This window comes from Falco biarmicus, chromosome 2 (genome assembly GCF_023638135.1).
Source record: "Falco biarmicus isolate bFalBia1 chromosome 2, bFalBia1.pri, whole genome shotgun sequence".
NCBI lineage: Eukaryota > Metazoa > Chordata > Aves > Falconiformes > Falconidae > Falco > Falco biarmicus.
The window spans coordinates 45,257,278-45,329,366 of NC_079289.1; the positions used below are offsets into that span (position 1 = coordinate 45,257,278).

Here is a 72,089-nt window from a genome sequence, read left to right on the forward strand (position 1 = left end):
TTAAGCAAAGCAGTATGATGTTGAAGAGGGCATCATCAAACCACTTAAGTTTAGCTAGATTTGTGATTTCCAGTTAGGTCTTCAACTGGAACACGCCATTTATCAGAAGACTATTTTTTTTTCTGTAAAAATCTGAGGCTTTTTTAGAGAAAAGTGAACAAAATTAAACTTAAAGGCACCTTAAATAAACATTCCTCTTTCAAGGAGAGAAATACTCTCCTTTTTAGGAGAAGGAAAAACAAAACTAAAACCAGAAACACACTCCAAAAAAAAACCCCCGAAAGAAAACCAGAAAACCAACTGACCAAAACCCTACAACTTTCTTGGCCAAGTTTCCCACCCATAAATGATGTGAATACCAGAGTGTTGCTTATATTAGCCCTTCTTCTTACCAGACTGACCTATTTCAACTGTATTCCTGGCAAGCGGTACTCTTCATTTACAGGCTAGTTTGCTACCTAAAAGGATGGATGTCTTCCCAGACTTTTAAAAAAACCCTCTGCCAGCAGAAACCAGTCTAAGTTAGCTGTTCCTGAAAACAGCAAATACTTTTTCCTCCTGAGTTAGTTCTCTGCAAGTTGACTGCAAAAATGGAGAGTGCTGTTCCGCTTAGCTCAAGCAGAACAATAGCTTTATTCTGAAAACTTTTTTTTTTTTTTTCAAAGAGAAAAACAAGATTAAAAGAACAATTTGTCCAAACCCAGGAACCATCCTTTCTCCCAAGCAAATATCCTTGCAGCTCTGTCTGGCTCACTGCACCTTACAATTCACAGTCGCACAACTGCAACCAGAACAGAACAGCTGTAAAGCTACCTAAATGATAGAGAGGGAGAGACAAACAGATGGACGCAAACACACATGCTGTTCAATCTTCCAGATAATCTTGCTGGCTATTCATCTGAAGATGGTCTGGAGGATATCTGCTGGAGTGCAGACTTCAAGCTAAACACTCTAGAGATACTCAGTTAGCAAGGCACACTTGTGTTCAGAATACAAATGCTATCACATATGCCCTAATGTTATGAGGCACTTACCTAATTGGGGGTTTACTTCTGTAGTTTATTCCTACTTGTTGATACAGTGTCCTCCTCCTCCTCCCAAGCTAGATGTGCAGCGCAGAGTTCATCAAATTACTATTCCCAACATGCATACGTACCAAATGAACTGCTACAGAAGAAAAATACCTTTTAATCATTTAATCTTCAGTTAAGAACAATGTAAGACTATTTTCCCTAATTGGAATTCCGACCCTTCCCATGTCCTTCTACAATTCCTGTAGTTCTTTTCTCCACAACTAGAAACTAAAAACAGATGCTTTTTGTCTTTCATGTAAACAGCACTATTGAGAATGAGATTGGTACTTGAGGTGCAAAAAAATAAAACTAGCCAGAGGTCATGAGAAATGCAGCAATGACATTTATTGGAATTACTCCAGGCATTACATGAAAAATTTTATAAGTGAAACAGAGGATAAAGCACGTTCAGTGCATCTTATTACAAAAAAAAAAAAAAAAGAAAAAAAGAAAAAAAAAAGAGATGTATCTGAATAACCTTGATTCTTTGTAATAAATGCTACTGCAGTTCCTGGGATTGGTTTTGTATGTACACGCCAGCTAAAACTTACTCTGAACAACACTGCAAAGAACTGTCTTTTCACTTGGCATTTTTCCACCTAGGACAATATAACGTTCTTGAAATATCTAGACAGATTCCACAATTTTACACACAATGTTAAGACCTTTCACCCTAACTGTAAAAAGAAGGATTGTTAAGTAAATCAGTATATTTAATCAAGTAAAACATCACAGAAGTAAAAAACAACAAAAACCAAACCTAGGAGACCCCAAGCCCCTAAGTTCCACAGCAGCGTGCAGCAAATCAGCATTGTTGCTCCTCACTTTCATGTTAACATAAAGCATAATATTTAGAAAGCAGTGATATTCAGTCCTTGCTTTCTAAATTGGACAAACTTATGCATAAAGACACTGCTGGATTTGGCACTTTGCTTAATTGTTTTTCTTACTAAAAAGAGTATGTCTTTCCTGAAATACAGTATAAATGGTAAGAGATAACATGAGCCACTGTAACACTCAATTAACGGTTCAGACATGCACTCCAAAGTACATGTCTATTACACATTTGTCTAAACCTTCTCATAAATTCCACTCAAAAACATTTTCAAATCTATGTGCATCTTTTTATACCTTTATAAACATATTTTCTCCCTTGAAATGATCAGAGCTTACCCACCTTCTGCCCAGAACACAAGAATTCATGACTTTTGTTTTAAAAAGAAAACCACAAACTAGTATTAAAACAGGAATAACCTGGAAAGCATTATTAAAACGACACCTGTACTTCAGAATCCCTTTTGAAATGTATACCCACTGTGTAAGCGAAAACTGAAAGGTATATAACATTTGAAACTTGCTTGGTCCTCTTGCGTGCACTTATGCTCAACTTCCTGCAATCTGCCTCAATTTTCTCTTCAAATAAAATTTAAGAATAGCTTTCTGGCTCCCACTATGATAAGACAAGGCTCCTTGCAGTATTTCTTTGGTTAAATGAGAACTTCTTGCATGCCTGACTCTTACGACAGCAAGTCTCTTGCAGAAAATTAACATCAGGATCGCTCACTTCCTCCCGTCATCGTGACCAACCCCGAGACAGGCAGAAGCAAACCGGCCAGGAAGGAAGTAGCAGTCACTGTTAGCTCTTGCCTTTACAAGTTCTGCGAGCGTGTATAGATACCTATTTCTTAGCTCTGAGTTACAGAGGCGGAGCTATGACATTATGCTTTTGGTTTCCAGTTCCAACATGCGTGTGTAATTACGTCGCTGACGGCGACAGCCCAGGCAGCAGATGGCACAAGAGCTCTTTCCGCACGAACCAAGCCATGATACTTGTTCTGCTTATTGGTCTGCGCGCACAATGTCAGTAGAATTAAAAGAGAGGCACACATGAGTTCACACAGATTTTCCACAGAAGATGTGAAACATGCTGCTCTTTGGAGGGAAAATTACATTCTTTTTTGTTTTTTTTCTTCAAGTATTATTCAACATACATATATATAAAGACACACTATCCTCATTTTGCTACAAGACAAGCACATCCAGAGTGAATTTGCAGATCGCCATTATCTTGGCTTTGACTACTGAAATTTCTCTTTTCCTTTAGATCAACTCTAAATATACATCTACTCATCATAATTACATATAAGAATCCTTTATTTCCCCCTTGCGATTTATTTACAGAATCATAAAAAAATTAATAGCCTGAATTTGCATACTGACATTTGAAGGCCCATCTGTAGCTATGAGTGTCCCAGCACTAGTTTTGGGTAATACTGTTGCCTATTGCTAAGTCCTCTGAAAGCAGCATACTCATCTTTTCTTTCCCTTTTTTTGAAAAAATGCTGCCTAGAAAACCTTGGTTTATGGCTTACTCCTTATTTTATTTTATTATTTGGGTTGTAGTTTACTTCCTTCAGGAGCAGTTCACAGTCAGACAAAACTTCCGCTGGCAAATACTTCATTATCTGCTCAAGAGTCTTTTGATATGTTATCTTCTCCTGTTCCAGGGACTGAATTACAGTCTTCATTTTGTTCTCTCGAGTCAAAATAGTCTCCAGGTTGGACTCCAGACTCTGAATTTTAGCATGAGCAACCTGTAAACAACAGCATTATCTTTATAATAAATTGAGACGTTCTGAACAACCTTTTTTTATATTACGACATGCTATATAATATGGAAAGAACTTTAATTACATAGATGTTTCTAAAAGACATCTGTGTAGGCAGATGATACAAGGAATGCCTGCTGTGTATCATACACAGAATCTCCTTATAGTAACCAGACCAGATCAATCTGAAGGATTCCCAAAAGCTTTACAGAGGGAAGGAGACATGCAAGTTGCAGCAAACAACGGACAGTTGAGAGTAACAAGGAACTGGAGCTGCAAGGAGAAAAAGGAAATCAGCAGCTATAGTAGAACTGGAAGAGACAACTTGTCTGACAGTGACGGAGCAATGGGAACCCTATGTAATAAAGTAAATTAGGATGGAGATTAGAGGGAAACAGAACGTCAGTGTTAAGTCTAGAGGCAGACAGTGTTCACTATTTCCCAACAAAAGACTTATAGCTGCTTCTGGGAAACAAAAAACAATGACTAGTAATCAGAAACCCTGGACCTCAGCAGTAGCAAATGTCTCTCTGTGAGAGGTGGGGGAATTCCAAACATTCCCAGGAAAAGGCCCAAGCAGAGGAATGAAGAAGGTATACAAACAAAAAGATGAAGAGGTTAAGGAATTGAGGAAGATGCGTTATAGCATAGCACTCTGGAAGAACAGAAGAGCATTGATAGAGCCTTTCAAATCAGTCACTCATATTTATTCTATGTCCTTGGTGCATTTTCAGAACAGACATAAAAGCCCAGGTAGCCACAAATAAAATAAATAAATAATAATAATACTAGTAAAAAACCCAAATGATCCCTGTTTTCAATACCAAAAGAAAATAGCACAACACCCTGAGGCCATAAACACAAAAACTGGCTATTGGCTGAATCACAGAAATGATCTCTCCATGCGTTTGTAGTCTTAAATCATTTACCTGCAGCTTCTCCAACAAATCCATGTTTTGTCTCTTCAGATGACTGTTTGCCCTCTCCAGCTTCTCCAGGGGTTCACCTTCATCACAGGGATTCACATTTTCCTGCAGTTCATCCTGAAGAACGTGGTACTCTACTTCGTAGGCGTGGAGCTGTTTTGAAATATCCATCTCGAACACCTGCCACGAGAGAAAAAAAATATTTTTTAAACTACAATAGAGAGCACATATTCCACGTGAATGTTCAGCTAAGAGGCAACTCTGCTCAATTAACTTAATGTTTTTTCCTGTTCCTCTCAAAAAGTATTTTAAGGGAGAATCTCCAGTTAGAGCATTTTAGCATCTAAAGTTCTTATTGGAGCCATAATAAATCAGACTTTAGAAAAATCGGATCATCGTTTTTACCATTACCAAATACCATCTCTTACTATGAGATATATCAGCAGAAAAGTCTTATGTAATCCAAGAATTTTATAATATGATCAAGTCTTATCATCTCTTACTCAGGAATATTAAGAAGTTCAAGAGGAAATTTTGAAATTCAAGTCTCACCAGCTTGTGATAGGAGCAGGATCACACTATGAGGAATAATAATCTAGGAATATCCGATCTCCACCCTCAAAACTGGATCTCTTGACTCCAAGTGCCCATTTACAGACTTTTACAAGAATACTCTTCATGGTTACAGTTTCCCTGTGCTCTGTCTCTCTGTGAAGATACACTATTTTCTTGTTGGGATGCTTTGGTAACAAAGTGAAGACTATGGAATTGAGCATCTAACAGTGATGAGACCACATGACCCTTACCTGTTTATACATCTAATCACAGCCTCTCAGCTTCTGAAAGTTACCAAATAGTTTAGGCTAGGAAAGGAAGGATGTCTACAGTGACATTAATTTTGTTCCTTGTTCTAGAGATTACAAACATTACAGCAACAGAGCACACACACACACACACACACACACACAGATCCCCCAAACAAAACAGATTCTGCATTACCTTCACTGTTCTTTAGGTAATTCAAATGAGGTAAACTTTAAGTTACATACAGTGTTCAAACTGGGCAAGTGCCATTTTCCTCTATGAGGCTACCTGGTCAATTCTTTGTGTACTGTAGTCCTGCATGATGTCTACATATTTCTTTTATTATCCACTATAAAAGGATGGTCTTGGGAATTACAGCTCTGAGACAGCCAAATGACCCCGTTCAGCCAGCCTAGGTGTAGGAGCAATACGATATAGGCAGTCTACATGTGCATGCAGATCCAGAAGGCTATTCAGCATGAGACCACACCACAGGCAAGCAGGCAGCCTTCATCTCAGAGCTGAACTGACCCTGCATATAACCACAACCACCTCTGCTCAGGTAAGATCACCCATCCTTTACTCAATCAGTCTTGTCTTTGCACAAAGCCACTTCTACCATGCTCACCACAGCACAATTGCTCTGCAACCCACGCAGACCACAGACAGAGATTTAATTTCTAATAACATCAAAAATATTGAACTACCATCTCTATCATCGCCAGAATCAGTGAGTTGTGAAGATAGACGTTGAAGTGCCTGATGCTGGTTTAGCACAGCAATCACAATCACTGCAATAAGGGAATGAAGATTTACATGTCATCTAAAAATGAATTCTTAACCGACAGCACCTGAAATACACAAGCATAAACCAAACCACAGGAATGCAACAGTGTTAACTGCACTCCTGCACGTGGATGTGGTTTTCTAGAACTCTTCTATTACCTCCAAACTGTCACCTGAACAGGAAAACTGCTCAAAAAGCCCCTTCACAGTTAAGGTACTGTACTGAGGCTTACTTTCAATTTGCAGCTTCAGTGCAGAGGAAGATGATGTAGAGACATGAAGATCCCAGCCACTGACAGTATTTCACAAGAAGCTTTTCCTATACCAGCATCAGTAGTTCTTTGTTTCTCTTCTATTCTCACCCTAAAAGTGATCCCAAAGAGGATGGAAGCTGCCCCCACAACAGAACAGCAAAAGTTTGCCTGACCTTGATTTTATTAAGTATCATGAAAACAGGGCCTCACCAACCTCCTAACTTGTAGAATTTTAAGTTGGAAGTATCAGCAAAGTTCCCATGGGGGTACCTGGCCCCGTGCAACCAGAAGTCAGAAGGATCAGGAGGAGAAGTTGCTGTGATGCTGCCTCTTCCAACATGGCAAGTTGCGGTTCCTGTCACAAACTGCTGGACTGCCCACCCGCTAGCAGGGAGCAATAGCTGGCTTTAAGTTTGGAAAATAGGCTACTTTTACCCTTCTGATGGTGATGTGAAATTTATAAGCAAAGTCATGTTTTCCCAATATCTGAGGCACGAAATAACCTTTGTACTAAACCTTGAGGTAGCAACTAAAGTCTTGCTAGAATTGCAGTTCAAAACCCATTGAAATTAGCTCATATCCTATTTCTATACAAGTTACTGGGAAAATTACTCATTTGCATTTAAAACCAAAAGGAACACACTGAGAAGACTTTTACCTATGCCTTGGGCATGATTCATTTAAAGTACACTAAAGGGGGGGGGGGGGGGGGGGAAGTAAAGAGCAGTGAAAAACAACTTACCTGAGTAATAATTTTTTCCATTTGAGGGTGAGTCATATCTGGAATAGTGGTTTTAAGAAAATCAACAGTGTTCTCAAAACTCTCACATCCCATTATAGATGTTTCTTGACTGCTAAGCAGGCTCAGTGCTACTTTAAATATGACTTCTGTTCCTTGAAGAAAAATAATGTCTAAAAAAGAAAGTAATTGAAATATCTTGAAAACGTGAGCTAAAGTAATTGGGTAAATACATGTATTTGCTGGGATGTTCTTTGTAATCAATCATAACACATATTTATTCAGTTCAGAAGTGCAATCTGTCTTATTTCAACATGAGGTTAAAGCATATAAAAGCATTTTCTGTCACCTTACAGACATGAGAGAGCATTAAAGAAAATACAACATGCCTGTTACGTCTGTAACTGTTACCTGCAATAAGCATTTCATTATTGTCTACTATAGACTATTATAGCAAACTATAGACTGTTAGCTAACTGCTAACTGGTTTTAAGTGTATTTATGATTGAAAAGCAATTGGGAAGTGGATCACAACACAACATACTGAAGTTTTACTGTTTTCTACAGGCAAAAGCTAGTCCTTAAAAAATGATCATGTAGATTTCATAACCAAACACATTATTCTCAAAATCCACAGTAGTGATCACATTGGCTGTAATTTAAGCCCAAACCCCTTACTTTGAGGTATAACTACGTGAATGTGAGGGTGAAGTCCAGGCTCTGCAGAAGTCAGTAGATACAGACTGTACAGAAACTGGAAACTTGTTCAGAGTAACTAGAAACTGTCTCAGTGGCAGTGGTGGAGTTGCAGTTACCGAGGTGAACGCAGCACATGAGCAGTTCAAATAAGCCTCCTGTACTGTTGGCTCTGTCACACCACCAAGAGCAGGGCTCCATGACTGAATAAACTCAACTTCTGATCCTGACGCGGAGACGTTATCACTGGCGCTAATCCAGTATCAGAGGGGAGCACCAGGACACTCGTGAGGCAGCCATCTCACTCATACACAGTTCCTAAAGGTCTCCCTTCTCAAGTCTATGATGCACATTCAAGCAGCATAATTTGTGATGGGTGGACACTAACCATCTGTTAGTGGTATCTGACAATGGCCCATAAGACACCAAAGATGCAAGAATCCAAAGCATTAGGAAGTAAAACAACTCAGTGATTTTGATTTTTAAAATGGGAACATGCCTTGCTCAGCTTATTTACAAAGAAAAGAATGCTGACGCTCCCCACCCTTAAAAAATTTGTTTTCCAAATTCAAAGCCTACTGAAAACAAAAAAAAAAAAGAAAAGAACAGTTCAGCCTTGAAAAACAAATCAAAAAAATCCAAAACACTTGAGTGTCCCAGTATTCAATAATCTCACTGGGAAAGAGAGGCACCGATCGTGCATACCACTGAAAAACAGATACACCAGTCTTTGGTTCACCTAAAGAGCAGTTAGAAAAAGTTTACTGTAAAAGGAAAAAAACCTCTGTAATGGAGAAATCACTGGGTCAAAAAAAAATGAAAACCAAACAAGCCTCTCTTCCCCCCCCAACCCCCCCCACCAAACAAATTAAAAACCTAACTCACTCCATTAATAAAACATGAGACAGAAGTCAAGTTGAATTTCATCAGAAAAGACAAAAGGTGTTGTATGAAAACAGAAAAATCAAATGGGAAAAAAGTCTGATTCAAGAGGAAGTACACAGCATATGCTCCCAGTTTTTTGGTGCATATCTAAGCACATTGAGTTTCATATTAACATGTAATTTTTTTTACATGTATCTGCACTACTAGAGATTTGATTAAGCTGGCAGCTCTTACTGACAATAAAAGAACACAAACCCAGGTACCTGACATGCTGATAATGTAAACACTACAAGGCACAATCAATATTTAAGCTTCTGCACTAGACATTATCTGAAGAGGAGTCATGAAAAAACCCTCTAAATGGAATAAGAGGCATTCTAAGACTAGGGAACTATTCAATACATACATGAATACCTGAACCAGCCTTTAAGTTCAAGTTTATTTGAATTTTTATTAGAAACCACTTTAGAATCAATTATTCAGAAACATGTTCTTGAAAACCAATGCATTCTCTTTTTTCAGTTTGCAAGATGAACTTTTCTATAGATATAAATGGAATACTTGGTGCATAAAGTACATTTGCAACAATAAATGTCCTGCTGTTTACCCATCAGAAGTCCCTTGGCTAGTAACAGTAGACATACTTAATTGCTCAAGTCCAATGTTTCAAAGAATACATTTCAGTTTTCCTTTTTGAAAAGGAGCTGACATCCCACCATGAAGAGCACTGCTACTTGCCACGCAAAACAGTCACCCCAAATGTCCCAAGTATGTAGAAAACTAATCCCTGAGAGTTTCAAAACACAATGGACAACATTGTTCTTTTTATTATTGCAACAGAATAAACTTTCTTACCAAATACTCTGGCTACAAATCCTAATGGGAATTGAGATGCGAACAATGTAAGAAACCACGGTGCAGCATAAAGACTGGGACTGATCTCATTTTCTTCAAGATGATTATACAGGTCTCTGTGATAATCATGAAGGAGCCTTGAGAGCTGATACATCTGAATCTACAGTGCATGAGGGGGTTGCAGGGGGGAAAAGAAGTAGAGAAAGAAAAGTTCAGCTTTATTTAGTTTTCCACACCATTCACATTCCACTTGAGGGAAAGAAACTCTAGTACAGACGCCACTGTAAAATGAAGCTTAATTGTTGCCTAGGGCCTCAAGTGATTTCTACTCACACATAAACAACCCACCCCTAATGAATTAAAACCAACACAGCAGTCAATAATAAATAAGAGTTTGAACCTGATTATTAATGAAATATCATTTCAGATTCACAGGCTTAAAGTAAGAAGAGAATATATTGATCTAACTTTATCAACAAACCAGAGCATTCAGTCTTGCAGCAATGAAAGTAGAAGTACCTCTTTTAAGATGCCAAAACTCCCCATTATAGAGTTGAACTATTTCTGGCTAAATTTACACATTTCAGCTTTCATCCTTTGAATCTTGGCAATAATTTTGCTGCATTTAAAACTCCTCTGCTACAATCATCACTTTAGACTGCTTCTGTCCCCACAAAGTACATTAGATACAGTGGTCATTAGAGGTGTACCACATACATACTTCCCAACAAACCTCCAACATGCCAGCGGTCCAGAAAAATTTAAGATACTGATACATAAAGTGCTGTTATACAACCTGTAAAAGGTTGCAAAGCAAAATGGTTAGAAGTTGCTACTCATTGCCAGAAATATCACTTTCTGCCAAATTATTTCCTTGCCATTTTGATAGTTTATATTCCCTAGTAAGTCACTCACAGCACAGGCCAATGCTTCCATCATAAAGCAGAAGATGGATGAGAAGCAGACATATATTGATTAGTTGTCAGGTCCAGCTTTGCTGTCAACAGTGCCTCATGCTTCAGGTGAATCCATTCCTCAATAAGAAAATTATTTCTTGGATCCATCTACTTTCCTGCTTTTAGTGGTTATGATTCTTCCCCACCAAAATCTGACTGCACTTGATACTATTATCAGTCAGCAGTTTCCGCAAGCAGACAGATCACTTCTCATTAAGACAAATTAGCTAAATTTGTGCATGCGTTTTGAGTTCTTACATTAATTGCCAAAGTTAATAATTAAGCACTGTTTGGACAGCATTGATACAAAATACATTTACATGTGAAATTAGAAGAGTATTGCAGAGGCCATACACCAATTGGATGAGTTAATTATGAACTAAGGATCTAGATTACTACTTTTTCCAGATAACAATTAAAAATGTAAGTCAAATAAGTTTTCATTATCCTAAAGAAACATACAATGCTTGTCTGCTCAGGACAGAAGCTAACTCTGCATATAAGCTTACTTGTGTTTCAGTATTGTAAATGCGAAAGAATTTGCAAGTACTCTACTCCTGTTAAAAAGCAAAACAAAGGGTTAGGCTTTAGTGAGATCCTTTAAGTCATCCTCAATAGTCTAGTTTGTCTTGAGCAGACAAAACTTGTACTTTTGTCTAGAACAGAATAACTGCCTAGGAGCAAACTGTGGGGTAAAGAGAGGTCATTTCATTTAAAGGGCAAACAGTACTATACAACCAGTGACCTTTCTCGAACGTAAAAAGTGTTCTTCCTAAGAGCTTCTGACAATGAAATTTTCAGACTCATTTAAATCAAAAGGTAAAATCCTGGATCTCTGAATGTTCCCAAATCATCAGAAGTCCTTGACAGTCTACAGCTGCAGTATAACATACAAACACTAAGACAGCATCTTCTAGGCGAAAAAAATCCCACAACCATGCATTTATCACACTTAGACCCCACTGGTTCAAAACTTATTGGGGGGTTGGGGGGGAACAGGGAAGAGGCAGAATGATGCTCTTTATGACTCTGTGGCTTTTCACCCTTAATTGATCACAACAAACGTCTTATAGTATACTTACAGTCACAGTAAAACACTCCTCTCTACCATTTTTTTGAATAAGCATATACAATTTCTTTAACTACAATCTATTCTATTTTTCTGGACATTTGCCAAATAAGCACCTAAAGTGACTGGTCATGAAAATTGGACTGAAACTCCTACTTCAGTTTTTATGTAATTATAAGTGTTTGCTATGCAGGGAGCATGGGGAAAAAAAAAAAAAAAAGACTTTTGTATCTGCCTCTTAGTTTTCTCTTTCTCAAATGTGGATTACAAGATTTAGCTCAGCAGTGGCGTATCCCTTTAAATAACTATATGCTCTAAGCCCCAATTATTATAAGTTAGTGGACAGTTGCATCCCAAGGTGGAAGTTTTCTCAGACTTTAAACTGTGAAGTTTATACAGATCTGATTTTCTGTCTCCTTCCAAAACAGCCTTGAGTATCTATAGCTAGCTGTTGAAAGACTAATATTGCAGAACATGCATCGTTTCTCATCCAAAATAAAAAGATTAAAAACTGGTCTGTTGTCTTGCTGTGTTGAGGGTGGTGAGGCAAAGGACGATGAGAGAGGTGCAAATGACAAGGCAAGACAGAGCAGCCCCAAGTACAAATGCCTGCGGAGTACCCTGACCGGCCACTGGGTGTCACTATTGATTTGCCTTGGAGTTACAAGAGAAAAATCTACATCTCGGTGCTCATGGACTGAAGAAAAATAAAATCAAATTTATTTTTAATCTCCATCTATACAGACGCAGACTTTCCAAACAGTAAATGGTGGGGATGTGTGACAGGAAAATTCTGCAAGTTCTGAACTTCTCTGCTTGCAAACTGAGAGGCAGAGAGGGGCTCAACAACAACTGCATGCACCTCATAACTTCCAAAACCGCGTAAGAAGCTTCATAAGGCCCTGAAGAACGAGCAATCTCTAAGAGCTCAAAACTCATTTAAAACTCTGGTTTGCTTTAGTAGGAACAACTGACTTACCTGTAGTGACATCATGTCTGGCCTGTACTGTTTACGGAAGCCAAGGTCATACATGAGGAATTTCAGCATTTCAAAGGCCTGTTCTTCACTCATATGTAGAAGCAGCACTCCAGCTACAAAGCTGATACCTTGACAATAACCCACTTCTTTGTCCAGCAAAGAGTACGCTTTCAGGAGATTAAAGAGTGATAGCTGTCCTGCTCCGAGGTGGGCAGAAAAGTAAGGATGCGTAGGGAATGTCCGTCCTGACATAAAGAGAAAAGAGTAATCACTACCCAGTTCTCCTCAAAAAATCCTAGATCCGTCTGCCAGCACTTCTTTCTTTGCTTTCATATGCAGGTTGACTTTAGTCAGATCAATCTGTACTTTACCACCAATTTTAGACAGTATCCATTGAGCTAATATAATATTCTCATCTGCATTGAACCAGCAGAAGCAACTGCTTGATATCTCTTTTCAGACAGATGTATAAGAGCATAAATACAAACAGCATAACCTCAGAAAACATCTGCTTAGAGGACATTCAGTGGCAAGCACAGAATGCATCCTGACATAGGAAGTGGTGCTGATACCTCCCTCCAACAACAGCTTCCATTAACTTTGCTGTGTTTTTACTCAAAGACCCACGAAACAAGTCAGAAAAACCTCCCAGCTACAAACAGACGTACCTAGATCTACAAGGATGGCATGCTGTTGTGCAGTCAGTTGTTTCAGAAGTTCTTTGTAAGAGACATCGGGAGGCTGCTGCTTGTTTGGCAGTCTGTGTCTGACTCGATGTTGCACAGCCAAAAACTGCCAAATTTCTCCCCGACGACTTTTTGGTACACCTGCAGGTCAGTCAGGAAAAGAAGAGGCCTAAGCAGGGCCATGTTTTTATAGTGCTATAACACAAGAATTTGCTTTGTCATAACCTTGGTCTATTATAACCTTGGCCAAACCACTCTGGAAGATCCCTTACAGTCAGCTTGAGAAATTGTCTGCTCTGCAGTGTATTCACTCACCAGCCACAGTTCAGTCCCACTAACTAAACATTAACTACAAACTAACAGTACCTACACTGGGCAACTACGGTACCAACATCACTTGTTCTGCCACTTCTGAGCTGTTATAGCCTCCAGCAGGAGAAGATGCACAATCACACACAGAATGCAGTCCGGCCTGTTTAGAAAGGCTGAACTAAATTCACAGGTATAAAACACAGCGAAGTCCACCTCCTCTTCCCCTTTCCAAAGGGCTGCTCATATCAGTCCATAGGCTTGGAGAAAGATGTACAGACTATAAAATGCTCAGTTCAAAACTAAAAGCATTAACGCTGCACACCAAAAGGAAGGACACAGAACCACTCATACTGAAAGGCATCATTTCTCTCAAGTCAGCCAGGCATCTGTGAAAGCATAAACTAAATTAAAATACTACTTTTGGACTTTCACACACATCCCCCTTCGAAATCTGACTCTGTAAACTGACCTTTGAAAGTCAAAATGAATTGACAACTCTTCTAATACTTTCCAGGCAAATAATTATTTAACAGAATATAAGTTAGAAAAGGCATATCCTTGTTCCCAACTCTGAACTGCAGCCCAGCAGCAGAAGATAGGGCAGCAAGGTAAAGTAATTTGCTTGCAGTCTTCTGCATGTCCCTAACCGGAACCACCTTATTTCTACCACACTTTCCTTCAGAAGCAATTTAAACTTCCCTTCTGTACCACAGCCAGATTACACTGAAATATTATTTTTCAGCATCTGTAACACTGACGTGAGCTTCTATGGAGGAGAGCACAGTGGTGCAGACTCCATATCTGCATTACACTAACAAGGCCCTATGGCTCCCCTTCTAGGCCACAAAAAGATCTTCAAACCAAAATCCTCAGCCTTTCACTTAAGGAAATAAAATACTAGAAGACCATATTCTGACTCCCCAAAGCTTGGCTGCGATTACCCTAGGGTTTGGGCACAGTCCACATTAGAGATTCTGGTCCTGCCTTCTTAGTAAGTAAGTAAAATTAGAGCATCTGAAACTGGCAGTTGGATAGCAGCCATGGACCAGAAATCAGAAGGTCACAGTGTTAGCTGCGGAAGCTCCAAGTTTAATCTTCAGTCTAATAATACATGGGCACAAGACACTACTTTCAGGAGTATGAATATACATATTTCTGCATTGCTGACATTGTTAGTTGCAGGCACAGCACAACCTATTTTCTGTTTGGCAGCAGGAGGTGGGTCCATTTGTAGAAAGAAGGCAATTTTTTCATAATTTTGTGCTACTGGAAAAACTGTACTGCTGGCAGATTTCCTTCAGTATCAAAAAGGAACAACAAAAAAATCTATCTTCAGACTTCATAGTTAAAAGACACAAATACCTTCTTTCAAAGTGGAATGAATATCTTCCATGTCACATCGGATTTTGGCTCTGCAGTTCAGCAACTTCTTATCCCAAACATTTATGACATCTTTCTGACATGTACCAACTTCATCATAGTCCAGTTTTACTTTTCTTGATTGGAGCTCATCTCTGCTTGCTAGAACACAAAGAAAGAGCACACAGAAAAACAGAACATCAGAAAATTATAAAAGACATCAAATATGCAAACCCAATTCAAGTTAGATATATCTACCTGATAATCTGTCTAGGCATAAATACACCTTCTACAATTTATCAGCTGTTAGCTGAGATGGGGCCAGTCTTTTGTCATAAGATCCTGCAGGCAACAATTTAGCTTCTGTTACTGGGCCATGAACATTAGTAATTCATGAAGTACATGAAAACATTTTTTAAGGCTTAGGGCAAGAAGAAAAACCCACTCAACACAACTTCACCACATCTGCTGCTTCTCTCAACTGCAAAAACACCTTTGATAATTTTTTCTCTTGTTTATATTGAACATTACGATTGTTTTAATATGGAAAGTCCCAACCATATGAATGTTTCTATTAGAGATTTAGGCAAGCAAGCAGGCAAGTCTTCTAAACTGGAGTCTGTCACGTTGGCTCCAGTTTTTATGTGTTCCTTAAGACAGTGGCAAGAGCTCTTGGCCCTGCTACCTGGCATCATCAAACTGACAAGAAGGAAACAGAATGAACCAACGTGAACCATATCCAGGAAGGTATATCTGGGCTGAGCACAAAACTGGTGTTGCTGTAAACTTAAAAGGTTTGTTGAATAGAACTTTGCAAAAGAATAGAATATTGCAAAAATATTTATCCCAGAGGACTCACTATTTCTGAAATAAAGCTGCACTGTTACTCTGGAACTTCACGAAGGAGTAGCTTTTATGTCCATTACTGAGAATTAACTGTGGTTATTTTACTACACATGATACGCATGCAGAAAATCACTCCCAATACCTCATACTACTAGTGTAAAAAACTAGAATGAAGACCTGAATGTGTCTTAACTTACAGAGATAGGTTTAATTATCATTGGACTGAATTGTACATTTCACAACATGACCTCTGAAAGCTGCAAGTGATTTATCCCAAATTTGCCTTGATCTGCATGCAGTACTCGCTCCTTGGAGGAGACTCCTTCCTCTTAACAGTTGTATCTCTGTCCCCATCATCACCTCAAGGTGAAAGCAAGCTCTCACGTTTTAATACAACCTGCAAAACAAAACAATCTGTTCCTTTTCCTAGTTATCTCGCTTTGGACATAGCCAGTATTGAATGAATCCATAAGATCATTGCCTAGCCCACTCCAAAACATAGGTGACATTATTTCTAGAAGTTGTATGTTACACCTCTGAGATCCTATCTGTTCAAGACTACAGGGGGCTTTGTATAAACAACTATCATGCAACGTGCAGCACACTTCCATAAAAATGGGAATGTGATTGCCACAAGAATCTGCAGTCCAACTGGGACAATTTTAAATGCTACCTTATTGCTTTATGATTTAATCCGAGAATGCTCACTCATAAGCAATATGACAGATTCAAGACAACAGTAACATATTTCAGTGTGACAACGAACTCCAGGATTAAGTGCATAGGTTATCTTTCTCTGAAAAATACTCTGGCTCTGTGGTTAACCCCAGTGAAAGTCAGCAAGCTTGCCTGTTGATTGTACCTGCCTTGCCTACCATGCCACCCTTGGCTGCTTGCAACCATCTTAGTTAATGTTCTTCCTAATCATTGCTAGGTGGCCTGCTACTTTTTGTAGTTCTTGTATTTCTAGGTGATCTATTGGAAAAAGTAGTGTGAAGCTTCTCAGAAAAAAGCAAGTTTGTGCAATTCACAGAACTTACCTTCTGTAAAACAAAGAGCTAATAGTATTCAAGTCTCCTCGACAGCAAAAGGAATAGGAAAAGAAGTTCTATTAATATTTTGTAAATAAAAATCAACAAAACATTAAGAGAAAATCACTAAAAACAATTCCACAGCAATTCCAGTTCTAAACCAGTCATATACAGCTGAATAAATTCACAGCTAGGAACGTGGCTTCAAGTAGAGAAATAGCTGCATTTCTGTTATTACATTTTACATTTCTGAGATCTACATTTAATTGCAAGCTAGGATGCCAACCACTGCACAAACCAGTACTTTTTTGGGATGCATCAGTTCTGCATATGCCTGGTCCGTAAAATGGCCCGTGTTACAGCAGCCCAGAGGAAGGAAGCCTACAGATAGGCATTGAGACAGTTTACTTTTCACCCTTTGAAAACAAGGTGATAAATTCTAGCTAGCCAGAGCACCAGTTTCATTAGCAGTACTTATGAACCTGCATAGGAGAATGGAGATACGCTTCTTGGATTACAAACCAAGATGTGGGCTGGCAGGTAAGTGCCAGTTCGGAGTCTCCACTGCTGACACTCCTGTTTTCACCACAAATAATCAGGCAGGAATAACTTAGTTTCTACATATCCGTTACAGAATGGAAATAACTTACAACTAAGTCTTAAGGAACTGAACTGATTATGATTTTCAGTACCTCCAGTAACGCAGGGCAGGTACAGAGAAGAGCCTGTCCCTCAGCATCTCATACTACCAGAGGGAATAACATAAAATTAGTCACTACAGCAGATGTCCAGCTTCCCCACCCTACAACAGGAGACTAACCATTTGCTAAAACAGTAAGTGAAGATTATGGCTGAAGTTAAAGCAGACTTCTCTGTAGATGTTCCCTATGAATCTACAAGGTGACAAACTGTAGAGAGAATGCACAAAGAAATATGCTACTTGTGCAGGAAATACATTCAAGGATGTACGTTTGTAGGGACATGGAAAGACTTCTGTCCTACTGTTTTTCCTTCCTCTCTCTGCCTTCTCAGTAAGCATCACTAAAGAAGGAAAAAGATTTAACTGACCTTAACAAGATCGTTATGTTTTGTTTGAAGAATCAGACTACCACATAATGAAGTTATAGACCATATAGGAGAAGATGAGGGCAGCAATTACAGAGATAACATTTGAAAATGAGAGAAAATTTTCAACTTGCACCAAAAGCTGTTAATCTATTATACCGAAGAACTTCTATAAACTAGGATAGACATTGCATACTATCTTTTATTTGTGCGAGTCTTGACCAGTCATAATAAAGTATCTTAGCCAAAAGCTCAGGCAGCTGACAAGTCAGCTTGGCCAACTTCAGATCCCTCAGCAAGGGCACTCAATTTTCAGTGTACAGTGTTCATCATTCAAGAAAAGAACTTTCTGACATACTTCATGAGCCAGTTCCTAAAAATCATATTTGCATTTGAATATTTATAAATTACCACTGTGATGTGGTTAACGCAGGACAGAAAGCCTGGACAGAAATCCCATACACTGCGAAGGACTGTAATGAGATACAGAGGGTAAGGTTTACCATACTTGAATGCTCACACAGCATCTGTTCTCTTGCCTCCACCTCACACTAGAATTCCTAGACTTAGCTAAAATCCAGACTGTAGAAACTTTTGCCTAATGCGCACTAAAAAAGGAAAAGTTACCTTCTTTAACTGAGGTGACTCATTAATAAGAGTTTGCAGGCAGACAAAGAACCTGGTAGACTTGAGATAAGAGTGGGTAAACACATTTTTTTCTAGCACCGTTAACCAAAAAGTCACAGAACCACATCTCTGAGGTGCCCAACACCAGTACAGTTTTCAGCTTCAGGCAGCAGAATTTGTAATAGTTTTTGGGGTATTTTCTAAGTAGCTAACCTTCCAGCTTCTGGTTTTCTTTTTCCATTCGAAGTAACAGAATTTGTTGATGAATGGCTTTTCTCCACAGACTTTGTAGTTCTTCTGAGTTTTTCCTCTCTCCAGTTTTATCCGGACCATCCTCATTTTGCAATACTAGAACAAGAGGGTCCTCCTCGAGGGGTGGAGCAAGAGGTGATAATGGTAACAATTCACTTCCATCATGACCATCTGCAAAGAATCAGAAAGCTATTACAGGAAACTCAGATTGCTTGACGTATCACAAAAATCTAAGTCACAGTAGAACAAATATAGCTGTCTTCTACATTCAGCAGTGAGATGCTTATTCCAAAGAATGCAGTTTAGCAGTAGAGAATTATTTTTAAATAAAGTGTTTTATTTAAAGTTTTTTTAATTTTTAAAATTAAATAAAGGTAAATAAAAGGTCAGCCAGTATTTCAACCCTTCTCCCCTCTAGCTCCTTCTAGAGTTACAAAGAGGTGTTTATCCATAAAGTTTCCTTTACAGCTGAGCTTGTTTACTGCCATGATTTACCGCAGGCTCTATAATAAAAGCAACTTTTTCCATCTGCTAAGCTGCACTATAGGCAGTGCTACAGCACTTCATGGTTACTAAATGAAGACTTCGTCATTTACCTACGGTTGTGAATTCTGCCAATGGGACTCTATCAACAGAGCAGGATTTCAGGTATTTCAGAGTTTCCTACTTTAAATGATCTAAAGCTGTAAGAATTATTAACACAATGAACAGGTGCTATGTGCGGTACAAGGACAAGGCAGAACATAACACTGCTGTTACGTAAACACGCTAGGGTAAAAATATGCAAACTGTTAAAGAGGCTATCTTTGTCAGCAAGAGGTAGTTCTTCATTTGCTTGCTACCAGCACAGCCATGGGAGATTGCAATTAATTTGATTTTGATGACAGAATCCTGTGTTCAAAGCAACAAAGACCTAAAGCCAGCTGAGTACAACTGATTTCTAGCAAGGCTCTAGCAAGCTGACTCCCTTCTCCCTTTCATATTTTCGCATTGCAGTTCACTATAGTAATAACTATTCAGTAACAACTGCTTGTTTATTTTCTTTAAAAGCACACACAGACCTGGATGCTGCATCTTGGAAGAAGATTTATTCATAGGTGAAGCTACCTGCAGGAATATTCTCCGCCGCCAGGAGATGCGGCGAGGTGTGAGCGTGGCCCCCACAGCATTTAGAGATTCACTGCTGCAGACGGTTGATGTTCTTTTCTTTCCCTCCCCATCACTGAAGGAAAGAAAAAGCAGATGGGGTGATCAAAGTCAGTCATCTTTGGAGGTGGGGGGGAAATAAAAGTCTTTATTAAGTCTGTCTAATGTACAGCCAAACCTGCAGGAGTATTTACTGGGAAGTTTTAGAAGGTAAAGTGTGCTCTATGCGAGCTTCACCCTGAATACAGATGTGCCCAATTGTTTTCTTGTAACACAGTGCTGTGAAGTTTGCAATATATACCACCAGGAAGAACTCATAGCATTCATGCAGTGCTCAACTGGAAGCTTAGAATAAAAGCTAAGAGAAAAGAATGGTAATATTTCACAGAATGGTTGGGGTTGGAAGGGGCCTCTGGAGGTCATCTAGTCCAACCTCCTGCTAAAGCAGGGTCACCTACAGCAGGTTATGCAGAATCATGTCCAGGCAGGTTTTGAATGTCTCCAGAGAAGGAGACTGCACAGCCTCTCTGGGCAGCCTGTTCCGGTGCTCTGTCACCCTCAAAGTGAAGAAGTTTTTCCCCATATTTGGATGGAACCTCCTGTGTTGCAGTTTGTGCCCATGGCCCCTTGTCCTGTCAGTGGACACCACGGAAGAGAGTTTGGCCCGTCCTCTTGACACTCGCCCTTAAGATATTTGTATGCATTGACAAGACCCCCTCTCAGTCTTTTCTCCCCCAGGCTACACAGTCCCAGCTCTCTTGGCCTTTCCTCATAAGGGAGACGCTCCAGTCCCCTCATCATCTTAGTAGTCCTCTGCTGGACCCTCTCCAGTGGTTCCTTGTCTCTGGAACTGGGGAGCCCAGAACTGGACACAGCACTCCAGATGTGGCCTCACCAGGGTAGAGTGGAGGGGGAGAATCACCTCCCTCGACCTGCTGGACACATTCCTTCTGATGCCCCCCAGGATCCCACTGGCCTTCTTGGCCACCAGGGCACGCTGCTGGCTCATGGGCTACTTGCTGTCCACCAGAACTCCCAGGTCCTTCTCCGCAGAGCTGCCTTCCAGCAGGTCAGCCCCGGGCCTGTCCTGGTGCATGGAGTTGTTCCTTTCCAGGTGCAGGACCCCACACTTGCCTTTGTTGAACATCATTAGGTTCCTCCCCACCCAATTCTCCAGCCTGTCCAGGTCTCACTGAATGGCAGCACAGCCTTCTGGTGTACTAGCCACTCCTCCCAGTTTTGTATCATCAGAAAACCGGCTGATGATTCAGCCAGTTCTCGATCCACCTCGCTGTCCACTCATCTAACCCACACTTCCTGAGCCTATCTATGAGGGTGTTATGGGAAACAGCAACAAAAGCCTTGCTGAAGTCAAGGCAGATAACATCCACTGCTCTCCCCTCACCTACCCAGCCAGTCATTCCATAATAGAAGGCCATTAGGTTGGTCAGGCATGATTTCCCTTTGGTGAATCCATTCTGACTGCTCCTCATAACCTTCTTTTCCTCCACATGCTTCCAGATGACCTCCAGGATGAAGCTGTTCCATGACCTTTCCAGGGATGGAGGTGAGACTGACCAGCCTTTCCTGGGTCCTCCTCTTTGCCCTTTTTGGAGACTGGAGTGACACAGGCTTTCCTCCAGTCCTCAGGCACCTCTCCTGTCCTCCAGGACCTTTCAAAGATGATGGAGAGCGACTTAGCAAATAACATCTGCCAGCTCCCTCAGCACTCATGGGTGCATTCCGTGGGGACCCATGGATTTGTGGGTGCCAAGTTTATCTAGATGATTCTCCTCAACCAAGGGAAAGTCTTCCTTCAGTGACTCCACGTTCTCTGTATCTTTCATCACCAGGGCACCCATCTCATTCAGCAGTGGGCTCGCATTTTCCTTAGTCATCCTCTTCCTACTGTTGTACCTGAATAAGCTCTTCTTGTTGTACTTGACATCCCCTGCCAGATTTAATTCCACGCAGACCTTAGCTTTCCTCATTACATCCTTGCATATATAGGAATTCTGACATTCCTATGTTCCTCCCGAGTGGCCTGTCATTTTTTTCACATTCCATTAACTCTCTTCTTCTGTTTGAGTTTTGCCAGAAGCTCCTTGCTTATCCATGCAGGCCACATAGAAATGTATTTACATAATGATTTTAAGAGTAGCTTATGTTGCTGGAAGAGGCAAGGAGAGGATACAAGGAAGCTTTGCTGGGAGATCATTATAAGAGGACACCAGGCACACTTCTCTACTGACTATTGCCAACGGAAAGGACATGTAGCTTTTGTAAATACTTGAGCCACTTTCAGAAATATTTCAGCATTTTGCATCTGTGGTAGTAAAGTAGGTACATAGATCTCATATAGCAAAAGGTATGTTAATTATCCATCATAAATCCTTCCATGGAATGTCAACAGCATGACACACACTTACAGGCTTCTTGGGAAGACAGCATCAAATATGCAGAACTGTGTCTGCAGCTTCATCTTCATCACAAGGAAAACTGCTAGATCAACGCAGCGGTAGCTACACTCAGACCTTCATGCTGTGAAGAATTTTCATGCTACAGTGCAAAGTCCCTAAAAAGAGTTAGATGAAAGGAAAGCCTAGCATGTTAAGTGTTCACTACATTTTTAGTGGTAGGTCAGATGCAGGTAACTGCATTTGCCAGCTGCAGTCCGTCTCCCCACGCGTGGCCTCCACAAAAGGAGAGATCTGCAAGGGAAGCAGACTATGAAGTTTCACCTACACGAGTCTAGCAGCTAGATCATCTCAATCAGCGCTTTTCATATCAAATACTCTGTGCTGAATGATAACGCACCAAGCTAGAATTGGCCTCTTTGGCGATCAAAGCTGTCCCTGTGCTAATGATCTGCAACAGCTCCTTGACATCTGTAAGCCTCAGTGAGAAAACTGGACTCACTACCATACACAGGTATCAGACCTTGCTTCCATATCCTGGCAGGGAAATAATTATGTCTTGAGGTTCGCTTACACAGCATTAGGCACCACCCCTGCCCTCCCCCAAGAACAGTGCTAAGGACTGGGAGCCCTGGATAACAGACAGCCTGAATTATTCTCTACTCCCGATTTAGCTTCTACAGTGCCGCAATTCCCTATGCATCATACTGTTAGTAGGTGATCTCGGTAGAGCCCCGTGTTGCACTAACCAAAACAGCAACAGAAAACTCTGAAAATCTTTGGCCAACTTACAGAGTCTTTCATGATGGGGTAACCAATGCTTGTGCTAGCCAAACATCAACTACAAAACTAATATTGAGTCTAGAGGTGTTTTCCAAAGGTACTGCAGTCCAGCAACTCTTCGAAATAAGGTATTGAGTTTGGATGTATTAATGATTATAAGTCATGTTTCTATAAATAACTGTAATGAAACTACTTCTCTCTATTTCAGGTCTTACATATCACATGTTAGAACACAAAACCTGAGTAATTCCAGGGCTTACTAAATAGAAGCTACGTAACAAGAGAATGAAATCTTCCTTTCTGCTGCTGTGTACAAAATCAGCTACTGTGCTCCTAAATGTGCAGGCAGTCCTAGGAATAGTGTACAATTTATAGCAGTAAAATTTACACGGAAGTCAGAATAAGACAGGGGCTATTTTAGGGTATGAAACAAAGCCGTTTATGTCATTTCAGTTGCAGAGTTTACAGTGGGATGGATTAGTCACACGTGCTGCCTCATGAAGTGTACAAATCATACAGTTCTCAGGACCCGTATTTCTGTTGTTAAACCCTCTCTTCCAAAATCCCCCTGATATTTCAAGCAACTAACGTTAATCACTCTCTCCTTCAAAGAGCTGTATGATGAGCGATTAGAGGAAAACTTTTGAAAGTCTCATGTGCGCACCTTGCCGTATTCAATGAAGGCAAGGGCACCTGTGAAAACACCGAGATTTAGCAAAGTGAGGCTGGAAAGTGAGCAAAGGAAGTTTCCTCATTTCAAGATAGACAAGTCCCAGCCTAGTATCAGATCTAAAGGCATGAAACAATACCCTAAAGAGTAAAAGCAGGAAGAAGTCAGAGTAAAAAGATAGCATCTCCCATTCCATGATGAAATGGTTCAGAAGGCTGGTACAAAAAACAGATGAGGTAACTCGGTTACATATTCCCTACCTCAAAACAGAAGCTGCACAATACTTACTCCCTAGTCTACAATCTCTCACACCTAAACTTAACTGGCTGGCTTGGCTCTTGGTCATATTTGCAAGATTACTTCAGGTTTTAAAATAGCCGTGGATTTTAACAGCCAGGCAGGTAGATGCTCTGCTCAGACAGCCCAGCAACACATCATACAGATCCTCTAAAGAACATGGGGGTAAAGAAAACTGCGTATCTGACCATTAGCTATCAGCTCCCTGCAAAATGAAGAGGTTTATTAATGTGAGCAGAGAGACTAAAAGCAAAAGCAACTCCAAAACAACAGCAGCAACTTCTTAAATGGAGTTCAGTCACTGCTATGAAAAGCAGAGCAGAGTTTTCACTACCCCTCAACCTGGGGAAAAAGACTTTCACAACTTCCCTGTCAGGGCACCGATACCAAACCTCAACACAGAAAGGATAAATTCTCAAGAATTCTTAAGAAAAAACCCTGTTGTGATAACACACAGACTTAAACATCTACATGGGAAACATGTTGCAAGGTCAACTAGCAGAAATAGTCCATTCATCAATTCCAGTTTTTAGATGACATTTTCCACTTCCAAAAGAAGTTGCTACCTCAAACTCAAGAAATGTATGCATGTTCTATAAACTATGGATTGTAGAGCCTAGACACTGGGGAAAAGCAGAGGATGAGTATTTCTTGGGTTATACAGTAACATAGCCACCAAGAAGAAAAAACAGACAACTACTCTCTACAAGTTCCTGTCCTGCTGCCACCTACCAACGACTAAGCGAGACAAAATGCACCTGAGTCAATGCACTGCAAATTAAGAGATGGCAGCACATAAAATCTTAACAAATTACAGAAGAGACACTAAAAAACTCAACTGCAAAGTAGGACATGATTGCAAGAATGGATTAAAAAAAAAACCCCACACTTCACTCTTACTCATTCATTTTAAGAAAATGACAACTACATTACGGTACAACTTCCACATCACAGTATTTTAGCTTGGTAAAACAGACATATGAAAGGCCAAAGTCACATAGTTCAATAGCGAAATTCCACAAAATGGAGTATTTCTGATTTTTTAATAATTTTTTTCACTTAACACACCTCCTATGCAGCTCCTGAAAACAGTAACAATGTAATACTCTATAATTGAGACAAATGCATCACAGTTCAATTTGAAGAATAATGGTTCTCCGTAAGGCTACTTAGCCTATGCTCCTTACCCAACACAGAAACGAAAATGCATTCATCAGTTTGTACGCACTAAAACAAGAAAAGCTATAAATTCAATATAATGCCTCCAATATCTCAGTCTGTACTTTCATTGTTACACTGTTACAAGTGACAACCTAAGTACTCAAGAGTAAAGAGTACAATCATCTAAGCTTTTTATGTCAGTACCTGCAACTCAGTTTGACCAAAGCACCACCCCATTCACTATTCTATCAGACAATGCCCAGTATGAAGATGACACAGCTAGTTGGTCAGGGGGAGAAGAAACCCCCAAAACTTGTTCAGATTACAAGCATCTTTATTGCTTGGTTTCAGTTTCCTAAATCTCTTCCCAAAACTGTTCTTCACAATGCTCCTAAAGACTGATGACTGAAAAAATCACAAAGCTACCCCAATTCTTGTTGAACTCTTTATCCAGTACTTACCTAAACTGTTTTGTACTTGAGTCCATACAAGCCAACTGACTTGAGAATAAATACTGTTGTTGCTCACGCCAAGGTTTGTATTTTTCCCCAGTTCACTTTCATTTCAACTTCTTCTCTTGATTGCTTTAACTAGCAGCTAAGTCAACTCAGTCTCCTCTGCAATTTTGAGGCTGAGGTGATACAAAATCTCCCAGATCAAGTACAGAAAGACAACTAACATTTCAATTCCCAGGACTTAAGCTAGCAGAAGCCTATATGTAAGCCAAATACATGAAGTATACCTCCCCTCTGGGAAGAAGAAAAACTAGTTCCAATCAGTTTACACCTCTCTATTTATTGTCACAACTGTCATATATTTTTATTCTAAATAACTCCATTCTGCTATTTTGTTTAAAGCACATTAAGTACTTAACTTTTTTTCATGAGAAATGAAGCTGTTTTAAAAAAGCAATCTGTTCAAATTCAAGTGGCAATAAATCAGCTTCAATTATCCCTGCATAACAATGCAATGAAGGGAGACGGTGTGGGCTAGTGAAACCTATGCTGAAGGTTGTTCCATTTTTAAAAGCGCTGCTTTTATTTTTGTATTAAAAAACAACAACAACCCAGATCCTTCTAATAGTCTAATTTTCAGGAGTAGCTTTGAATAAAAGCCAGAAATTCCAGAAGTTACAGAAATGAAAGTTTAAAAACAGATGATGCTCTCAAATCCTCTTTGTTCACCTCCTTGTTGGCAGGATATTTTTTTTTAATCCTTATGTGTGCTTGTGTTCAATATTAAATGCTACACAACATACTTGTCAAAAGTCGAGATTATGCAACCACTTCCACCCTAGACTTCTCTCTAGACAAATGAATTGACCATGCAGTAACAACATTCTGAAGGCACATGCCAATATCGTTTTGTTATCCAACTTTACTATACTGTTCATTCCTTAAAGCAGAAAATAGATCAGTGTTTTCTCTCTTCCACAGAAAGCATCATAGTAGTGATCATTAGAATCTGACTCAAAAAGCTCAGCCTCCCCAAAAACATTTGGGAAAAAAAGATGTGTCTTTCACCACAGTGAACTTATCTGGAGAATAATTCTTATTTTTATTTTTTCTCCTGGCTTTAGGTATCTCTAACACAGCCATTTAAATCCTAGCAAGTCAACTGAGGCTTCCTTTTTATTGGAGGTCAAGATACTTCTAGGGCATGATTCATGCTTTCTAAATGAAGATGTTCCCAGTGACAGGCACAACTGGCTGTATTAGTGTTCAGGAAGGACCACAGATGAACAGGCAGGATCAGTTCTGTAAATGTCAGAATATTAAAGACAATCACATCAGGATGAGAGCAACTGTGCTGCAGAAACACCAACACCTCTCCACTGACTAGATGAGAATGAAGCCGTCTACAATCAGGCGAGAGCCACTGTACCCTGTATCTCCAACACCCTAGAATCAGTTTCTGAGTTTGTGACCGTATGCCAAATGAGACGTAAATATGGTCAGGATCATCTTGTATACATCATTCAAAACATATACAACACAGATAATAAGCAGAATTGCTTTTTAACTCCCAGGTCTCCAGCTGATCCTGGCTTAGTGTTATTTGCATAGGCCCATCTGACTGCTATAAATCAAATATCTTTCTAAAATGAATTCCAAATGAAACGGGCGCTGCTCCTGCACATTGAAGTTCACCAGACCACAAGAAAAGCTACCTGCTGCATCATGTGTTGTCTCAAAGTTACATGATATGAGAAGTCAGACTATAAAGAATTTTTCTCCAGTGCAATGTGGCCAGGATACACTTCTAGTAACCACGTTTATTCTTAGAGAGGAAATTGCACTGAAGTTTTAATTAGGGTTCCTAACAGTTAAACAGCTTGTAGTCTTCAGATCGTAAAGGGCTACCACGTTAACCTAATGTTCACTCACATGAGCATGCTAAGAACACCTCATATTGAGCCTACTGGGACAGATGATGGTCCTCCCTGTGAAAAATTCCCAAAGGAAAAAAACCCCAAAGAAACAAAACAAAACAACCCATAAGAAAAACCCTACTGTAAAAAATTTGAACTTCCTCTCATTTGTAAACCTCATGGCACAACGCACATTTGCAAGCTAAATCAGGGAAAGTTTAAAGAGTTTCAGCCACTGTCAGCTGGACAATATATTTCATTCTCTATTAGCCAGCTCAATTGACAGCTGGATTACCCAAGTCACTCTCATCATCAGCATTATCCATCTGGCACTTCTTTCTGACTATATCTGTTTTAATCACCTCATGAACCCAACCAGATGTCAACACTTCACCCTTGCTACTGCCATTTCCTTACCATTACAGTTCAGGCCCAGTTGCTCCCAGCGAGACCTATAGCTAATGAGACCCCATTTTCATAGGAGTTTTCACACAAATTCAAGATTAAATGGTGTCAGAAACCTGTATACTATAAAAGCTAAGTAGAAACAGGGTGGTCTTTTGGGAATTACTCCGAATTTGAAGATCAACCCACCTTGCAGTTCAAAACTTCATTATAATGAAACACAGTATCTTGACCAGCATACAAAACCAATTCCAGAAAGAGTTATAGCCTCAGAAATTTCAGCTTGGAATTTGCTGGCATTATAGTACAGTTTTAGTACAATACTCAATACCTACATTCCCCAAATCCAGAAAGCTAGGTTTAATGGGATCCAGCTGTTTGTACAAACTGACCTGGGCAGGAGCTCAGCTTGGACCAAGCCTGCTAACTGATGGGAACACAGAAGCAAAGTTGGACTGGAACCCAAATAAGAGGTAGTCTGTAAGAGACAGGTTTTGGGGTTGGTTGGAGTTTTTTGTCCATTTCTCTGCACACCCTGAGTGTGTGCTCATTGGTTTCTTTAAATTCAGCTTTCATAATTCACCTGCTACTTAGCCCAGTGCTACCACAGCATAGTAGGGAATGGAAAATCTAAGCATCCCATGCACTCATACAGTAACTATTACTGGACACAAGGATTAGAACAGGCGATATTAAAAGCCTGCTTCTACACTGGACAAGATGGCAATCTCTCCTCTCAAATTTCAGAAACTTACACTGCTTATTGCTTATTCCTTATTCATTTGAGCTGGGGTAAAAAGGTGGGGTCATCTTAAAGTGACTCTGTCTTCAAAACTGTGAAATATTTTGAAGACCGGTTTTGGAAACACCTCTGAAAATTAATGATTAATTTACATTATCCCTGTATTAGAAAGTGAATTTGGACAATTTATCGTTTACTTCTTAAAAGCTGTGGGATTGCAGGGGAGTGGAGGGTGGTGAGGGGCAGGGCCAGCAGGCATCCTGCCATGAAGGCTATACAGTCACCTTCCTGTAAGGATCTATCACCTTATTCCACCTATATACAAGATTATTCTGCTGGAAGGACCCAAACTGTAGAATTTTCCCACTAGGTGTTTTGTAATTATGTCTACATTACAGTTTTTGGCTGCATGCTGTACACCAATAACAGATTGTCTCTTTCTGATGTTACTCTTTCAAATGTAAGTGAAATCAACGTACAATAAATTGTGCTTAAGGAGATGATACATACTTTGTATTTGTTCTAACACATGTATTATTAGAGATTAACTAACCCAAACTGTACCTTAGAATCACCTTCAGGTCAACTGCCTTTTGCATTAGTTTGTATATTTACATGATTTCTTACATTCTACCCTAAAAATGAAGATGACAAACTAATCAGTGTTTAATGAAATTGTGCTCCACAAGATGAAAAAAATATCTTTCAGCACCCCTAAAAACTTTTACATCCATCTCATACAACGGAAATCCCAGATATTAGAGTCTAACACACCCAGAATCCAGATCTCAACACTTGTTTTCAGTAAGAATGTAAGCTACTGTTATTTTTCCAGGGAGAAACAGTCACAAAAGCACCTTCTAGAATTCCACAGTCTTCTATTGTGAATGATTAGGGGAGAGCTACACTCAGAGATGAAGAGTACCAGAAACACAAGTAGTTCAGTGAACAAGGACAGACTGATGAAGGAAAAAGGAGTGGTCATTGACAGAAGAGGAATAGAAAGGCCAGCGACTGGCAAAAAAAAGATCAAGAAGTTCAAAACTACGGCTCCACCTTATTCACTACAGGCCTACTTCAGAAAAACAACCCATATGCAGCTTCCTCAAGCACTGTCCTGAAGGAGAGCCTCCTCTTACAGTAAAAAGTAGTGTGACTTCCACTCAGACACTGTCTTTCACACTGATGTCAGAAAGCCCTTCTTGCACTTCGCTTCTTCCCCACTCCTCTTCGATTGGAATATATTTGCTGATTCTCTCTAAACATCTCACATCACAGCTAGTATCACCCAGCTGATTTTGGCATTTCCCCTTCCTCATGCACAGGCATCCCACATTAGTACTGCGCACTCGTCACACTGCTTTTTTCTTATTTTCACATACCAATGATCACAGCAACACATGCTGGTTTGCATTCAGCAGAGAAAGCATTAAATTGGTGTGACACTCCTAAAAAACACTGCATTTCAAGCAACAAACCAATGCAGCAGATTTGCAACACTGCAACAGAAACAGGTCAAAGCTACAAGATGTTAGCAGACAAGCCTCTATTTTTAACAGGCTTTTTTGGCCAAAAGCCTATTCGCCCATTTGCATCAAGTACTTAGGAAGTCTGTTAGAAATGCAGGATCACAAGGCAGAGTGGGAGAGATCCCATGTGCTGCACTGCACTTGGAATCCTGATCTTAAGCTGGTGGCACTGAAGAACTAGGAAGGATACAACACTCTCACCTCTTGGAGAACTGGCTTTCCGAGTGCTGGAGCAACCTTCCTGAGCCCTGGTATAAGGTTTTCAGGAAGGAAGGGGCAGAGACAGAGGAAGGGAGACCAGGTGACGCAGATTCATTTTCATTGAGAGTGTGCCAAACCCCAACAACAGGGCTGTGCAGGCAACAAGAGAACATAGCAGATGGGTCAGCATGTATTCGGACACAACAAAAAAACATTCAGATTAAAGATACTGGCCAAGAACCTCATCTTGGCTTATAGGAACTTTGTTTCCCAGAAGATAAAATGTACCAAATGCACTGCTGGGCAGTTTCCCTGATATTGATTTTGCTGTTACAGCTGATTTCTTTCAGGAAACATTTCAATGACATTGCAGGAAAAGGCAGACCACCTTATTTCTTTAGCCGTGTTTATTCTCAAAGTAAACTCAGAAAAAGAGTCTCTGAAATGTACAGAAAATATCCTTAGAAACTTGTTTCCAATAACATGAAACACTTTGTTTCTTCCATTCAGTTTCCTCTTGCTTTTGTAGATAACATGTATTGCTAGAACACATTAGATATTATTTAAATGCAATATTTTTGGATATTTTTTTGTGAAGTGTTTAGTTTGTATGTTTAACTACTATACAGTAAAACATTATTTAGTAATAGTAACAAGCGTTGGGGGGGAGCATAAAAATAAATTAAGTTTCTTTTACTTAACACTTTTGATGAATCCTCAATAGGAAAGGAGAGAAGGAAAAATCCCAGCCTAAAACCAAGTTGCTACAAACTGTTTTGACTGAAAATCTGCTGATGATGCCGCTTAATCAGCGACTTCTTAAAAAGTTAATACAAAGAAGTGAAGTCAGCAAGTCCTTCAGTTTGAACTGCCAGGGTTTCCTGTTTGTGTACAACATGGTCAGTGGGGAAAAAAAAATAACCAAAGTTTATTTCAGTAAAAACCACAGTATTTATCTTTTCAGAAACACAATGTAACAAAGCTACTTCAAGGCTAGTTTCTTACCCTTCAACCCCCTCCGCTCTCTTAAACAGAATAAACTTTTTTGCCTTTCTCTGCAAGCTGGTGCAGCATTCACACTGATCTAGACATGAAAGGGGAGAGAAATTATGGTTTCTAACCATTTTTAGAAAGAGCCCACAAAAAGCAGAATTGCAGCGAAGTACTGAAACAGACAAGCGGTTTGGAGAAAGGGCTCCTCTAACAGAAAATAAAAAAAATCAGCTCATTTGGGCCTGAATCTTGTAAAGGTACTGGCATTTGCATGGTCACTTACTGCAGGCAGCCAGGATGGAGGCAGAAACAGAAAGCAGAGCCAGAGGCCCACAAGGAGCTGCGGGGACCCCTTCTGGCTGAGCGAGGGAACCCCTGAGGGAACGCTCCTCCACTTGGTAGCTGGAGAGACTCCAAAAAGGAAGAGGAAAGAAGTTACAGAGGGAAGCTCTGGAGAAAGGCAAACAAGGAACTGGCATGCCTGACAGTTCAGCGGACGTGTGTAATCCGTAAGCCCTTTTGTGAGGCTCCTCACCACCTCCAATTCTCAACACACTCCCTGGGAGCTCTGGCTAACACAGTGATGGACACGTGAAACTGTCAGTGCCTTTTTCATCCTGGCATGAAACCATCAGGCTACCATCTCCACATCTAAACGCAGTGAAGACCTCTTCTCCAAAGGGCCTGACTTCCAACACTGCCAAAAAGGCTCAGCTCGGAGGTGACAAATAAATAGTTAGGTGCCGGCATCCCACCGGATGATCAATTCACTGGATTGATGCTTCCCTTGAACCATTAATGTTGGGATTAATGAGTTACTGCAAAGCACCAAACTCTCTGTGGCAGAGAAGACGGATGAAAAGAAAAATAAATAAAACCCAGAGCAGTGCAGGAACAGCTCCCGTAAGAAGGCACGCGGGTGAGGCTCGCGTACTGAAGCGGCATGGGGGAGCAGGCGCACGGCGCGGCGTGCCCCGACTCACCTTGTCGCCTCGACGCAGCTCTGCCGCAGCAGCGGGGACCGGGCGCTCTGGGACCTCCCGTTCTGGAAGGTTATCCTCCGCCGGGCGCTGGAGGGGGGGTGGCTGAAGGTGTGCGCGCGCCTCCTGAACTGGGGGGAGTCCGAGCCTTCCTCTGGAAACGGCTGCCAGGCCGAGGACACGGGGGACGCCGGAGGAGTAGCTGGTGGGGAATCACCCGGCGAAGCGTCCTGAAAGGAAGTGCTGGTGGTGTGAGGCCCGCGGCTCAGCGCCCTGCCAGAGCTCTCGCCTAGCCCCACCGGCTGCGCGCCGCATCAGGGCACCAAAGCCTCTCCCCCTTCTTGGTCGTGGCCTATTGTATGCTAATTATCACCAAAACCAGACATCCTTTGATAACGTATTCAAAGCCAGTAGCATCCTTCTTTAAAAAAAAAAAAAAAAAAAAAAAAGAGGAGGGAGGAATATAAATGTATATGCAGCACAAACAACGTACTAATTACTCTGGGCATCCTCTCCCAGGGATCAGCATTCCAGCTACCGGACTTCTGGCTCTTTCAGGAAAATACAGGAGTTGAAGAGACTAGGGAAACTGCTTTCAGCTAGTTTCCTCGACATATCGTGAGCATACTTCCTGTACTGTCAGAAAGATATCCTGGAAGACAGGCTGTTATTGCACAGCCAGTTTGTGAGCAACTGTAGCAGGAAAACCATAATAGAATCTTCACCTCTTGGGAAAACCACCAACCAATCCTCACGTGAGGTAAAACATTAAAAACAGGAAACAAAAAGAAAGTGAACAGAGTTCCGCCCGCTCGCCCCCATACAGCATCCCCAACAGCTGGTTTTAGGTCAAAAATTCTTACTTCCCTAAAGCAACTGTTACTTACAGAAGGGATTCTTCACCTTCAGAGCATTTCCTTTTGTTGAGATAACGAGTTTTTTTTAATTACTTCAGTGAAACAAGGCAGAAGCTGACAAGAAACTCCCTGCTTTTTGTAGAGGCGAGGGAAGTGTAGAAAAACAGGACTGGCAGTCAAACAGCAGATTAAGCTGAAGCTTCAAGTCAACATACATGTCAGCGTTCTCACACCATCCACCTCCCAGTGGAAACTCTTACTTGAGTTTTGGAAATTGATGTGCTTTGTCCTGCTTCCCTTAAATCAAAGCAGACTGCCGTATCTATGCTTCATTAACGCTCGTGTATAAAAACGTGCCAATTTTAACTAAGCTCTTTACGTACTTTGTCAGAAGCAAGGCTGTTGCAGCGCTCAAAGCTGTCCACGCTTCCCAGGCGGCCTCGCATCCTGTTGGCTCCCTGCAAGAAAAAAAGGTAGGTAATTTAACCTGGTCTTTTTCCTCTTTCTGAAGGTTAAGCCAAGATGGCAACAGCCATGCAGGTGAACAAAGGACAGTTCAGGCACGTGACACATTTGACATAAGATGACAGATCACAGGGTAAGCACTGGATTTTACAAGCAGTGGCATCTTCAGCTGGCAAAACTGTATCTTCTACCCTTTCTCCCAAGAGCTTTAAACTTGTAGCTCTGTTGTCCGAAGCAACTGAGTATTTCCTGATCTATTTGAGGTAAAACAGCCGACTTCAAAAAGCTCCAGACTTCAGTACTGTGCATGCACTGCAGCTAACAGATGCATTTGACATACTACAATCTCAGCAGAGTTTACTCCATATCTATATATTTCAGACAAATTAAGTACAACCGGGCAGAAGTAGTGAAAGCACTAAATGTCCTCTGGCTGCAAATCCAACCAAATAGTACCAGATACAAACAAGACTTTCCAGTTATACTGCAGATAAACCCAAGGCAAATTTGCTAAAAACTAGCGTTAGCAGATCTTTTCTGAACTTGTTAACACGTGGTTTCACAGGAAGAGGCAATAGAGCCACAATACTTTTGACTACCTTCCACTCCTAACTTTAACTCCCATTAAATGTTGGTGATGGACGCTGTTGGGACACTTCCATCTGCTGAAGCAAGTTGCTTTCAGTAACTTTATCTGGGAAAAATAGTCTAGGTTTTGGGAAAACTATCAGCAGTATTTATTTAGCCTACTTTTTCCTGGCAAGGTTTATTTTCAAGACTTAGAGTGCCTTTTAAGTACTTTATCCCATTTAAGCTCATTACCAATGAATACACTGCCCTCTCTCTTCACTGACCCTTCACAATAAAACAAGAGCAAAGGATAACTTGGAAGTTTCTCACTAGCTTTAAAAACACACATTTTTGGCACTGTAAGAAGGGCTTTCTCGTTCAGAAAAAAGCAACAGAAAATGTTAGTGCAGCATGGGCTGGAAGAAATCTGTTCATGAGGTCAAACAGAGGTTATATTTATTTTTCTAAGGTACCTCATTAGGAAGCCACTGCCTGTTTTCAGTTCAAACCTGACAAAAATAAGATCAGTCCAGCAAAACAAACAAGTAAAAAAGTGACATTCCTCTGGGCCTATGTGAAGCCAGAGCACAGAACCCAGCATGTTTCCCTATGGTGAGCAGTGAGCAGCTACTCCTTCAAGTAGCTTCAAATGTCACTTGATGCTATTTACCTAGTTAAGACGCCATCCACTTAAAGTGTTCCTATATATCTGGTTACTACATACTTATTTCTAGTTTTGCTAAGATTGAGGCTGCGTCTCTCCCCCACATATTCTGACTTTTACTTTTTACTGAAATGTTTTCATCTACAAAAAGATGCCAAATGCCGACTTAAACAAACAAACAAAAACCAAACAAAACTGAAAGTTCTTGGTCTCTTTGTTACTAAATGTACTTTAAAATGAAGATAAGTCATGCATAATTGCATCCCATTACATCAATACCATGTGATTTGCAGCTGATTTAAGGAGGGGAAAACCCACCACACCAATAGGTATTTGGTGCCTAAATACCTTTAGAAATTAGCCATGATCCATTGGGCTTGTTGTAATAGCTTGATGAAGAATGAGAACTATCGGAACTATCACTGTCTAACATGTTTATGCACATAACACAGTATACATGCACAGAGATACTCATTGTATATACCTGCTTTAATCAAATAATTAGTGGTTGAGCTGCACTATAAAGTATTTTTCTCGGTCTTGCATTGTGTAACCTTTAAATGGGTCTGCAAGGGTGAACCCCTATGTGTATCACGATACTCTACTGCTGCTCCTGATCTATTGCAGCTTTAAGTTAAAGATGAGACAACCTTCCTCACAACTGCAAATCCACTTCTTAAAGAGCAAACTTAAAATGCCCCTAATCCAGACTCAGGTGTCCACTTCTCTTGAACCCAATCATGGACTGTACAGATCCTTATGCTATAACATGCAGTATGCTACAGTGGCCCTGGTGAGAAGAAACATACTATATCAAAACCAACAATATATAAGCAATTTCCCTTCAGATACTCAACTGAAGCCATCTAAGTGATTCTTCCTTGACATGAGTGGAGTACTAGTATGTCTGTATATGTCAGGGCTGCTTTACTGGGTTGTTCCCAGTGATGAATGCCTGTTCCACAGCCACCACAGGGTTAATAACCCACTGGTCAGAGCTAGATCACTTTCCAGTCACATGCCCCTTTAGATGTGGAAAACAAATCAGACTCAGCACAGGCATGACTGTAGCTGTCACCATGTGATGATATTCCAGACTGCTGAAATTATCTGTATCTTTTGACCATCGTTGCTCTCCACCCTCCCTCCTCCTCTCTCCATCCCCCACCCCTGCTTCAGACCAAGTCCCTAGTGTGTAAAACTTGCTGCACAACAGAGGTCAGATTTGACCAGGAGAGTTCTAATTCTAGCTTCAGTCCTAGATCAAATTCACACCTAACTGAAAGCTCTAAGCATTCTCCCTGGCAAATAATATTTTGCCTCCTTTACAGGGAACACCTGTGGCATCCTACATTTGTAGGTTACTTTATGGCATGCCCATATAAGCTGCAGGCCAAGTGCAACTTAGACCTTGATCCAGCATGGTACTTTTAAAATTACTAGCAGAAGGAACTTAATTTCACTGCTCCAAATTATATTTAAGCCTCACCAACCAGTATTCACAGCCCATCACACCTCCTCTGGAACAACATACTGGATCCCAGACACCCAGCCTTCTTCAGTTACTCCTCTATACACCTATTCTCCACTTTAATATAAAAAAGTTCCGGTAATTCTCTGCAATTCCACAACATACCTGGCTAGCAACAACTCACTTTTTAAGTCTACTGGTTTGGATTTTTTTCCCCTGCAAAAGGACAACTTTGTTACTACTTTCTAAAGATTCTCAGTGATCAATAAGAGCAATTTTAGCCACGAGCAGTAAGGCATTATTTCACAGAACAGAAAGATTTCCCATTTATGCAGGCACATTTATTCACACTTCCAAAAAATAAGATAAAATGTCTCTTTATGGGATCATGTAACCATCCTGATTGATGTTTTTTATTCTGAAGCAACGCATCCGATAATGCTCAGCTAAATCTCTTGCCACCTACAATGAACCTATTCAGAAAGTTGCCCTTTTTCCTCTGTATGTGTGGGCTTACATAAACTTTCTAGCACAGCTAAGTCACTATCAACCCAGCTGTAACCCTCAGATTTCACAATATTGCCTCATTAAGTATTTATCAGACTGAGGCCAAAACCAAAAACAAAACAAAAAAATAATCTGCTAGGTCTCTACTGTCAAGGTTATCTGAGAGAGCTGCTGACAATGAGTTGTTAATCTTACCCTTGAGAAGATATTTTCCAGTGAGCTAGTCAAGGATTTCTTGGCCTTGTTTTTCAAAATGTCAAGTTTAAACCTGCCACCGCTCGTGGTGCCTTCTGGAATTGCACTGTTAGAAACAGTCTGTTGAAATAAGCAAGGGCACAATTCAGCTTTGGCAATTCTTTTTTGTAATCACAGACCTCCAAAGACCAGAGCTGAACCAAGTTATATAATAAACAACATATCCTTGGCCTTCATTATAAAAAACAGCACAAACAAAAACACAAACAAAAAACCCCACACCCCCTAAAACACAAACGCATAAAACCCCACAGTTAAAAGCACATTCCATCCCTAAAGACTATCTTGCAAAAGCATATGAATTTAACAGTACTGTCACCCATTCTCTTTGCTAGATAAGTTTGTAGTTTAAACTGAAACTAATGCCCTCTTCATCCCTGTTCTCCCTAGAAATAACTGTTTGGGAGTGGGGATCAGGGAGAACAAAAAAGGACAGAAGAGGTATCCTCACACAGTAAGGAAATCTAGACCTAAAAATAATTGCTTGTCTTTCTTCCCTCCTTTTGTGCCCCCCAAACTTAACAAAACACAAGCATGCCACTATAAATCAAATTAATTGTCTTTCACAGTCCTCTCAATTACAATACCCAGCTTCAGCTATCCCTAATGAACTCTAGCAGTGGCCCTGATAAAATTGCAGGTTGCATTATAATAGGGTGAGAGGAAGGAGAGGAATAACACAAAAATAAGCTTTACCGATGGTGCTTCACCAATGTGAACATGCATTTTCTGCTTAGTTTCACAGAGCTGGCGCAGATGCAAGATCACAAGTTCATTTTCTTCCTGGTCACTGTCAGGCTTCATTTTCTGTCAGTAACAGCGAAGAAGAGAAAAAAGTTCTTTCAAGTCATGATTTGCTTATTTTCCCTTACATACGTATGTATTCTTTGAAATTAATATACCAATATGCCAGATGCTACAGCATACTATTAGTATGCCAAATTGACTACTCTTTGTGTGCCTCCGTACTCCTGAGTAGAACAGACCAAGACTTTCCACATGGAAAAATGTTACAGGCTGTGGAGGGGAGGGACCCTTATGCCCACACATTTTGTTTTCTGAGGCTGTCTGCCATTCTATAGCCTTATAAATGGAGTAAGGAACACAGGAAAATCAAACAGCCACTCCCTTCTTCAGGGAATGAGCTAGGGATGAGCGTAGCCTTTGGGAGCCTAAATTATTGTATGCTTCATATACTTGAGTACACTTGCTTGCACCAGAACCTTGCCTCAGAGTAAGTCAAAAAAGGCAACTTCTGTAAAGGCCAGACACGTTCCCAGTATCTGCTTGTCTCATCTGCTCTCAGCTCACTCCCCTAACAATTTTAAGTAGGGAAATGTGTTTACAGATGAAGAACTAAGCTCAGAAAAAAAACCCTCTGGGTATGAACACACAGCATCTCTGCAGACTTGGGAATCAAAACTTTTCCGACAGCAGTGTATCGCACATGAGGTTAGGTTGGAGCATGCTATTTCAGTATGATGTTTAGTGGAAAAATTAGTAAATTCTAGATCAGCTGCATAACAAACCAAACAATCAAAACCAAAAACGTCTAGTCCATTTTATCATGGTCTTTTTCAAATTTGAAGAGCTTCTAACATATTACCTGAACACGTTCAAAAATGTCTGCTTGCTCATTATCAGTTAGTGACGACAGATGTCTCTGAATTACAAGTTTGGCTCTTGGTGGATAGAGTCCTGAGAAAAGAAAGGAACATTAAAGCTTCTAGACTCTCAAATGATCTCTCAAAAAACTTTCGAAAACAATGATAGTAGAAGATTTAAGCCTTCATTTGAGTTGAAACAAGTTTAACATATAACAGCTGTATATCTGCAGTATACATGATACAAAATGCTTCAGGTTTTGCTAAACCACATGGTTTTGTCTCCTTTCTTTAGCGGTAAAAACAGAACTAGCAGCAGCTAAGTGTCTGGCTCCTGTGTAAAAGGTTGTGCTCCCTACCCCGCTGATGTCTTCTGTCCTAGTACCAAGAGATCACTGACAGCTGGAAGCCTGACAACTGTACGGCAGAGGAGGAAAAGAGGAACAGATCAGGGATATAACCGGAGACATACTCAACGCACAGGATCCTCCTAAGTTTTCAGGTGCTGTTAATTGAAAAACTTAGATGCATTTCTACACAAGCAAATGGTATGGTACGGTCATACCAGAGAACTGAAGAGACTTAAAATCAAGAATAGCAAAAAAACAGTAAGAATAAAGGAAAGAATTCCTGATGTTTGATACAGGGCAATCATGGGGGAAAACAAAACCCCTGAATCAAATGAAGATACATGGGTCTTCCATCCAAGGTAGATATCATTAACAGAAAACTGTAAAATCAGAACAGATAAAGATTTTTCCAAATTCATGAAGCTCTAGGTTGGATTATGATAAATTTCTACACTCTAAACAAAGCAGATGGATAAAAACAAAGGAACAGTAAAGTATGTCTTTTCAGTCACTAAGAACAAAGTTTATGGAACTATTATTGTGGTACTCAAGTTGTTGTCCTAGAAGAGATTTTATTTTAATACCGGATACTCATCCCAGGCTTGCAAGTACCTGTGTTCAAGATACTTACGCTGCCTTATAAAGAAGCCTCTACAGTTTTTCATTTACAGAGGACTTTCCCTGTAAAGTTTTATCACTTCTGAATATCTGTTGTTAAACGCAGTAAGTACTCTTCACAACCTAGCAGAATTTCGCTCCACCAAGATTTTATACTTTGCTTTTCATCCACCAGAGGGAGCTACGTACCTCATGAATGGGAGAACCGGCAATTGCCAGCACCATCATCACCAGGGCAGAAGATAAAAGACTACTATAACATACTTGGGGTTTTTTTTGTACAACACTTCGCAAGGAGACATAGTGGAGTGACTATAAAAATAGCATCCTGTTACTAATTATTTATTTTTTTGATTATATCTTGTAAGATTTTTTTTTTGCATGTGTTCTGGCATACCTCACTTCCAGAGAAATTACAAAGGTTTGTCTACTCTTATTTGAAGCCAGGTAATTGCCCTAACTTTCTTTATTGGTTATTAATCTCCTAACTCAATCATTTATTTCCCCATAACAGAACTAGGTTTTGAAGTGTGTAAGAGAATAAACACAAAGAAGGAAAAAATAATTCCAGACAGGAAAGAATAAACACAAGAAAGCAAGACCATTTTTGATCAGAACTGTCTTTTTATGACTCATTTTGAAAGCCTGCACCTTCGGGGAAAAAAAATTAAAAAAAAAACCAAATGGAAGGTGAACTGGTGGATTTTTCTGCACTGCTTAAAATTTAAGAGAGGTATGATGATGAAAGAGTATGTATCTATAACAGAAGCTATACTGCATTCAGTTGCAGGATCATTACTGCAATCACCTCCACTTGATTACAGAGAGTGCAAAGGATGGTTAGAATTGCTTATTGGGATTCTTTTCCCTCTGTCCTTATATCGCTTAAGTTGAAAGCGCTGGCTAACATAATTAAAATTCTAGACTAATCAGAAAAACACAATTAGAAAATAAACTCAGCTGCTACCTTCAATTCTTTCACAAAGTTTGTGCAATGAATGCATAGGGCAGGCCTCACACAGTTTAACCTGCGTCTTGGCATTTTGCAGAGCTGCAGCAGTGCTAAAGGCTTGTTTCAGGGTTAGCATTACCTCATCAACCTATAGAGGAAGGAGGGAAAAGAGAGTATATAAACAAAAATGCATGCCATATATGTCAAATTAGATTTATAAATCACATCACAGAGAGGTGCTTTATAATCAAAATAAAACCTTTTGCTGTCTTCTAAAGAGATCAAGGTTGAATTTCCAGCTTTTTACCTTTTCTGTGGACGCTCACCATTCTTCAAGTTCAGCCAGACAGTGTAATTTTGAGTATCTATCTGCTGCTGCCGCCCAAGCTTACTGGGCAGGCAGCTGCTGTTTTAAGAAGCTGCAAGTGGGAATTTTTGGCTTGAATATATGCTGGCTAAGTAAAAAGCATTAATTTCTTTTCCCTTAGCTTCACGTTTCTCCTGTAAACTGCACATGCTCCCTCTGAATGATTTGCTTCCTACCACTGCATCATTTTAGCGCAAAATCCCACAGATTCATCCCGCTGGCAGACGGGAGCTTCCCACAGCAGTTCACTTTTCTCCAGGCTGCTAAACTGGCTACCAGCTTCATTACAATCACCAACTTACCTTTAAGTACTGCTGGCCTGCCTTGCAGTCTGCCCTGATCTTTACCACTAACACAAACACAGCGGTGCTATGTTCCCACACAACAGCAGTGGAAAAGCTCAAACTTTCATGTAAGAGAGGTCAAGGTGACAGTGTTTCTCCACACTCATCCAAATACACTCCCAGACCTTATACACAAAGCACTTGGAGTTCCCTGTCTGTATTTTAGAGGAATACAATGCTTACTAAAGAGCTGGTCACTTGAGTCTTTGAACTAGCATGGAAAGAGGGAGACAACAGCTTGATGACAATCTTAGGAAAGAAATTAGTATTCTACTGCCAAATCATATCCTTGATTTTACCTGTTGGGTTTTTTTATAAGCAGGAAGTAGAAAGCTGAAATAAATATTTGAGACCAAAATCATGTAGTCTGACATTGAAAACAAAGACTTTCTTTGAGTGTCTTTCACCTGGGTGGGGGCAGGGGGGCCTTGACTGTGGATATTTGATTTAGTTTGTGTCCCAATACATTTAGGTTTTGAGGTTTTTTACCTTTTTTTTTTTTTTAACCCCAGTTTTAAGCACTACCAGGAATTTCTGGGTGCTCCCTCTTTAGCAATGAAGCGGGGCATTGAACAGTGAATATCCATCTTGCAATACAGACTGATAAATTTTTAAGAGTTGGTAACAATGCCTCTCAAATAAGATCCACAGTACAGTGCTAAGCATATGGATTATGACTACACTAAAATCATGAGAACTGTAGCACAGACTGTAGCTAGGTTTAGAGCGAACATACACAAGCCTGGTACCACAGCCTGCCTGGCAGCACAGAATTTGGAAAGCATTAGGTTTTACAGCTCTGCCCTGCCACAATCCAACTGCCACTGGGGTCCAAGCAACTGCACCTGGAAGTAGCTCAGGAATGTTCATTTCATATTGCAATGTGGGCATACTCACACACATCAGTACTAGAATACGTGAGGAGGTTCATAAATACATGGTTTCTTTATATACCACATTTTTAGTCTTTGAATTATGCATGGTCAGATTTATCAGTAGGTCAGATGTAACATTCTCTGTTAATACAGAGTCGGAGCTGATTTCATAAGAAGCTCTCATACTGACAGAAGTGCAGCCTCAGCTACTATTGTACATCTAGGGCTGTTAGCTGTTTGAAGTTTTATTAATGTAATCTATTCACTCTCAAGCTAGTCAATGGATTAAAAAATTACATGTTCAGCTAGCTAGAAGGGTTTTAAGATTAGCTGAAAAAGAGCTAGCAGCTGTTAGCACAGCCATCAGGAACAAACATGTTTCGGAACAGAAAAAAACAGAAACCAGCTTCTTTTTAAAGTGTCAGAGCTTTAAAATAAAAATGTAGTAGCTAAAATGATCTCCTTGTTTGCATCTCACATCATTAAGCTAAGCTACCTTTATCAGTTAAATCACTGGCACCTGGAAGTTCAATAGACTGATATATATACTTTATCAAATGTCCAACTGACTTTTTTATAGCTACATACATCCACACATACTATGGTTTTCTTCTCTCACAAGATGCTGTTATTTTCTTCTCCTGAGGAACAAAACAGGCTACAGGTAAAATGATAAAGTCACATGCAGGCTAAAGACACACGCAGGATCAGCCAGTAGTTTAAACCCTACCCTGAAAAGTATGTTTGGGTTTTATCATCAGCTTTGTTACTGATTCAACGCATGTAATTACATGTTTAATGTGGAACCAAATGTCTTAATCATTAGAAATGCAAGAGTTACAATCAAATACAGAGCCCAAATACGCTCACAGTCTGCATGTGCAAACTCAACCATCTGGATTTTTTCTACATGTTCTTGATATATGCATCAGTGGAGTAGCAGGATATAGCTATATATGAACAGGATGTAGGTATTTCCTATTACATGTTTTCATATTCACAACTGAGGACTCACACCTGAGAAGACGTGACCACTGAGTCTCAGTTGACACGGCAGAATAACAGAGACTCCCATGGTTTAGGAAATGTCTCAGACATCCTCCGACGGAAAGGTCAGAATTGTTAATAAATACTCACCAGAGACTCACTTGCACACTGGAACACATAGCAAACATACTGGCTCAACCCAGGTTCAACAGATTCCCGGCAAATGAAACCAAAGTGATCAACGTGTTTTATACCCTAAGAGAGTTTAAAAAAAACAGCATTAGTAGACTATTTCCTAAACAGGTTTTGCTTCCACAAATAGGTAACAGACTCCAACACTTGCCAATACAAAAATCGAGAAACTATGAACGCATACTCCTAATGATCTATTTTACCACTACAGCAGTTATCTTTTAAATTGCTTTTTGCATTTATTAGTTACATAAAGCTCTTTATACAAACCAAAAGTTATACAGCAATAGACCTGGACCTGAATTTCTTCCATTAGGAAAATGGATTTTCAGGCAGCAAACTAAAGAGTCCTAGGTTGTATCTGAAATCATCTCTGCAGTTGAAAATGTATGTGATGAGCCCACACCAAAACATGGGACTGGACTAGCATCAAAGTAGCGACAGATCTTCACTTTCCTCTAAAGTAAGGTAGGACTACACCAAAAAGAGCAGGGAATGAGTGGTGGCATGCAAAATTCCAACCTAATTCTTAAATAAATTATTTGAAACCGAGTTAGATACCAGAAGTTTCAAGACTTACTACACATTACTATTGATGTGTAGTATCAAGATCCTAGTCTAACTGCTTGACAGGGAACATTGCCTTGCTGAAAACAGCACTGAGAAGATCAAAGAGAGTTGCTTCCTAAGAAGCACTATATTCCCAGTCTCAGTTCATGGAACATGACTCACTATTGTTAAAGCTTTTGCCAATGTTTTTATCATCTGAGTATAGTAATAGTAGATTTTCTCCAAAAGAAAGCTTAATCCCTCAAGTCCAAATACAACAGAAGGCACAACTCAGTTGCTTGGATCCATCTCCAAAGAAAACACCTATATTGTAGAAAGAGGAGAAGAGGCAAAACAACTTGCTTGTCACTACAGAAAACACTCTAGACAAAATTGGTAATGCCGTACGTGACAGACTGAACATATTGTCACAGTACGCTGTAGTTTTTAAAAACAAATTTCCAAAAGTTGTATCTATGCTACTTAAACAAAACTTAACAAAGGTGCAGAGGGCATCTAAGATGGCACAAACTACATTAATTTACCACAGTTCATACTAATCCTGACTTAATTGAACTCATTTTCCTGTGACACATGAAGTCTTCAAAAGCATAAAATGAAAAAGAACAGACACATAACACATATGTTGATCTATGTAACAGTGAAATGTTGCCTTCTGTTTTGCAAGGAGAACATTTACTCAAAATGGTTCAGTGCAATGCCAGTTCTCTGCTGACAGTGCTCCTGAACAAGTCCACAGCTGTCCAATTTCTCAGTCTCCACACAAGAACATTTGTGGGGGAGATGGACATGACACTTGCATCACTGAAGTGTAAATAGCACAGGACATTCCTCAATTAACAGTACCTCCATCACATTTCTTTAAGAGGGTGGCTGGACTTGTCGTGCCAAAAGAGCAAAGTTTGTTGCTGTTCTGGGGTCCCTCAAGGTCAGCAAGGCCACAACGAAAAAACTTCTACAGCTGTCTGACACCTGAGCTTAGGCAGCACACACAGGGATTTATCATCAATTATATTTGCTGCTTTGACAATTATATGGAGTGCGGATAATGAACTGAATGCAGCACATCAACCATACTTAAGCTACAGAATAAAAATACCTTTATTAGACCAGACTAAAATAATTCAGAATGCAAGCTGAAGGGAACATCTCCTTTTCATCATCTGCAAAGCTCAGAACAAACACTCCTAGGCTGCAGTCCCACAATATGCACTAAGTCACTGCCCTATAAATACATAACGGAGGAGCCCTGTCGCTAGCACCGAAAAAAGTACTGATGGGGTTTATGCAACCAAATCTTTAGTCTTGAGCAAATAAATGTTTCATTTCTATTAAATAGAGGAAAAAAAAACCCCAATCCCTGACTTCTCTAAAGTAGCCATTCTGCATTAGAAAAAAACCCAAACAAAACCCCCACAGTATTGTTAGCGCCTGTTTGAGTTACTCAAGCATGCAAAATCACAAAAGCTTTGCTCCATATGAAAGCAAAGAGGTGTAGCGAAAAACTCCATCTCCAAAGCCCAACACACAGCACGACTTACACTATTTACTGGACACAGTTATTTTACTCGTCTGCCACGGTCTTCACCCCACTTTAAAATCAGTAGAACAAAGGTTGTCCCCACTTAGGACTGTTTTGTTTGACTATTATCAGTATGTATATGCAACCCAGGAGCCCAGTACATAAAGTTGAAGTGTCACTTTTATTCAGGGTAGTACCAAACAGCAGAAGACTTGAGACGTCTGCAAATTTTGCTTTCCATACTACTGCTTTAATAATCTCTTTGATCTATATTTATTAAAAGCTATTAATAAATACATCACTGTTTGATTATACTGTCCGATTCTATATTTGCACTTGATTTTTTTCTCTACCAAGCCCAATACAAATTGTAGTTAAACAGCAAAGTCTGTTTAAGGGCCTGGACCTTTAGTTGGTAGCTCAAGGCTCCACTTGAGTTAGAAGTACTGACCAGTTCTTAATTTGTATTGGTACTGGTAACACAGTCCTGCAAGAGCAGATTTACTAGCATTACAATGAAATACAGGTTTAAAGCATGCCAGGAAGTATACTTTAGACTACAATAACATTTAAGGAGGCCTGAAGTGATGCATGTGCATGGCAAATGAAAGAAGGTAATAATAAAGTAAGACTTCAAAACAGAAAGTGCCCAAAGAAAGCAAGTGATGAACAACAGCAAGACAGAAAGGTAAATCCCTTGGCCCTGGCATTTAATGTTACAAGACACATTTACTTATTACTAGACATAGCTGGTTTCACCTACTGCCATGTTCTCCAGAAGAAATGATGCAGGTGAACTATTGTTTCTCTGGAAGGCTGATCTGATTCTCTCCTCCTTTCATTCTAGAGGCTTTCCGGAGTGCAGCTGCCCCGAAACAGCACACTCAGAGCATCCTAAATGGAGATTAAGCTACTTCCAAAATTATATCCAGTGCTCTTCCCAAAGCAAAACAGTTTATCTTTTGACCAATGATAGAAGTTGCCACTACCAGAGCTCAGACTGGTCATTTTGCATTCATCTTTTCTGTACTTAAGCTCTTTGGGATCTCTTTGCATTATGATTGTGCTTCCAGATGAGTGAAAGCACCAATTTGAAAAACAGCTCTCACTCCTGTAAGGGCAAATCAGTACTTCAAATCTGCTGCAAGTGTTCATGAAGCAATCACAGTTTAATATCCAATTTCTTCAGCTGTACTCCCACAAAAAGCAGACGCACCAAACTTTGTGTAGGATCTGTATGTGCATTAGCCACAACCACTCGAAATTCCCTGCTGTCTCCCACTTTTTTTTTTTTTTTTTTTTTAAGGAGCCAATGGGGTCAAACAGCAATTTACTTACTTTCAGGGTAATTTAGATAGGATCAACTGGCTAAAAATGGCCTTTGACCCTGAATAAAGGAAAACGGCACAGAATGCTGAAAGAGAATTCTATGCTTCTTTTTTTCTGCTGCCTATAGACCAGCAAGGCAACCCAGCTAAAGAACAAATAAATTCCTTTTCTCCTGATGATCTACATATTGCTTCTTATTAATGCTTACCTGAGAACATGAGGAGATATCTTTAAAATTCTTTTCAAGCACAACAGATTTGGTGTCCGGACTGATGAGGTTAACTTCAAACCTTCCAACCTGGGGCAGGGGAAAATGAGGAGAAAAATAAGTCTAGTTTATGACTGTCTTGGAGGCACAACATTAACAGCAACAAAAATGTGACAATCTAGACCTTTCTTATTCACATACCTTCAGCACAACAGCTTACTCAGCAGCAGCAAGGGTGCCATAATTGAGTCTATGTTGAGTAAGAATATTTCAGCAAGAACAATACTCTCAGTTGAATAGGAAAAAGACTTGTGAAGAAGACAGCTCTCCCCCTCCTCCCCCCTGCCCCCCTTTCTTTTCAAGTTTATTTTTGTCCAAAGACCACATGTTTGACAGACCATACTAAAACATTTAGCAAACAATGTGGCTAAATTAAAAGCTGCAGGAAAAAACAGATTTTGAAGATTTTAATGTTTTTTTTAAACTATACTATATAGAACAGCTGAGAAACCATGTTGATCTTAAGGCGATACTTTTTGTTTTTGTAGTAATTCCAGACGAGAAAGGGTAGGTTTTGCAGCAAGCCATCTTTTAGCTTTCCCAAACTGCTTCTCAAGCCTATGGAACTTACTCCATAGACCTCAGGGAGTTTTTCAGCTAAATCCTTTTCATTACTAGTGATAGCTGTGGCTTTCTAAAGGGTAATGCATTCTCACTTCAGTTAACACTTCCCCAAGAGAATAAAAGACCAGAATGATCTTTAAAGCAAATGGAAAGACAAAACCCAGACATTTAGCCCGTTGTTATTTTAAGGTCCAAAGAGCTTTCCTTTTATGGGTCACCTCCTTTAAGTGTCCTTTTGTTTTCTTAATACACAAGCTCTGAAGATATCAAATGCACTTCGGGCAAGAGCAAAAATAACCAGGAGGTGTGAAGTAAGAAGCCTTCAGTGCAGAGATATTTGAGTACTCATCTGGGAAAGACAAGCTGAACATTAATACAAATTATCATAAAGAGGCTGGCCCAAACATAAGGCTTTCATAGTTTTATGTGAAGTTTTGTGCAATTAAAAAGACACTCACAAAAGAGGATTTGTTCGGATGGAAGCCTTCATCCATCCTCTTTTTGAAAGAATACTCACTTTTTTCAGCTAGGTCCTAGATCTCACCAATATGGACAAACCAAAACTGCATATAAAATAATTATTTCCCTAGAAACTGTGATTACTGCACAAGTAATTCCTTTTTCTGAAAATTTACCTGAGCTCACACATTGAGATGACTTCCTTAAAGTTCAGCTACTTGCATTTCAACCATTTACGATCAGATACATAAATATTTATGACAAATCACAAAACCATACTGAGTCTATACTGTTTATCTTGCAAAACTTGTCTCAGCTTCAAACTGCACAGGGGAAGATACAGTGCAAAACCAACATGCAAAACTAGCTCATCCTAGTACACACCTGGAACAACATAGTCCTGTTCTGCTCAGAATCGGACGGCTGAACATGACTGGGTGCACTTGCATGTCTTCTGCGTGGCTGTATTTTCAGGTTTGTGTCATGAACCCTTCTTTGCATAACTGCAGTGACACTGCTACACCGGGAGCGAAACTCTTGCTGCTCATCAAAGCCAGAGTCCTCTAAAATTCTTTCTGGAAAGGAGCCACGAGTGCTGACCAGGTTGGTCAAGTTGGTCTGGCTGCCAATTGTAAACATTGCAGCATGCCCTACAGTGTTACTTGGGCTGTCCAGCTCCTCAAACGGGCTATCTGATGGAGAAGATGGCACATTTCCTTCACTCAGGGGTAAGTCTAAACTTGACTCGTTATTCCGCTGCTCATTTAATAGTTTCAGGCGCTGGCGCTCATGAAGGCTAAATTTCTCAATGCAATCATCAATTAGCGTGGAGGGAGCTTTCTTGTGAGCCACCGTCACCTTTCCACAGTACAAGACCTCAAATTTTTGAGAGTCATAGAAGGCATCTTCACTATCCTTACTTGGTTTGGCATCTTCTTTTAGTGCTGCTTTGGAGACTTGCCTTATGCTGCTGATGACATCAGGAACCTAAGGGACAACATGAAAGGTCAGTTTAGTAGCCACACATGACATAGCACAGACAGTGATACGTCAAACATTTGTTACTGTTAAGCAGTTACACAAGTTACTTCTTCAGTTGAGTGCCACTAGCTTCTTGGATGAAAATGTAAGAATAGGAAATTCTAAATTCTGTACAGACAATTTATGCAGTGGAAGCAAAGCAAATAATTTCTAATTTTTTTTTTTTTTTACTGGAACTTTTTTCAGAACATAAGGTTTTAAAGCACAAGAAGGTCTACTGACCAATTTTCACACTTTTTTCTTTTTTTCCCCACACTAAGACTGCCTTCTCTTTTCCTGTAGCCCTCTTCTCACATCAGCATCTCTTGTTGATGTATATTGCATCGGACCATCATGGTTTCTTTGTTTTTGTTTTGCAGAGCCAGAGATTCCATTCTTACGACATTTTGTGGAAACAGTTTTGTGAAAAAGACACCAACAATCCCCATCAGTTTCAACTGCCAGCTTTACAATACAGGCAGCAGGCATATGGAAATTTTACTGATGTACCATCTACAATTGCATTAGCTCTCACTCATTATCTACTACAAAAATCTCACCCCATCCATACTATGGCATAGTTTAAGGTCACACTTCCTGATGTCTTTACTTTAAGGTCACACTTCTTGATGTCTCAGTCATCACGCAATTAAGAAGTACACCCCAATCTCTCTTCTCCTCCATCATGCTTACCTACAGATTCCTACTATACCCTGTAAGGCCAAACTGCGTATCTCTAGTAGAAACTCTTGATTTCACCCAGTCTTTCAAGGCCACCTAGTTCTTCTTCCACCTTATGCCAATCACCTGGGGAGGATGTCTGCCTTCAGTATCAACATATTTAATATGCAAACTCCTTTTTCATTTTGTCTTCAATAAAGAAAGCAAGGAATTGTCCAACTCTACTGACCACAGATGAGAGTGTTTCTATTTGCTCTTTTGACAGTACCTACCTCTGCTTAACCAAACCTCTTTCTCACCAGGTCTCATCTTCTTTGGAAGTACAACGAATGGCATCACTTACATGCGTTGGGGAAATTGCTAGTGGCAGTGAGACCAAAAGACAGTATCTATCTGATTTACCTTGCAAAAGAAATCACTTATCAACACTCACCTAATCCAATGCAATAAATCAACAGCTGCTGCATTCCATACAGCTTCCCACCATATCTATAATATTTAATCATTTGTCTCAAAGTATTTTTTCTATTTTTTTAAAAGAAGATATTACTCCAAAGTCACACCTTAGTTAATAATCCATGCTCCCTACAGTATCTCTTTCTTTCAGTCACATGATACCAGTTGAAACTTGCTAATGAGGCAGTAATCTCATATACCAACAGTTTTGCAAGTGACAGTGGAAAACTACCTCGTTTTAGTCCTCGTCTCCCATTACACACTCCTCATCCACCGGGCATTCAACTCAAATCTGCTTCCAGTCCATTTATTGCAAAATGAAATTCAATTACCCTAAGATCTACTGACTGTCTGGCTTTCATCCCTATAGATGTCATCATCATCTCAGTTTTCAGTGAGGCTAAAAGTTAGTTCTGACATGACACAGATACTAGAGGGTATTCAATCTTCACTCATTCTCACTACCAGGCTGCTTTACAATTTACCAGGCTGCGCCCAAGGGGCGCTTCCTCTCAGCCATGCCAGCTCAGCTGAAGATGGACATTTCTCACTTCATACATGCTAATTCATATTCCAAGACGCAGCTCTTTTTCCACTGATCACTCCTCTTATACTTTCTATGGTCTGTGCTTAAAAAAGCTCTAGAGTTGAAATCCCTTAGCTCTCTATTTTAGCAAAATTCACAAGTTAGCTGTCTGTTAATTAACATTTCCCTTTTTAGAATCCAGAATTCATTACAGGACAATTCACTTACATTTCCATTCAAAGTACAGTGATAAATGATAATTCTAGTCAAAATGCATAAATTCAACATGCAATCAACTACCATAATGTCAGCTGTTTAACTGGCAATTTGGATTTTTGAAAAAGTACCATCACTTCCACTGCAATTACTGGGTTCTGCCACTTGCTCATCACTTCTAAGGTAAGACTGGAGAAGAAATTCTTCGGTCTTTCTAATAATACCCAATAACCTCCTAACATCCTCCCGTCAGCAGATGCCCAAATAGGCTGAGAAGACAATATCAAGTCTACCACAGTAGGATTCCCCATCCATCCCCTCCCTCTGTCAGAGATATCCCCTACAAACATACACATAGAGTTTTAAGTAATTGCAATTCTATCTAAAAAAACCCACAACCACAACAACAAAACTCCTACCATCCTGCTGTTCATCAGCTGGTTTTATTTCCATCTTCTCCAGATCACGTATACTCTTCAGACACTAGTATTGAGTCACAACTACTATTGCACAATCCCTGCTCCCTGTATAGCTTTTGCTTCTACCTATCACATAAATTGCTACAGCGTTCTCACTTCAGCATAGAGGGATCCTAGCATTAGAGCAGGGGTTTCAGCTCATACTGCCCAACCAAACCTTATTCCCTGCTTTGTTTAGACAAACTTTTTTACAGGCCATGTTATTTTTTAGAGTGCACCCTTCTCAGTATTCATTTTTTTCCTGTTTTTCTACCTATCCACAGAATTCAAGTGAAAAATCAAGGTGAAAACCTGATACCCATCTAATCACCATAGTTATGAATACTTTTCTTATATACATATGAAGAGGAAAACAATGTAATACAGGGATATCACAATGGATAAGAAATATCTGTCAGTCCAGAACCAGTTCCAGATGCCTGTTGGTTGTTTCATGAATTCTCTAAATAGTATGGCCCAAAAAACAGCTAGCTTCAAGTATAAGATGCAAGACAGATACAAACATTGCTAGGCTATTAGTCATACATACAGATTTTATTGGTCTTTTGTGTACAGGAGTAACTGCATACAGATGACAATGTGCCCAGTGATCAACGATGTACCAGCTTGTACTGTTAGACCTGACTCTCTTCACTTCCAGAGTGATACTACCTTATAAAGAATCAAGTGCCACTGCCACCTGAGACATACCCGATCAGATTACAGTATCTTAATGTTTTGACTTTGGGCAAAAACCGTAACTGGGATCAAGTGGAGTCTAAACAAGAGATTGCATCTCTATATTCCTGAAATACAAGATACAGGAAAAGTTACACAATTAACCAGGCACAGCAACCATCCCAATGTGGCTTTTTACACATTTCTTTGGCATATGTCACTGGTTTTTGACATTTTGCTCCTCTGTACATCACGAAGTCCCAGTCACAAAAGTTTCACCATCAAAGTTGTGTAACATTTTTGGATTTGGGTATTAGCTTATTACCTGTTAATGCTGAAAATGTAGGGCAAAGTTAGACAAGACAGTAAGCAGAATGGAGATTTTAAAAAACTGAATTAACAGGATGAAACTGCTTAACTGATTTTAGAAATCAGTTTAGCAATATTAAGATGACATACTCCTGAAACATTCAAAACCTATTAATGAGTTTCCAAGTTCTAGTACTTCCCTGCAGCAGTCTCATGAAATTAAGCAGCCAAAGGGGAGAAACGGGATTCTTATTCCTGAAACCCACAGGGCCATTGCAGATCTTCCTGAATATATGCTATCAGCTGTTACAGTAGAGCACACCAAAAAGGTGAAATGAGTTTTTAAGCATTCACCATAAAGAAAATAAATCCTTAAAACATTTCAGAAATTAATCTATTTAAATACTCAGAATTTTTGTCACCAAGCCTTGAAGACAGTTATGTCAAAGAGGGAGGCTGGAGTAGAGGGGGATAGGCAGTGTATTTGCAGGGTGAAAGAGGCACACTTCCAGCCCAAACAAGCCCAGAGGTGTTAGTGCTGGAATAACGCAAGCAGATGTGATTATCCCTTGCTTTGCCTCTCCCAAGTCCCGTGGTCTAGGGGTCTATCACCTTTTTCCAAATATTGCTGGGCAGAGAAGATGACTACGTCCCCAACTGAGTTGCAGAGGATTTCTTAGGCAGAAAGGTCGGAGTCAATGGTGCCGTACCGCGACAGCAGTTCTCAGATCAGAAGGAGAAAGCAGAATCTCTGAATAGAGCCAAGAGAACTCAGAAGAACAGAGATCCTTCTTCAGGGCCTGTACCAAAATGCCCGCAAATGCAGGAGGCCAAAAAGACAAGGATGGACAGTGGGTACCAAAAGTACAAGACTAGGCCTGTGATACTAATTCAGCTCCTCAGTGTGAGGAACACTCCAAAACTTGGTTCAGGAGAAAAAAAAAAAGAAAAAAATTAACACTACTGAAACCAAAAAAACCAAGACTGTGAGTTAAGAGGCAAGTAAGAACTCCTCCATAATGATATGAAATAGGCAATATTTAACTCCAGGGAAACATGACTGATCCAGTAAGTCTAATTAAAGAAAAAAACAAACCAACAACCCCACACTTGGGAATCAAATCAAATTTGTTATTATTTGCATTTGAGTAGCCTAAGATTGAATGAATCACTCTTCACTGAATTATATCTGATTCAATACATGGCCATTCAATAAGTCAAGTTAGCTGTAATCATATCAGAACAGATGGAACTGGTCGAGTTCTGCATCACTACAGTAAGATTCAGCTCTGAATATACAACATAAGTGAAGCATGAGAGGTGTTATACTGTCACAAACTCTGTTTACTACAAACAGTAGACTTTTGGTAAGCTGAAACTAATGGCAGTGTAAGTTTTAGCCAAACAGTCCCCTAACTTGTTCCATTCGCACTTCATACCCACCTTGTCCCACCTCCCCCATGACCTTGATTACAGACCTTATGTACATCATACAATTGGCCAGCTAGTGTAGATGAGGCTGCAGTACTTAGCCTGGCTAGAAGACAGATATATTAATACCTGAGATCTGCTAATTCCAGCTCTGCAGGTTATGGGCTCCATCCAGTTCTGTCCCTTGTGACTAGACCTACAACAAGGTCAATACACAACAGAGAGCAAACACCTTCCTCGTGCACAAGTAGTGCACTGTTCAAAGTGCATGTGAACAGTACTGCCAAAAACTATTCTATTATACATAGAACGAACACAAGAAACTTCACTGTGTTCAACGCAGAAATGTATTTTCATGTTGTAAATGTCAGCTTAGCTAATGTAACTAACGCAAGATCTTTCATCTGACTTGATTAAAACCAAAGAGAGGACTACAGGAAAAGAGCAGAAGACCTTTCTTCACAGGTCTTCTCACGTCATGCAACTAGGTTTTTGTTAAAATTAATTCCAGTTTTAATCAACCCTGCCTTAAACCCCCCCAAGAAAGAACATCCCTTATGAGGTATCACCAATATCTTGAAGTTGCAAAACAGATAGGCTATCAAGCCTACTAAATCATGCACGCCGCAGCATAACACTAGAACAGTTTGTCACAAGTCTGGAATAGGCAGAGTATCTCCATGGTGATACTGCACACTTTCTTGAATAGCAGTGACAGAAGGTGAAGCATTAAAAACAACAACAATAAAAAATACACACACACTCCCTTTGAATTTACAACAGCCTCCAGTGAACAAAGGTGGAGCTCCCCTTTTTGCTGGAGGGATAACATTCAAATGCATCCCACAGTAATTACCAACCAGTGCTTTCAATTTTAACCCAAACCTTGAACTTGAACACTATGGATATTGTAAAGAAGAACAAAATTCCCTTGCTGTGTATCATTATCTCCACAGCTGGACAGAATTTCACTGTGCAAAGAAGCTATAGCCCTTGTTTGTTTCTAGCTTTGACATGGAAAATGTCAGTCTGCCATACATTAACAAAGCAAAGCCCCTTTTCATACATAAGGCTTATAAACATTAGGATGACTATAAAATACTATCTAAAATCTGGTTACTTAATGACAGCAGTTCCAGCAAGGCAATTACTTTCAAAGCAAGGAAGAAGCTCAGCCCCTCTCACTCGATCACCACGCAAGGTGCAGTGTCAGACCCCTTTCACCATGCAAAGAGACACGAGATGAATGAATCCATACACACGTTAGAAGCAGTCAGTACCTTCTGATGTGGCCTCCAGTTCAGAAGCACAGGCATGTCCAAGCAAAACTGTCATCAAACTTTAGTGTGATGAACACGAGGGCTCATGAATGGATTCCTGGGATAAGTGAGTGCAGAAAGATCCCCCTCTTCACAAAGGGCTGGCAACACTGCCAGCATTTCCTCAGGCTCGTTTCATGATATCAGGGTAGAGCCAGAGCTCTGCGCAGCAGCCGTTATGCTTCAAAAGCCAAGTATTTCCTGACTTCAGGCTGGAAGCACCCACACAGCTTCGACGGGTCCCACTCACGATTGAACTATGTATATGTAAAAATGAACAAAAGAGGAACAGGATACCATCCAGAAATCAACACCCTGTGCTTTGCTAATTACTGAAAGAGTTTGGCATCTATCAGTTGGAAACCAGCACAACTCTGAGAAAAAATTAGGAGCAATCTGATGTGACTCTCAGTTACTGTCAAGTTGTACATCCATAAGACAGGAGAACGCAGCCACAGCAGTGAAACATGAACAAAGACAAAATAAGCCATATATTACACCCTGCTATGTATTGGGCATTCAACACTGAGGCAAAGTTCTTATCTTACACCAAAACACACCCAAATGCCAGCCAAAGCGCAGATATCAATAACTATTCTCAACCAGAAAGAAGGGTGGGAGAGGGGAAAAAAAAATGTTTTCTTTTAACTGCTATAAATGTTTTTACTACCACCCAGTTAGTACAGCACTGATAATCCAGACCTTTTGTACTTCCAAATATGCAGCATTCTGCTGCTTCACACATTGGTGACAGTGCTACACTTAACAGTTCACACCATTAAAAAATGTATCTTTCTGATAAAGAGATAAAAGTCCAGTTCAGAGTAATTTAATTTATGCAGTCACACAAGAATTTGTTGACTTTGTTTATGTTAGAGATGTTTAGAAACTAGAACAGAAGAGTTTGTCTCCATTGACTGATTTAGTGCAGAAGAAATACTGACCATCTTTGGTTTTACAGAAATGAGGATTTGTAACCAAGAGGTTACAATGCTATCACAAAGGGAAAAAAGTAACAGCCAAATTGCTAAGCATTTCTGCAACCTACCTGCACTTACATGTACTTCTAAAAATGCAGTTTAGAAAACACAAAGGCAGGTTCTCAACAGGCAGCAATAAGCGTCTACCACCAACTCCAATTCATTCTGCTGCAAGTCTGGGCTAACAAAAACACAAGCCCAGTAGCAGGAAAGCTGGAACACAGGGGCTGGCAAAGAAAGACCTAGTGAAAGCAGCTTTTGGAGCTTCGAGCTGACTGTCATCTGTGGCAGCTAGAGCTTTCATGTTTCTGCTGTTCTCTACAGGTTCATTCATGAGTATAGCGAAAGCTTACAGCAACAGAAAACACATGATGAAGAAGCTAAAACCCATTAAAGAATTATATATAGTAAAGTTTTGCTTTCAAGAGACTGTCTTACTCCTATTTGCCTGGCTGTATTTTTTGCCAGGTGACTGGTCAGGACCCGATAGCTTTGTTTCTAAAGAACTGCTACAGAGCAATGCACTTATTTTACTGTTGACCTTCAGCCTGTATCAGGGAGATCACATACTCCTGCTGAAGGCAAAGCTGAAGACTACCACTAAACCAGCCCAAAGGGAGAGAGATTTTTAGATAGATATGGCAAAATTAAATTTAGTTCTCAACATAATTCTTACTTCAGATCAACCCAGGAATTACTTGTGCTGTTTAGTTTTGATACAGGCAACAAGCAGGATAACAAGTCTACCACAGTTGCGCAGCTTATGTTTAGAGAACCCACTACATTACTGCATTTGTTACTGGAAATTTGTGGATCACCTTACATATTCTGTGTGCTATACATGCACATAAGATGCTGTTTTGCCAAGTATCCAAATTTAAATAAGCAGTATAATGATAGAAGGTGGATCAAGTTACTTAACAGGAAAGAATGTTTAAGAGTTACAACATTGTTTGGATGCCTTAGTGGACAACAGATGATTTTTTTTATACTTGCATGCAAACACTCTACAGTGGTATATCAAAGAACTTCAATGACGGCAGCGACAGCACAGCTCAACAGTAACATTGCTTTAAGTAAGCACGGCTCTTGAATTCAGTACCTTTGCTCCCATGTTCAGGCCAGTCAGGCTGATGCTTTTCCACCTTTCAGATACAGCTCACACTCACTCTGCTTGAACACTTCGCAACCCATAGAAGTGTCAGTACAGAGCTCTCATGACGATCCTTATGTTCTTTGAATATGTAGAATAGTAAGTCTCAATTCACCTACTAGTTATATACTTTAAGCATATGCAAGTACTCTCAAGTTTGTTTCCAAGTTCAGGGCATAGTTCCTAGTGAAAGGTTTAGCAAAGTACAGCTTCCTTGAAAAGTTTCAGATGATGTTACAACTGCTTTAACCAAAGTTTTTCTAAACTATGAAAACACAGATTCAGGTATTAACTAGGAATTTTCTCCTGAAAACTCTGTATTTCTAACTTAATTTGGCACTTCATTTTCTAGTAAGAGGTTTATTAAAGAAGATGATGTTTTTAAGAACTCCATCATGTTTAACACATACCCTATTTTTAAAAGGGCTTGCCTGAGAAGATAAGGCTGTTACATGGACAATCCCAAACAATTAATACATTTTCTACATTCATTTCCTTTTTGGGGGAAAAAAAAAAGAAGCTACAATTGGAGAGCTCACTGAAGTATTTTGCCCATTTATGGTCGCTATCTACTTCTCAAATACAGATCATAAGATAGTGAACTTCATTTTAGCAGATTTAAAGTGCAAGTGCTAAGATTGAAATAAGTGCTCCACGCACCATATTTAAGAAAGTGGCAGTTTTCTTAATTCAGTCATTTAGATAGAAGCTCTCAAGATTTTAATTTAAAAAGATGAACTAACATGATTCACTATGAAACAAACACACCTTGGAAAGTCTAGTTTTGCCCTAGTCAAGAGATCAAGGTTTCGGGACTCCTCCATGTTGGACCATGATGAGTCCTAAAGTGAGTATCAGCCAAGATTTGGTTGAGAACCACCTGCATGTGATATCCATGGACGCCACCACCTTTGTAACTTATTTGGTACAATAACCACTGTTGTCTTCTATCACTGAAGGAGATGATGATTCAGTGCTTACTATGGCAGATAGGAAAAATTACAGACTTTAATCAGTCTAAGAGATCTAGCAGGTGTGTATGTATTTGGTCCAGAAGAAGTCTGGCACTGCAACAACTTCTAGCCGCCTTAATGATGCCAGAGCTTCCTCAATGATATGAAACCAAGGAGTTAGGTCTCCTATTTTATGTTTTTTCAGAAACTCTTGACTGCAGTATTGAGAGGCTTCAGACTAAAAACTTTTCTTAAAAAAAAAGCTCTGCTTACAGAAAGCTATACACCAGTGTCAAGCAGCACGTGATACTACAGTAGAGACACAAAAAAGTTACTACTGGGTTCAAGACTCCTTTTCTCAAAAATGCATGCACGAAGAAACTGCAAAAGACAAATGCACACAATTTATCAGTCAGTGTGCACAGAGCTGGAAAAAAAAAAAAAAAAATAGCTTGCAACCTAATAGCCTTTCAACAGCTTCTCCACCCTTGCCAAGGAACTTCATTAGTTTTCCAGTACTTTGGAAATACACACCTGTACAAGTTACAGCTTGTCCGGTAATCTCACAATTCAGAAGAGCAACTGCATTACCTTGCAACAGTATCAAATGCCTAAGCAACCAGTAATACAATTAACTTCTCCCAGATAACAACCAGCAAACAACCCTCGCATAAACACAGCAGAAGAGGATTTCAAAGCCAGGCTGATTCAGATGCTGAATTTCCAGCCGCTTTGAAACCAAGTGCCGGGCAGAGCAGGGAGCTTCCAGCTACTAGACCTCTACCAACACCAAAGTTTTGAATCACCACTTTGCAAGCAATAATAAATACCGTGCCTGAAGGCAGAGCTAGTGTATCACAAAACATCAAGTGCTACTCTTGCTGGGAGTCACAATAGTCTAATCTTGTCAATCACTAACTGTTAAAAATACTAAGATTTCATCAGCTGCTTATGTTAGCTGTGAAAAATATCAAATACAGTTAGATAGTTATAATGGTCAAAAGTAAATCTGTACAGACACAGTTGAAGGGGTATTTCAGATTTAATAGCCAAAAGTAATTAAGCGCATGGTTATTTTACTTTTTGATGCAGAAGAATTCCAGGAGAGCTACTGAGTTACTGTTAATAATAATAATTGCCCCAACCCACAAGACCCAGGGGCAACAGAAAAGGAAACACTTTCCAAGAAAGCTTTGATACCAATGAGTCAAAGTAAAGAGAAGGTAAGGTCCTTTCAGAGGAAGAGCTTCATAAGGCAAGACTCTTGCACCAACACGATATACATGATGAATTACCTAGAGTCTTGAGAACAACCCATGAGACCATTTGCATATATACCCAAAAAGCTGATGAAAGAGTGTTTTGTTTTGATTATGAATCTGAGTTCTATAAAACTGCAGGGGAAAAGGAAGCATAAAGGCACTCAGTTACTGTGTAAGGAAGAAAACACAATAGGTAATGAATACAGCAAATCAAGACGGATGGAAAAGAGTTGTTTCTGAGGGTACATGGGGAGTTTCTGTTTGGTCTTAGGCAACAGTTTCATATACCTTAGGTGAAGTAACTTCTGTAGTGCTTCACTAATTGCTAACAGTAGATACTACTTGCTTCGGTACTGCTAACCTTTATATTCTTAATTTGCTATGCCTGGTATGCGACAGATTTCTGAGCTGGGAATTGCCCAGCACTGCCTGACAGCATAAACAGTAAGGTTTAGGGAACCAGCTTTTGGAATTGGCTCAAGTCTACACAGGTAAGCAAAACAGGTAGGTTGCATGAACTAACTAGAGCTAACATTGCTAACAAGGAGTGGCATAGGCTTTACCAACTCCCAGCAATACAATCACAAATATACCCAGGATTTCCAGAATTTCAGTTCATTGTTAAGGTACGCCAAAGCTTCAAAAAACTGCTTCACCTTCTGTGGCAGCATCTTCATCTCACTAGCTGTATTGGGTTTGCGTGTCAAGGTTTTGGTAGCCAGAGGGCTACAGAGGTAGCTTCTGTGAGAAGCTGCTAGAAGCTTCCCCTACATCTGATGGAGCCAATGTCAGCTGGCTCCAAGATAGACCCACTGCTGGCCAAGGCTGAGCCGAAGCCCATCAGTGACTAATGGTAGTGTAGCTGCAGAAACTGGCACTGGAGCAGAGATTCCCCTGCAGCCCGTGGTGAAGCCCACGGTGAGCCAGGCTGTGCCCTGCAGCCCATGGAGGCCAGTGGTGGAGCAGACCCCCACCTGCAGCCCATGGAGGTCAGTGGTGGAGCAGACCCCCACCTGCAGCCCATGGAGGTCAGTGGCAGAGCAGATCCCCACCTGCAGCCCGTGGAGGTCAGTGGCAGAGCAGACCCCCACCTGCAGCCCATGGAGGTCAGTGGCGGAGCAGATCCCCACCTGCAGCCCGTGGAGGTCAGTGGCGGAGCAGATCCCCACCTGCAGCCCATGGAGGTCAGTGGTGGAGCAGATCCCCACCTGCAGCCCATGGAGGTCATTGGCGGAGCAGATCCCCACCTGCAGCCCATGGAGGTCAGTGGCGGAGCAGATCCCCACCTGCAGCCCATGGAGGACCCCACACCGCAGCAGGTGGATGCGCCCAAAGGGGGCTGTGACCAGTGGGCAGCCCGCGCTGGAGCAGGCTCCTGGCAGGACCCGTGGCTCCCTGGAGAGAGGAGCCCAGGCTGGAGCAGGTTTGCTGGCCGGGCTTGTGACCCCGCGGGGGACCCACGCTGGAGCAGCCTGTGCCTGAAGGGCTGCACCCCGGGGAAGGGACCCACGCTGGGGCAGGGTGGGAAGGACTGCAGCCCGTGGGAAGGGCTCGTGTGGGAGAAGTTCATGGAGGGCTGTCTGCCGGGGGGGACCCCAGGCTGGAGCCGGAGCAGAGTGTGAGGAGCCTCCTGCTGAGGGGGGGAGCGGCAGAGACAGCGTGTGAGGGACTGACCGCAGCCCCTGGTCCCTGTCCCCCTGTGCTGCTCAGGGGGAAGACACAAATAAATTGGGAGTGAAGTTAAGCCTGGGAAGAGGGGAGGGGTGGAGGGAAGTTGTGGTTTTTTTAAGATTTGGTTTTATGTCTCATCCTCTTCTGATCTGATTGGTAATAAATTAATTTTTTCTTCCAAGTCAAGTCTATTGCTTGTGACTGTAATTGCTGAGTGATCTCCCTGTCCTTATGTCGACCCACGAGTCTTTCATTACATTTTCTCTCCCCTGCCCAACTGAGGAGGAGAGTGATAGAGCAGCTTTTGGGGGGGCACCTGGCCTCCAGCCGGGGTCAACCCTCCACACTAGTGCTATTAGCACATATTACTTGGGTACCTATATATTAAGACACATTTCCTGCATGTAAAGGAGAAGGGCGGCACAGCTGCAATGTCTAGGGCTTTGGAAAAGTAAGCTTAGATACAGCATGGCAATCCCTGTCATGGGGCTCCTGTCTAGCCTGGAAACTAAACTCCCATTTCAGGCTGATGGGGAGAGGGATGAGAAGTCAAGAGTGGTTTCTGCTACTGTCACAACAGCATTCTCATGACATCTAAATAAATTATTTTGAAGGGTGATATAAATCCCATTCACTTCAGATTACCACAGGAGTTTCTCAATCATTTCAGCTAAGGTTATTACTTGTCATGCTCTGCTGCAATCAAAGCAAGACACAGCTTCAAGTAACTTAAGTTTCAGAAGTATGTAAATCCTTCCATAAAAGATGACAGTTTTCTCTGGACTGCTGAACTTCAAAACTCAGTTTATCCATAATTTTGTCATTCTACAGCTGATTTTTTTTTAAACTTAAAATAGCCCAGATTATGAAATATTTCTCTCTGCAACTGAAAGTCAGTTTGCTGATGAGTTAGCAGTGAACATGAAACTATTAATGGAAAATGGAAAATAAGCTCCCCTGAGGAGTGAACTTCATTCCTCCTGCCCATCAACTCTCCCTCCCCTGAGGGAGATTAGCCTATCTGGGAATTATCTACACTGGGAATTTATTCTTGGTCACGTCTGGATGTCCTGTTCTCACTGAAGTCAAGGCTGAAACTTATTTTGCAAAGACAGTGAGGAAACATGTCAGTTGTATCACAAGAGCAAGCACGTTTCATAACATCTATTCTCTGCTTCCCAGCACTGTATCTAGGAAGACAAGATAGGTCTTAGTCACCAAGCTTCAGTCTTTTGAGTCTTTTGTGTGGTGGATTCACACGCATGCCTTCTGACTTCAGCTGTGACACCCGCAAGGGCTTCCGAAACAATTCCATCCATTTCTAGATAGTAGATACTGCTACTCTTCCGGAAGGAACAACAGAAATCTCAGCTTCAAGGGTTATCCCAAACATGATAGAAATATACAACACTAGCTAGATTTACTATCCTCTAGGGAGTTTTTAACCTGTTTGGCATGGTCCCAGGTGCTGTAGTTTGCTCACGAGCTCTCAGGGAGCTGAAGCTAACACAGGGTACAAGTTGGCTCATTTCCGTGGTTTTGCTCTCAGAAAAACTTAACACCTTGCATAAAATTAGGTAACTGCAAAACAGTTATGATACAATGAAGCAGATGTAACAGAATCCTAGTTTATCAAGAGAATGTTATTAGAACTATGGAAGTTCAGAGACTAATATGGACAGTCAGCTAGAAGCAAAATCTGAAAAAGACAATTCGAGAAGCCCAATTAAATTCATAGACCAAGACGGAGTTTAGCTCATAGGTATTTGCAGGAATAGAAGTGAATAAAAGTGAATATATTAACACCTCCTTATTTTTAGATGAACAGAAGACAAGCTAACCCAAGTAGAAATCTTTTTTTTTTCCCCCTCCCCCTAAACAGGGATTGAGGGCAACACTAAAAGCGGGTTATGATGCATTGGAGCAAACAATGACAAAATTTTAGGTGAAAGTAGTAGAAAGAAGTAAGAACAGACACATTTGCTCCCAAATCCAGTACTTGGTATATAAATAATTTCAAACTGGCATATGAAAGTAGCTTTCTGCAGAGTTGCAACCCGCCTAGCTGAGGCTGCTCTCCACAGACACTTGAATCTACATCCCGTAAAGAGATTTTTACACCCTATTTCCCTTCATGGAAACACTGGGAAAGACTAGCTCAGACTGGGATGTTCAATTTAATATCATACTAAAAGCACTGCACTTCTGAAAAGTCTGCAAGATGAGGTAAAAAGGAGCTTCTACTGCCCCTACTACATAAAACAGCTAATCTGTGTTTCACATTGTGCAGAGCGGAGATTTCTGTTTTTCTGAATTTGATCTGTGATCTTTGTTTTTCAACATGCTTCCTCTCCCCAAGCTACAAGGAAGTATGAGAGGACATTTTATGGAAAGGTCCTTCAGTTTATCACAATCCTCGTTCAGCCTGTTTGACTGCTTCAAAGATGCATCACACATAAACACCAGTCTTGGAATTAAACCATTTAGAATTGCTTACCAGCATGTAACATTTGAGAAACCGTATTACTTTCCATCAGTAGCAGCTTCACGATGATCGTTTTTCCTAAAATTTACTTAGATGATGTCTGCTCTGAGGCAGACCATAGCAGACAGGGATTCTAGAAGGATACATAAAGCAGTGTTGCTGCAAGGAAACTGTAAGGCTCAACAGCATTTGTTACACATACGGTAAAAAATGCTACTGAAAGACAAATTTAAAACCTGTGCTCTCTTTGGGTATTAAGACCAGAAAATGAAAGCACTTCGAGCATCCATTAGAAACCGATTCACGTTAAGGACATACTGAAATAAGAGGTCATAAAGAAAGAAAAGAAGAAAAAAAAAGACTGTTACCTAAATATTCAGTTAATTATGGGGACACAGAACAAAGCCCATTGTAAGCTGCTGGATCAACAGGTTTGAAACTTTCAGGTACAACCAAGGAATGACAGTCTTTCAAGTTAAAAAAAATAATAAATTATCCAAAGCATCAAAGCTGAATGCTTGTCACTTCTGAAAATCAGTCACTGGTTTAAGTGAACAAATAGGTAAGGAGGATGCTAATTTTAAGGCAACACTTCAAAGAGACACATTAGGTAATAACAGATACGCGTCATGTAATAACATCCTGGTATTATACCAAGTGTTCTCAAGTGACGTGAAGGTGAAATATAGGATTTAAGATATACAATGCTTATTTCCAATGGCAAATATCTGAATATTGTAAGATTGGAACAATTGGCAGCGCTAGTATTTTGTTTTTTCTGTACGTATGAATAAAGGCAGGAAATTAAGATCAAACTGAGGTCATGCTGCTGTAATATATGTTGACTGTAATAAGTATTTTACCAGAAATAAACAAGTCAGAGTCATCTTTGCAGGAAACTTTTGCTGAGTCCTTGTATTGCTAATATATACCAACACTGACTGCTTGCTGTGAATTCCCAAGCAGTTAAGAACTGTTCATGATGCAGAAGCTCCACAAATAGCCTCACATCAATAAAACCTGACAGATGCACACTTGCCACTCAGAAATTAGGATTCTCCAGGAACTTTAAATTATGTCTTACTGCATAGTGTAGAAATTTACAGTAAAATAGCTGTCATTTATACTATTAAGGAAAAAAAAAAGTATTTGCATAATCTTGCCCAAGTTATGCAATACCCTACAGTTTCATCCTGCAAAAGGGCCATACAGGTAGTTGTAATAACATTTATGTACCATGGAAGGATTTTAAAAAAAACAAACATCTTTATGTGCTTTGTTGTTATGATGCAGCAGCTTCAGAACTTACAATATTCTCTGCATGGAAAAAAAACTGTGGACAACAGAAGTAGATACTTTATGGAGGAAGCAATAACCCACTGCTTTTTACTCATGATGTCCTGAGCTTTGTTTCTTCAGGGTTTTGATTTCCCATGCTTTTCAGAGGGGAAAAAAAGGACCTTCAGCTACAGGAGTTGTCAGATCCTGAGACCTGATACTGTGGTAAGCACAGAGTATATACTAGTTACACTTACAAACCAGCTACGATGTTAAAATGTGGAAGAATACAGCACTTTGGATTCTGCAGTTCTTGGAAGGAACCTACCCGGAAGCTGAAATCATGGTTCATGCAGCTAACAGCTCAGTAATACAAGTGTGAGCAGGAAAAGCACATACTTACTGAGAAGAACAGAACAAGGCCTGATATTTTAAGGTGTGAAATTAGTTCAGGGAAGAGGTGGAAGAGCAAGCAACTCCAGCTGTTAAAAGCATACTCACACCTGCTGTCAACCTCAAAACTCCCAAGATTCTATCAAAACTACAGTGGACAAACAGTGTGTTTCCTACCCCATAATTACATGCAGCATAGTTAGAAAGCCTCAAATTTACAAGAATTAAACCAAGTGGTGACACGAGAACAGATGAAACTCCTACCAGAAGGGGACCCCTCCTAAATGGTTGGTCCTTAGAAGGGTTTCTACACGCAGCTGGGAAAGAAGAGATGCACCTGGAAGTTGAGATGCTGAAGAGTTTGCTCACTACCACCTCCCAAGTATTTTCTCAATATTATCACATCAAAAGCATTTACTCCTGATTATTTATCATTATAGCTGTACAAATATTATCATGGACATTGTTGTTTCTACAAGGCTTGGTTGGATGCTCACACCCACAGAAGGTAAGAACATACTTCCACACACTCATTTACAAAAATAATCAAGTTTTGCTACCCCAGCTTTACCCAGCACGTTCATAGACTTCGTGAGCAGGTTTCCCCCGAATACAAACTAAGAATGGCAGCTATGAGAATCTACCCAGAAACTGCTGCTCATAAACTGGCTAAAAGGAGTTTCAGAGCTCTTAAGTCCCCAGATTAGGTATTTAAAAATACCTAATAGACTGAAGAGGGGAGGGAGCTGCTCTTTATAATACAACAGGTCCCTTCATCACATTAAAAACAAAGCTGTATTTACATCATTTCAACGCTTATCTGAACACTGCCCTGCACGATCTAGAAAAACACACACCACGCTTTTATGATAAAACACCCTGTGCCAAGGCAGCCTTACCTTTCCATTAGGACATGAACACATGTCCTGAGTCCCATTACAAGCACCACAGAAACAGCCAATTTCAGGTTTATGTACTCAGCTTGGATTTAATCAGCAGCTGCTCACTAAACCCTGCGTACACCCACAAGCCTGAAAGACCTCTAGCTGAGATTGCTGCTTGCATAGCATACTAATACAAAATTAGTCAAATTAAATACTAAGTTTAAGTTCTGCATTTACTTCAATAGCCTAAGAAGAAGTGAAGGATCCAGTGCCTGGCTAAAGTTTGTTTGGTTTGACTTTTTTCCCCCTTTGCTGAAAGAAAATTGCAGAATAAGTGCAAACCCTTCACTTTTCCCCTGAAGAGCTGAATTTCCTCGACCTTAATACTTTCCATTGTTGCAACCTTGTGCCAGCTGCAGCCAACTACAGTTACCAGAGGACATACAAAATTAATCTAGCAGGGCTGAAAGAAACCCTGCATTAGAAAAAAAGAGGTGGGTAGGGGGAAGACAGTGGGGGTTTTTGGTCATTGTTTCTCAAGTCAGAAACACATTTTAATTGGAAACAGATTTAATTTAATCTTCCCCAAGAATCTGTTTTTCCCACGATGGTAACTGGTAAGGCATCTCCCTGTTCTTCCACTCTATTTCTGCCTCCATCGGGTTGGGGTGTGTGTGTGTGTGTGGGGGGGGGGGGGGGGGGGGGTGCAAGTGAGCAGCTCGGTGGGTATCTGGCTGCTAGCCAAGGTTAACCCAGTACAGACAGCTAAAAAAACAGAGCTTCCATTACTATCCACATGCTGCTAAATAAACGTTTTCTTCAATCTCCAAACACAGCCCGCTTTTACCCCTGGATTTTTCAGACTGTTACACAGCACAGCGTGGATGACCCATGCAGTGACAGCCGCTGAACTGAAAGGCCAATCCAGGCCTTACCGTGGGCCCTGGCTACTGGTGGCCAACTGGCAGGTACACCGAAGGGGAAGACTTCAATCATTAATGCAGAAAATTAACACATGGCAACCACTAATGCTGCCTCCACACCTGCTGCTTAATGCACTTATTGCACCAGGCCTCAAGGTGTAACACCACTGCTTTATTTTTATGATGCCTTGAGATTTTTTGTGGCCTAACCTTCACAGTTTTACATCAACAGCCACATTCAGCTGAGCGTCTTGGCTGAGAGCTTCCCATTTAGTCACCCAGAAACAAGATGGCAAGACTTTTTGGTTTTTTTACATGAGGTCCTAAAGTCATTGAGGAAAGGGCCAAGAAACACCCACGTGCAAAGGTGCAGTAAATAACCCTTCCGTGGCCAAGAGGTTACAACGCCCATCCTTATTCCTGTCATTTTGCTATATTTTCAAGGTTCACTAAGGACCCTCTGCAACTGCTTTTAATTTTAAAAGCAATAGTTACTAAAGAAGCTTCCTCATTTTATTCTGAAGGGCAAAAAAAAAAAGCTTTCTATTAAAAAAATGTAAATATGATGAACACTGGAGTAACCAAACACAATTTAATTTCTTCGGCAGATCTCTCAAGTAAGTTTGTCAGTAAAAGGTTCAGGTTACTAAACTGAATTCATTACAGTCTAACTGCTTAGGGGAAAAAGAACTTGCTTTTCTGAGACATTCAGGAATGAGATGAAAAATTGAGACCTCTGCTTTTTCTGGCATTAAACTCTCCCCTGCCCCAGCAGTGTTCTGCATTATCATAAAGATGCAGGCTTCAGCCTCTCTTCTTTCAAGGCCATGTCCACAAGAGTGCAGATAGACTGATAGTTTCTAGTGAGCAGGTCTCTACAAAAGGACAGAGGGTCTTCCTCTCAAATCCACCTGCAAGATCAGAGTTTTAAATGCCCACATAGGCTCATCTGTTGTATGCAGTAAGATCTCTATGCAGTAACTGCAAAGGCTATGCAGTAGAAAAAGAAAAAAAAAATTTTTTTTGCCTAAGAATCAGTACCATTTGTGTTAAAGCTTTTTTCTGTATCAGAATGTTTAAACAAGAGCAGCTTAGCTATAAGGTCAAAAGGGTTTGGTGAGTTTTTCTCAGGGGGGGAGTGGGTGGGTTTGGTTTTTTTTGCTTTAAGTTGTTTCTTTTTCTCACCTAATCCCTGACAGCTGAAGTAGCTCACTTGTCCCTTAGAAGAGTTACTCCTTTTTTGGTCCTTCTGTCCTACATGTTTGGACGCAAAGCTAGAAAGGTTCTTCATTTTACTTGCTAGCACTGGAAGGGAGGAGCAAACAGAAACTGGTTTGCTCAAATGTTGGACTCTACTACTACTTTACCATTTAAACAAAAAAAATCTTTGCTATAATGTGATGGAAAAATAAGAGTGCAAGTATTTTGGAGTTTGTATAGATTGTCTAAGCTTAAAAGCTTCTCCACTTCCATCTGCCTTTAAAAAGAAAAAAAGAGCCAAGTATTTATTAGACCTTTATTATAATAGGCTTGTAGACTAATACTAAGTTAAATCTGCACATTTCCACCCCCCCACCCCCCACCCCACTTCTTCCAGAGAAGATGAAGGGGGGGGTGGGGGCGGCGACGGGGCTACAGTGACTCTCTCTTCCCAAAACTTGAACCAAATAATCAAGTCCATCTTTCCCAAGACTAAGGTGACAGAAGATAGTTTTCCCTCCATTTCACCAGTGTCATTCATACATTCAGCTGCATGCTGACATTTCCTAAAGCAGCAAGGTTCTAGCAAACCTACAATGATTCATACAAGGTGAACCACCAGTGTCCACTTAGTATCTGTTAGTCTTTCTGAAGTCACTCATACTAGCATCACTTTCCTACGTGTTCAAGGAAATTGATACGCTTGGAAGATGCCACCCCCCTCAAATCTCACGGGAAAAGACACCATCAAATAGGGACACCTCAACAGGAAAAAGACACCATTAAATGCTTTTTTAAATACAGTACTGAGTCTTTATTGGAGAGATGAGATATACAGGTGCTTTACAGTGAATTCTGCCTAGAAACGCTTAAAGCACTGGCAAGCACTATCAAAAATTTGCTTAGAATTGCATAAAAGAATTAAAAGCTCCAATTTTCTGGAGTCAGACTCAATTCATATCCAAGTTTATTTTTGGGCATCACATTCTGTTTCCTCATACTTAAAAAAAAAAAGAAAGATTGCAGATACCTCATTCCCTAGTAAAGCCATGCTATTACATAGCACATAAGTAGCATGAAGACTGCAATCTGATCTGTGGTGGTTGACAAATGACAGACAGGTCATCAACCCATTTATATATGCTACCAACTTAATGGAACATCCTCATAAATACAGACCAGAATGCCAAGAAAGCTTGCTCACCTCATCTTGCAAAAAGCCAAGACAAAGCCTTTCTCCAGTGTTTTAGCAAAGCCAAAATAAATTCTCCACAGCTCCTGCTTAATAACAGGCTCCTGAGGAACTTAAAAAAAAGCTTCATCTGTTAGGGAGGAAGTTATTTGTCTAACTATGGTTCTTCAATCCAACTCAGCAGGGCTGGGAAGAGATTCAGTTGTTCCCAAAAGCCTGTTTTGAGGATTCAGAAACCAGGCAACACAGTAGGCTGCATCTGCACATCTTCAGTTTTGCTGAAAGCATAGTCAGCTTAACCATTCACAGTAATGTTCTTACTACTCAAATTCTGGTAAACAAGTGCTTGTAGCGACAATCAGGACTTGCTAGTTATTTTTCATGCATGCTTAGGTTCCTATTACTTTCTAGGGCAGGAAGCAAGGCTGATTTCTGCTCACAAAGCATTTATTAAAATAAAGGTGCAGCGTAACAGAACATAACAATACTCTTTTTTTTTTCCTTTCTGCATAAAACTAGTGTTCAGAAACAGAACTCTGACTGGAATTCCTCATGGCCTGACTTAATTCTGGTCTTAGGCAAGCCCTGTCACTTACAGAGGTGTTTGTCTCGGTTACTGTTAACATAGTGTCTCAAGTAATTTTCTGGGAGGCAGCCAGGAACATCTAGAGTGCTGCTCAGACACAAGCAGCTGTGTCCCATCTCCAGCATCATGAGGAGCGGAAGGATAATACCAACAAATGACATCCTCAAGCACAGATAAGGAAAACATATGTTCAGTGGCCCTCTTTTCCTAGAAGCTACCCAACATGTAGCTTCAGACACTTGATCCTCTCGGGGGGCGGAAAACAGAACCCCCAAGTTCTAGACAGCAAACAGAGAGACTGTTTGGAAAAAAACATATACTTATTTAAAAAACAGAGTAAAAGACCTTATTGGGATCTCCACAGCTAATCTGGAGGTGCCCGATCTGCATTCATAAGGGATCATAGTGTACCGGCAGGCTTCTCACAATGGAAAAGTTGCATGCCTAGGCCACGGGACTGGAAGGAATAATCGCAAGTCCCATGTGAAACATCAAGGACCACCTACAAGTACCTTGTAAACCCCATCTCCTGGCTAAAAAAAGGCTTCTGAAATTGCATCATCAGTTCCTTCTCCTCTTCCCCACTCTCATAAGCACCTAGGGCCCATGTCTTCCACCAAATCTGACCACTATCTCACCACCTTAAGAGCATCTTTTCTTAGGGAAGGGTAAGGGGGGAGTGGAGAAGAGAAAGCAAGTGGCTGTGTAAAGCACAGACACTCACACAGAGGAGAATTACTGAGCACATACTGAAGGCATCTGTTCCGCTCAGCTGGCCAATATACACATAAGCATGTGCACAGCAAACATCAGTGGCAGCTGGGATAACACTGTTTCTTGCCCAGGAACTAGCTGAGAACATAGGATAAGCTGGAAAACTAAGAGATAAAATGCTTTATATGAAAGAAATTCTTATTGTGCATTTAATTTCTGTGTTTGCCCTTCTTATTTCTGCTTAGTCTCACTGGATGATTTCACATCCATTTTCCAGGAAATGCTGAAGGCCTAGCAGAATCTTCTGAGCTATCCACAGATTACAATACAGCTTTCTTATCTCTCTTAAACAGAAGGAAGTGGATCAAAATGAGAAAGTCTGTAACCCATGAAATGGTAGGAGTGTTTGTTCTGCAGTAAATCTGGACTTTTCCCATTACTGAACGAGAAGCTGTATTGCAGTTTTACATGAACGCTAACACAGCGTTAGTCATCTCAGGCACAGTGAAGATCACTTCAGAAGTTCGATACCTCCTTCCTACTCCTTCTTAGCTACATGCACATTGCAGTACTCCATTGGTTAGTCATAGCTCTCTAGAGCATTAAGCCAAATGATTCGAACAGCTGATAAGATCACTGCATTAATCATTACCACCAATGCTATACCAATTTAGTGTGTTTAAACCTGACCTGTTCATATTTACACTTTGCAGGATGCCATTCAACACCATCTGGTATTTAAGAATACCGAAATCATGGGACAACTTAACGGCTGGACTTTGCAAGAGCAACAAGATGGAGCCGTACTTCCAGCAGAACAGCAGTGAGCCTAACGCATCTCTTTTAGTTTGTCTCACAGTGCACATCCACAGCTTCTAGACAGAAAGACATCATGTCTTCCAAAATACGTAAGGACTATCCCTTATGTCCTTCCACAGAGTACTTTTCAAAGGTGTTATTCTACCAATCTGGAATATCTGTTGTGTTTCTTGAAGGACTGAAACGATTAAGTAGTTCAATTCAAGGA

General features: G+C 40.4%; 1 protein-coding gene across 2 annotated transcripts; it reads right to left on the bottom strand.

Annotated features, from left to right (window-relative positions):
- Nucleotides 1–1,393: 1,393 nt before the first annotated feature.
- TBC1D4 (TBC1 domain family member 4) lies at nt 1,394–58,416 on the bottom strand. 2 transcript variants are annotated; one of them, XM_056329843.1, is made up of 19 exons: nt 55,350–58,416; nt 48,679–49,281; nt 47,212–47,301; nt 43,541–43,645; nt 40,833–40,965; nt 38,900–38,991; nt 37,990–38,100; nt 37,234–37,353; nt 33,745–33,819; nt 32,508–32,734; nt 19,871–20,031; nt 18,771–18,980; nt 14,992–15,150; nt 13,300–13,458; nt 12,632–12,876; nt 9,628–9,787; nt 7,195–7,364; nt 4,612–4,788; nt 1,394–3,667 (listed from the first exon to the last, which is right to left on the bottom strand). In XM_056329843.1, the coding sequence occupies exons 1-19, from the start codon at nt 55,383–55,385 to the stop codon at nt 3,449–3,451; spliced, it is 3,252 nt and encodes a 1,083-aa protein (XP_056185818.1). In that variant the 5' UTR covers nt 55,386–58,416; the 3' UTR covers nt 1,394–3,448. The 2 variants fall into 2 exon arrangements, with proteins under 2 accessions (XP_056185818.1, XP_056185819.1); XM_056329844.1 differs by lacking the exons at nt 32,508–32,734; nt 33,745–33,819; nt 37,234–37,353; ... (5 more) ...; nt 48,679–49,281; nt 55,350–58,416 and adding an exon at nt 30,532–32,464.
- Nucleotides 58,417–72,089: the final 13,673 nt, after the last annotated feature.

Bases quoted from the DNA above. Each gene is read 5' to 3' on its own strand.
- TBC1D4 (XM_056329843.1), bottom strand. From the start codon at position 55,385: ATGCCTGTGCTTCTGAACTGGAGGCCACATCAGAAG. The intron at 43,646-47,211 runs GTAAGCATTAAT...AAACTCTCTTAG, and splicing joins ATATCTCCTCATGTTCTCAG to GGTATAAAACACGTTGATCA. The intron at 38,992-40,832 runs GTAGCAGCTGAG...TTCTTTTCTCAG, and splicing joins ACTTTGTGAAAGAATTGAAG to GACTCTATCCACCAAGAGCC.